This window comes from Salvia hispanica, chromosome 1 (genome assembly GCF_029641045.1).
Source record: "Salvia hispanica isolate PSC_SH4W2 chromosome 1, Shi_PSC_v1, whole genome shotgun sequence".
Lineage (NCBI taxonomy): Eukaryota > Viridiplantae > Streptophyta > Magnoliopsida > Lamiales > Lamiaceae > Salvia > Salvia hispanica.
In genome coordinates this window covers 51,727,750-51,798,463 of record NC_142692.1, presented here as the reverse complement: position 1 = coordinate 51,798,463, position 70,714 = coordinate 51,727,750, and the positions used below count along the sequence as shown (strand labels likewise).

The following is a 70,714-nucleotide window of genomic DNA, read 5'->3' as shown; positions in this document are numbered from 1 at the left end:
CTCTTCTTTAACTCACAAAACAACACTACATAAAATCTTGTGCCGAAAAGCAAACATTTCATATATATTGGGACGAAGGGAGTATATGATTAGTTGCTAATATGTCTGTATTTGTTTAGACAATGAATACTGTTAAGTGTTAACTAATCAATCAAAGAATTTAATAGGAGTATAGGAGTTAGAAAAAAAAATGATTGAAACATTCAAAAGAAGCGAACCTATAGAAGTGGACGCAGGAAATAGTACGACTAAGGATATCGATTTAACCATATTAATGTACTGGATGAAGTAACGACTGTCCCTGAAAATTTGTCCTATTTTTCTATATTTGTCCATCTCTCAAAATTTGTCTGATTTTATTTTTTACTATTTTTGGTAGTGAATCTCATATTTCATTAACTCATTCTTACTCATATTTTATTATAAAACTACTCCCCAGTCAATTTTGCGCATCCATTTTATAAAAATGATAAAAAATAATTAAAGTGGAGAAATGGTAAAGTAAAAGAGAGAATAATGTTTAGAAGACTCTTGTCAACATTATTCTCTCTCTTACTTTACCATTTCTCCCCTTTAACTATTTTTTATTATTTTTATAAAATGGGTGCACAAAAATGACCGGGACTCCTAATCGCGGACGGAGGGAGTAATATATAAAAGTAGGACCTACAATCCACTAACATTTTCAACTCACTTTCCATTATATTTCTTAAAACTCGTGTCGGATCAAAGTGGGACAAATTTTGGAGGACAGGGGTAGTAATTTCTAAAACAAAAATATATACTCGTATGATTTTAATAGTTTGAGTCCCTATTTACAACTAAATCTTGTATTTTTGTAAAGATCAAATGACTGTGAGAGATTTCACATAGCACACTTATATCTTATATTCATACTATCTCTTATGCAAGTATAATCAGTCATGTACATATTATGCATATCATATTGTTATAATTACAGTAACTTGGACATCAAAGTCTGAGCAATCCCTGTCAGAAATGATGAACCGACATTAAAATAAAACTTCTTCGTATATCTATATAATTTTGTTTGTAGAATTTTGCTTACTTTAGTCGTAATATCAAAAAAAAAAAAAAATCAACAAGTTTACGCGTGAAATGGAGATAAAATGAATATCTTGATTCATAATCCTAATGATTACAATCTTATGGTTATGACGAAGTTGGATTATTAAGGCCTAAGGGGCAAATAAGTTGAAGGCAACGGCGGATCTAGGGGGCAAGAGGGGGCGATTACCCCTCTATGGCGATCCGCTATCATGGACTTGGATGTGATTTTTCCATTGCCCCCCTTCAATATCTTCCGACGTCGCCCCTTTTCCTCCATTAGCTTTCGTTAAATTTTATTTTACCCCTTCTGTTATAGGATCCTAGATCCGCCTTGAAGCAATGGTTGATTATAATGTTTTTTTAAGAAAGTACAGTATGTTAAATTATCAACACACAAAGTGGAATATCTATTTTATTTTATTATGAAGTAGTATAGTACTCCCTCCGTTCCATAGTAATAGAGTCATTTTGCCATTATGGTACGTTCCTTAGTAATAGAGTCATTTCCTTTTTAACAAAAGTCAACACATTTTTCCACACCTAGCTACTTTACTCTCTCTTACTTAATTATATGTTCATCTCTCTACTTTTTTCATTTTCTACTTTACTCTTTCTTTACTTAACTCACCTAATACAATTTTTCTTAATTTTCGTGCCAAAAAGAAACGTCTCTACTGTTATAGAATGGATGGAGTATATTTTATTTAGTTTTTCACGTGAAAGAGAATGTACATAATGGGAAAAAGAATGTATAAAAATACTTCGAGGATATATTAGTCTAAAAAATTGTTGAAAAAGTTCAAAAGTGTCTCAAATATGCAAAATACACGCAAAGTTTGGCGAGTTTCACGGTAATTTCTTTTCAGAGACTGCAAAATTTCAATCTTAAAAGTTCATGTCGTAGTTTATTCAATGAAAAATTGGGTTAAAGGCCTGACCCAACTAAATCCGTCACAGATCATATTTAAGGACGAATCACAAATTATTCATAGAACTAATCACGTTGGTATTTTCGTTCTCACATTATATTAGGGAGAGAGTATACTAGCGGTAGTAAATAGTACTCCCTCCTTCCTAAAATAAGTGACTTGTATTCCTTTTTGGGGTGTCCCACTATAAGTGACCTATTTCCATTTTTAGTAAAAAGTCATCTCTCTTACTTTATTCTCCACCTACTTTATTCTCTCTTCTCTCCTCTACTTTTCCCTCTCTCATACTTTACTCTCTCCACTTTAACTTATTTAAATACCATTCATTAAATCCCGTGTTCAAAAGAAGTAGGTCACTTATCTTGGAACGGAGGGAGTAAGTGGGGTTAGTATTTAATTAGCACATGAAACAGTTGTTGCAGTCATAATCTGATCTGCCTCGATTAGTGTGCCCACCCCCTAATTTGTTTGAATCCTATATTCATTTCAATTTTATACCTAGCTTCCGAACCTTCCAGAATATATTTATTTTCTTAACTAATTACCTATATATCTGTCATTTAATATCACCCTAATTCCCATGTGTATCCATTTCTAATTATATATCTCCACATTTTTTATGACAAGTAGCACCCAAGCCAAGATCATTTTCAGGTCTCCACAATTTACACCCTCAACAATGCATCATGCTCATTACCTATTTAAAACTATACGTGTATTTTAATTAATTAAAGAGGAACGGGGTGCGGTTTCTGACGCCCCTCATGTGAGTGGGGTTTTAGGGGTTTTTTTTTTTCTTTTTCTAATTTAAAAAAAAAAGGTAGTAAAATTTAAGCAAAAGATAAACTGATGAAAGTTAGAGACTCATCAATTATATATGTATAAATATTGGTGTATATGTACACAGCTCGTATACCAAAATCACTTATGACAACCCTGGAACAGTTGGTAGATTAGATCTCTGCCATTGGTGCTGTGGGCCTATTTCTACGATAATGTAAAATACACATATACGCGTAGTAATATTACTATCACAAAGAGAAAGGAAATCAAGATGAGAAAATCCAATCTGAAACCATTGTTTTTCAAAAGTAAAAAATATAAAAAATTATTAAAATGGTTATTATTCAGAAAATTTAAGTCAGTTGAATATCAAAATATGTTAATAATTACTGCTGTGTTCAAAACAATTTATAAGAGGTTAGAAAATCATAGGAACCAAAAAATTAAGTAATTAAAAATAAGTATGAGAAAATAATTTCTCTAAACAATGTTGGATGACCGAAATCTATCGTATAACATATATAGCGTAGCAACTATTTTGGTTTTTCAGTTCGGTTTGCAAACACCGTTGAATTTAAAGTCATTTCGACACATAAAACATTTGTAGAACACATTTTGGACTTCGTCGGCGACTACTGACAAAAGTTCGAATGCTAAGGTTGATTAAGTAACGTGATTAACAAGTTTAAGTTACGTGATTACTTAACAATTAGCATGTACCGTAGCGGCCCACATAAATTATGTCAAAGCTAATTTAGATGATGCTTTCAACGCGTCAATAAAATAATACTACTAGACTCGAATATCTGACACATAGGGGGCGAAGATTGTTTCAATTATTTCCCAAAAACATAAAAAAATAAACAAGTTGATTTCGCACAAAGGAGGGGAAAAAAGAAAAGAGCACCAACTTTATGATAATTGACATTATTTAAAATAAAAGCATTTGTATATCGGAATAATTTGAGTATATAATTAATTTTCCAATAGTGAACCACTTGGTTATATATATGGCTTTTGGAGTGGGTGAATTAGCCTGTTCCCGATATCGATCATCACTATTTTATTCGACCTAATTCTTCTGCAAATCTTCTGATAAAACTCTCACTCCACTCCCTCTTCTCTTCTCCTTACCCATCCCTCCATTCATTCTTCCCCATAATTCACAACATATTTCCATTTCTTATATATACATTGAGTGAGAGTGATGGACATCGACTTGATGAAGAACGGCGGCGGCGAAGATGAAATGGATTTGATGCTGATGCAGATGGAGAAGCTCCCGGACTTATCGGGGGCCTACGCCGACGTCACCGAGCTTCCCATAATCGACTTCCAAAATCAGGTCAACAACAGCTTTCAAAACCTAAATTCATCTTCCTCTTCTTCCCCGCCGCCGCAGCTGGCGAGCACGATATCGTTTGCGGGGGAGGCGGCGCAGAAGAGGAGCTCGATGGCGGCGATGAGGGAGATGATATTCCGGATAGCGGCAATGCAGCCGATCCACATCGACCCGGAGTCGGTGAGGCCGCCCAAGCGGCGGAACGTCAGGATATCGACGGACCCGCAGAGCGTGGCGGCGCGCCACCGCCGGGAGAGGATCAGCGAGCGGATCAGGATCCTGCAGAGACTGGTTCCCGGCGGGACCAAGATGGACACGGCGTCGATGCTGGATGAGGCCATCCACTACGTCAAATTCTTGAAGAATCAGGTGCAGTCGCTCGAGCGGGTCGCCGCCAATCGCCCCGCCCCGCCTCCCGGGATGGGCTTCCCGGTGCCCATGACGAGCGGGAGCTATTTCGCCGTGCCGGGAAAGGGCTACCATCATCCAACGGCCGCAAACGTTCAGCATCTCTGAGTTTGATTTTAATTTCTAATTAATTTGCTTAATTGTTGTAAAGAAAGAGGCCTCTTTCGGTATGGTTGCCAAATTATGTGTCATGCATGTGAAATAATACTAGTGCAATCTTTGGCATCGACTATTCTATTAATCGGAATTGTAGTATTTTATTGGTGTCTCCTTAAATATAGCAAGGTATGGGGAAATTATGTAGCGAGGAGAAATGAAATGGTGGTTAAGTGGAATCTGATTTTCAGTGTAGTTATCTTTAAGTAGAAAGGAATCGACACTGATTATTAGGCTGGGGTTTTACAGCCCATGTGCAAACTATCTCCAACCAGTATTGTTTATCACGTAACGAAAAATCTATCTAGCTAGAGAGAGAGAGAGGGTGAGGAGAGAGAGAAGCAATCATGGAGTAGCATTAAAAGAGATGAGGAGAGGGACCAGTAGTGCAAAACTTGGTTTGGAGGATTTTTCATTGGCAGAAAAAAGGTCAACTAGGTAGGAAATTATACTCACACACACACACACACACATATATGCTCCTTAAACTGCTAACTTGTAGGTCATGCTATGTATAATTTGAGCAAACTCTGATCAGTTTCTGCCTGCATCGATCACAATTCACACCCATTTCAATTTAGAAATTTATTACTTTGTGACAACGGTTTGACATACTAGAGGCATAATTGCTTTAACTTGAATTGATATGTTGGGAAGACTAGTCTTAGGAAGTTAATTAGTCGATTTAAAATTCTTCGTTCTAAGTCTTGTTCATACGGCAATGTGAAGTTAGCATTGGTAATCTCTTGATTTGTACGAGTTGTTGTGGCATGAATTGTGATATGGTTCTTGAGGCTCGTTACTAATATTGGAAAACAAATGTGTTTGCTTGTTTGAGAGTGAGCAAGACTTATGTTTGGGGATGTAATGTGAATCACCTTTGCATGATTTTCCTCCTTAATTTTATGTAATTGTTTTGTGTATAAATTTATATCACTATCTCATTAGGGTGACCTAAATTTATATGTTAAATAACACCAATATAATGTCTCTATTAATCTAAGTCCGTCTCTCCACGTATGATTGACCAACTGGTGTGCTTTGTGTGAAATGACCTAATGAAGGAATGAATATTTCCGAAATCAAACGTCTCGGGTTAAAAATTCACCAATATATATCTGCAAAAGTGTGAATTTGTATTGCATAAAGTTCCCAATCTTATATGAATCGCAAATTCTATTATCCAAAGAAGTAACTTTACCAAGTGAGCATTGAAAATAAGGGTTACTTGTTCATATCGCAAATTTATAATTAACTAAATAATGCCACCAGTGTTAATATAAAGAATGAACATGGAAGGACTGCGCAACATCCTGCATTGGTTGATGGTAAACTATTAGAGTGGGCAACTACATCTAACAGAGTTGACCGATCAATTAAGAAAAATAGTTCATCAATAGAGATTATGTTTGATGAAAGTTATGAATACCAAGTCCTTGTCACTTTAATAAACAATATGGGACACAAAAATCAAGATTTACTCAGCAACCAGTGAAAGACAATGTGAATGTCACATTACCTTTTAAAGTAGAATAACACGTGGAAAAGATATAACTATAAATGATTATTTATGTCTATTAAAATTATCTTTAATCGTCATTAAAAAAACAAACAAACAAACAAGCAAACATACTATACAAGTGTACAACAGTCGATGATGAGTTGCAAAATGACTAATCTTGTGAGAATATAATATCCTAATTAAAGGATTCGAAAGAAGCAACGATGTATCAAGAATCGTTGAAAAAAATAGAATGTGAAAAATGAAAAGGAACAATAACATAACTTATAATATAATTAACACATTTATATGAATAAATAAAAAAGGATGAATTGATGGAAAAGCTTAGTAATATGGTAATAGTAGCAATAATTGTGTAAATTAGGTGGCATGGGTGTGCCCCATAGTCATAGGAGGAGCTCGTGCGAATATCAATGCCAAAATCTAAATTGCAAGCATCAAAATGCCAAGTGTATGAAAGTGTAAATCATGAGCATTCCACGTGATCGTCTGACATAGTGCGGTGGTATCATACAACCATCACCACAGCCCTCTCACGTGAACTTTCTCCTACGTGTCACTCCACCTCAGCATCTCCATCTCTTAGTCACTACGCTCTTAATCAGGATTTTCAATACTATTACCCATTTACTTCATTTAAGGGCGTTCACAACAGAAGAATGGGGGGAGTCGCGCCAATCTAAGGAAACGCGGTGCGTCTCCCTCCATTATAGGTAGTGGCGTATCTAGAATTTTTGATTTGGTGTTACAAATTGCACGATCCATAGTTATGATATAAATAAAATAACATTGAATATAACAATAATTTAATTAGTAAGAACTTTTTTATATGATCAAGTACGAGTTGTACTACAAATAATATTAGACATAAAATGTTAAAATTGAGAAATTTAATATTAAAAAATAAAACAATAAAAATTTAATAATTTTTTTATTTGAAGTACGAGTTACATTACTTAGAGTATAATATAATAAATAAATAACAAAGCATAATAGGGCAAATCAAAATAATTGAAGCATAGTAACCAATCCTAATAATGTCTAGAGAAAAAAATAGGAGTGCTAATTATTACCTAACTGAAAAATTAATTACTATTAGCATATTACAAAAACAAAAATGTGAGAAGGAGTACAAATAATTGGCTAAGTGCAAAACAAAAATGAAAATGTGAGTACAGAAATTAAAAAGTATTCAAACATAATTAAAAACAATGAAAAGAAGAATAATGACGGAGCAGTTTATAGACAATATCAGTGAGTTTCCACTACCAATGTTTTAAGTAAACTTACACTAAAAATAATACTCCAATATTATACATTTTGGGGATACAGTTATACCCCCTTGTTCCCACTTATATACGCCACTGATTGTAGGTGTCTTGGTCGGGAATGGGGAGGGGTAGCGACGAGTCCGGGGCCAGGGTATGGGCGTCGGGAGACGCACGGCTGCTAGCGACACTGTTGTGAGTGGCAAGGCCGTGCTGGAAAGGGGGGTGGTCTTCGGGGGTGGGTAGGTTTCTCAATTTTATTTTTTGAATTAATTCAAAAATCCTATAAATACACCCTCGTCACCACTTCTTCATTCTTTCACGTCATCTCTGCCGATCCATATCCTTCTCCCTTTCTAACCCATGACCTTTTTAACAATCTCGATCTCCGCTAGGAGATTTAGGATTTGTGATTTTATTTTATTAACTATTCAGTACTTTTGTGTTATATTGCCCCTATTTCAGTTTTAAAAGAAAAAAACGAATAGTGTTTCTTAAATGTTTTACCAACTAAATTGTGTTTTATCAGTCTCATTAGAAATTTTAAGATTTAGTGAAACTTTCATTAATAGGAACATTGAAAGTACTACCTTAGTTCAAAAAGAATAGTCTTAATAGTAAAAGACACAAATTTTAATGCAAAATTAGAAAGTAAAAGAGAAACAATGATACAAATATTTATTAATGAAAAAATTGAGAAAAACTTATGATTAATCGATAGAAGTAGTACATAAATAGCTCAACTTTGAAAATATAAAAATGTGAATTTGATGGATTTGTAAAGATGACTCGAAATCTAAAAAAAAAAAAAGTTGAAATTACTGATAGCTCATGTTTGGTTGGCGGGAAAGTAAAGTTGACAGGGAAAATGATTCCTAGGAAAATGAATCCCGAGAATATGATTCCTAGTAACTTTACTTTCCCGTATTTGGAAAATATCAAGATTTTAAATTTTATAGTATTTGATTTAAAACCAAACTAAAAATATACTTATTATTTTCTATTTATAAAATATAATAATAATATAAAATTTTTAATAAATTATTGATTACAAATGATAATAATTATACTATTATTTTTATCATTATGATGGATAGTTTAATCATATATAAATAATATAATTGTAATTAGTTACATGAAGTATTATATTTATAAATGATTATGATAATAAGTATAATAATAATAATTATATTATTATTATTATTATTATTATTATTATTATTTATGGATATTATAATTAAATAGTTTTATAATATAAATTTCATTATGATTTTTTTGTTTAATTATTAATTCATATAATAATAATATTGTTATATATTATTGCATAAATTATATTTTAATAAAAATTATATACAAATATTATAATAATATAGTTATAATTATGATAATTTAAATTATAGTTATTTATTATGTTGAAATTAAGTATGATTTATAATTTTAAATAATTTTTAAAACATTGTAAATGATGATGATGATGATGATGAAAATAATAATAATAATAATAATAATAATAATAATAATAATAATAATAATAATAATAATAATAATAATAATAATAATAATAATAAAATTGTACTCCCTCCGTCCCAAGGAAGATGACCCCTTCCTTGGGCGGCACGGGATTTTATGCAACTTTATTTTGTGTGTTAAGTGGAGAGAGTAAAGTAAGAGAGAGAGAATAAAGTAGAGATAAAGGGATTTCCATTTTAAGTAATGGGTCATCTTAATTAAGACAAACCAAAAGGGAAAGTGGGTCATCTTCAATTGGACGGAGGGTGTATTAAATATGTAAGAATCCTGAAACTGGGAAAAAGAATACCTATGAAAAGTTAGGATTTTGAATTCTGGAAAGTTGTACTAACTTTCCTTATTCTCGAAATCTGATTACTTTCCCAGTTTGATTAAAAACTGAAACAAACACAGGAATTTAAAATTTAAGGAATCAGATTACTTTCCCATACAGAATCCTGACAACTATGAGTTACTAATGAAATCGTGGATAACTATTGGCAAATACATTATTAAAATACTACTAGCAGATTTACTGCTAGAGTACTACTCCCTCAGTTCCTGAAAAATATGAACTATTTTTTTTAAGTTCGTCACAGAAAAGTATGAACTTTCTAATTTTGAAAACTCTTTTCTCTTTAATGAGATGTGACCAATTCTCTACTAACAATACTTTTAGAACTTTTTTTTTTCTATTTCTTTCTTACTTTATCAATTTTACATTAAAATTCATGATGAACTAAATGTTCATACTCTTTAGAGACGAGGGAGTATTTAGAGACGAGGGAGTATTAAATAGTGGCATTACGATTCTATGCCCTAAATTTGTGATTGTCGTTCTATTACTAAATAATGAATATAAAATTACATGCATATAGCAATTTAAAGACAATTAGAACTCTAAAAATCTCATGATTTCTAAATGGTTGTAGTTAATATGTTAGGAAGAGTTAGCTATTGTTTACAAGTTTACAACTCATATAGTAGATATATAGGCAAACAGGGCAGTGACAAAATGCAAAATCTAAATATTGTACAAACTTCAAATTATGATCTGGATCATAAGAAAATGTCAACAGATGACAAAATAATATCAACGGAAAATATCAATACTTTGTCAACACAACATCAATGTTGACACTATATTAGGGCATCCACAATGAGGCGGACTATACGACGCCCTAAGCCCCGCCCTATGCACCGCCACATCAGCATTTTATCCTCCGTCTCTTCCACCTGCAATGAGGCGGACTATACCTAAGCCCCGCCCTAAGCATTTTACTTATTATTTGAATATTTAAACACCATAAAAATTCATTAATCCTATTTTTTATGTTTGCAAATATATCAATTAGCAAGAATAAAAATATAAAAACACCACAAATTAAAGGCATATCCTATTGTCAGTATTTATTTTTTATTTTTTATATTTTATGCTTGCAAATATGGAAATCGTCGGAATTCATTATTGAATTTAGAGAGAAATTGAGATGGGGAAGAGAGTAAAGTGAAATGTGTGAAATGAAGTAAAAAAATTGGTGATATATATAGAAGAAAATATAAAAAAAAAAAAGAAAAAAAGAAAAAAGAAAAATGTGTCCATAGTCCGCCCTATAGTCCGCCTCCCCTGCAATGGGGCGGACTATAGGCCGGACTATGCAAAAATGTGTGCATAGTCCGCGGACTAAAGAATGGGCTTAGGGCGGGTTGCTGCAATGGAGGACTAAGGGGCGGACGATGTCGTCCGCCCCATTGTGGATGCTCTTAACATATTTTGTTGATGTTATTTTATCACCTGTTGACATTTTTTAACGGTTAAGATCATAGTTTAAAATTTATACAATATTTAGAGTTTGCATTATATTATCCCTTGCAAATATAATCATAAATATTTTATGTTTTTATACCCCTTCTATTTTTCTTTGCGGTCGAAAGCGTGAAGCAATATATAGTTGTTTATCTTTAATTATCGAGATGATCAACTATTTAAAATAGTTAGTTACTAAGATTTGTTTTACATCAACATGATATTTGTTGTGAGATGGGCAAGAATGAAATGTGATATTGAATATTGATTATAAATATTTTATGTTTTTATACCCCTTCTATTTTTCTTTGCGGTCGAAAGCGAGCGTGAAGCAATATATAGTTGTTTATCTTTAATTATCGAGATGATCAACTATTTAAAATAGTTAGTTACTAAGATTTGTTTTACATCAACATGATTTTATTGTGAGATGGGCAAGAATGAAATGTGATATTGAATATTTGTGGGTAGGTTGCTTCCTAATTCTGGACGGGGAGATGGTTATGTTTGTGTCTCAAGAGTCATGCTTCACTTAAAGCTATTTATTCTCCTCACCCAAATCTCAATTAAATATCCAAATAGAAAAACAATGCATATTGTAGAGAAATCAGAAGTGGTCAAACAATACCCATGTGATATTTTCTAGTGTGGCCCCATCTTGATTATTACTACATTTTAATTATACATATATATAGTAGTAGTATAATGTAACATTGGAGCCTCCTTTATTTTAATTTATTTTAATTTGGTTGGAGATGTGCATGTCCTATGTATATAAGGCAGGGTCCTTTACCTCCAAAGTGCATTGAATCCTTCCACCAATAACACATTTCATTTATACACCAATTTCCGGCTTTCCCTAAGGATAATTTTTTTATTCAATTATTTGCAATCTCTGCACCTTCATATTTCACACATACACATTAACTACTTATGTCACGATAAATGAGTTCTTTGAATGTGGTCAATATCGTTTTATTGCTTATAATATATATGGGTGAAAGATCAGAAGAATGGATGAAATTACTGAAAAACTGTGTCATTACAGACTAACAGTTATATGAAATTCCCATTACTATACATGGGTAAAAAATTAAATACAGTAGTATATTTTAGCAAATTTAGGCGGTAAATCGTTTTTCTATTAGTATCACACGATCGAAAAACTATTCACATTCCTAACAAAATCTCATCGAAAAATCTTTTCGTTACTCGAAAACATCCGACTTTGTTGGGCTGAATTGAAGAATAGCTGGTAAGGCTTGCAAGATGGACCTCTCTTTTCTATTACTAACAATATTAGCCCCAAAATCAACATTTAAAATATAAATGGCCCAACTAGTATAAAACCATGAGAGTCCAATAATATATGCACATACATAAATATTTCCAAACTACAGCACCCTGTTTTCATAAGTCAACTTAATTAAATTAGTATGCTGCATGCATACATTCATAAAAGACAAATTATTACTTAATTTAACAAATTTCCAAAAAAGATTAATTTCAGAGTAATATTCAAAAGCAAACTTGGATGAACTATGGTTTGTGTTAATTAAATTAAAAACAAAATATCTTATTTAGAATCTAAGAATTTTAGGGCCAAAAATTTGGGTCGTTACAAAGTAGGAATATCTTTTTGGGATCTTTCTATCTAAATTGTCTTCCTTTAGCGTCCTTAATAGCATTAAAAAATGTCTTATCCAATTTTTTTATCGTAGCCGTAAAGAAATATGGAAGCAAAAATATAGTGGAAGACAAGAGAGTACAGAGAACTGTCAACATTTTATTGCTCTGTAAATTTTGGAGATAAGATAAATGACAGCAACTACAAGTATAAATAGAGAAAATGAATCTCATAAAATTCTAACTAATTAAAACTAAATCAGCTAAATAGAATACCACTAACTAAAACACAGAAACGTAAATCCTAAATAAATGAACAAAACTTGGACTACTTCAACTCACTCGTAAGTTTCACCATTTTTCAATACTCCCCCTTTGTGAAAACTTACTATCAACAACGCCAAGAGCGGCTCAGAATTCTTCAAGTTTAGCTCGGCTAAGTGCCTTCGTAAAAATGTCAGCAACTTGATCTTCACTTCTTATCTTCTGCAAATCGATCTCTTGATCCTTTTCCAGAACAAAATGATGATGTACTTCAATGTGTTTTGTTCGAGCATGGAACACTGGATTTTCAGCAAGCTTAATAGCACTTTCATTATCACAACGAATCAGAACTAGATACTTCAAGTCATAGAAAATTTCTTGGACAAGTCTCTTGAGCCAAACATACTCTTGAACAGCCATAGATGCTGCCACATATTCATCCTCGCAACTTGATAGGGCAACCGTGTTTTGCTTTTTGCTGCACCACGAGATTGCTGCTGATCCCGTATCGAAACAATACCCTGTTGTTGAGTGTCTATCATTTATATCACCAGCTCAATCTGCATCTACAAAACCACTCAATAAGAATGTAGTTCCTTGTTTATAATGCAGTCCAAAATTCAAAGTATTCTTGATATAGCGAAGAATTCGCTTTGCTGCAATCAAATGAGGCTCTCGCGACTCTCCCATAAACTGCCAATCTTTGTCTCGTGTTGAAGAGGTTCTTTATGCAAAAGACAAAGGAAATAGCAAGTTTATAGCTAAATCTCTATCAACTGGGGGTAATTTTTCCAAAGGTGAAGGGCATTCGAAGAAATCTCCTCCAGAATGTTATAGATGTGGAAAGCTCCGACACATTAAGCGCAATTGTCGTGTGAAAGTGAAGTGTGAACGGTGTGGGAAAACTTACCATATTCAACGTAATTGTCGCACAGATTTTGCTAAAGAAGGAGCAAATGTGGCTTACGAGCATGATGAGCATGAACAACCAAAGTGAGATCAGTGCTTATCCATTAAAGATATATGTCAAGATAAGATGTCAAAACCAGTTGCAGATGCTGATACGAGGGTTAATGTCTCTATAGACTACAACTATGAATGGATCATTGATTCGGGATGCTCTCACCATGCAACTGGAAATGATTCTCTACTCTCGTGTGTTCGTCCACACAAACAAAAGAAGGTTATTATGACTGTAGATAATTCACTACACCCAGTATTCAATGAAGGGCAATTCTGCGTCGAGAAGGATGTCTCTCTTGACGATGTTTATCACGTTCCAGGCTTGAAGAATCTAGCATCAGTTTCTCAAATTGTGGATTCTGGGAGGTATATTCTTTTTGGTCCACATTATGTGAAAATTATTTCCAACATCAAACTTCTTGATGCTGATGTTCTTTTTACGGGAAAGAGAAAAGATTCACTTTATGTATTGTCTGAAATGAAGCATATATTGAGAAAACAAGTCAATATGCTAGTGCTACACTTTGGCATGCTCGATTAGGCCATGTTGGTTTTTCAGTTATTGCAGAAAATTTCTGAAAAGAAGCTTCTTGAAGGTGTCCCTCAGTTCAAGAATATTTATCCAGATGTTGTTTTTGAGACCGAGAGACTGAAAGGCTTCGGTGTGATCAATTGAAATATGCAAGACAAGTTTAACCTTAATAGCTATATTCTTTTATATATATATATATATATATATATATATATATAGTTGTGATCAATGTCAAACTCTTCTTAAAGACCGAACTAGAGACCAAATTAGGGCCCTCCATCTTCTTAATCTTGTGGTTAGGATTAATTTACCATTATTTTATTATTTTATCCCTAAAAAACTTGTTGAAGGGTATTTTTGGAAATCACTAATTAACAGACATAAAATACTAAAATACGTGTTTCCTCCATTTTTCTCTCAATTCTTCGATCGTCGATCTCTTATTCAATCTTCATCGATATCCTTCTCGCAATCTCCTTCATCTTCATCGATCTCCTTCTCGCAATCACCTTCATCTTCATCGATCTCCTTCTCGCAATCACCTTATATCTTCATTGATCTCCATCGCCGGACAATTGTGTTGCCAAAATTCACGATCGCCGGACAATGGCCTCAATCGCGATCTGCCTCAGTTTTCGTAATCTTCTAAATCTCATCCATGGAGAATTCCATACGTGAAATGCATCAACATCTCAATGTAGTAGGAGTGACACCAAAAAATTCTGCGGTGGATGTGGAGCTTCAATCTGGATCCGCCGCCGGAGGATTTGCCTCCGCCGGTGAAGTAGTACTACATCGACGACATCAACGGTGGGATTTGGTGAATTCCGTTAGAATTTTTCTATCTCTCTCTGAAATATTAGGGATTTTGTTAGAAATCTTGATTTAGTTTTTTCAATTCGGAATTCTAGTCAAATTGGATGTTATTTTGATACTTGTAAGTTTTTAGTATGAATTCTGAAATCCTAGCCAATTTCGAATTTTGAATCCTAGCCAATTATAGCCAATTCTAAATCTGATATATGTTTTTAATATTGATGAACAATCTTTGTTGAACCTTGTTGGTGAATATTTTTTCGATTTTTTCATGTTTGTTGTAAAAACAAATCTATAATGAAGTAACAGTTTGACTGAATGAAGTAATCCGCAGGTTGAATGAAGCAACGTGAACTTAACTGTGTTTTATGCATAAGTTTGTGTATAGCTTTAGTTAATATGAACCAAATATCTAGTTGAATGAATTAATAACATGTTCAATGAACAAATGTCGGTTAATATGAAATGATAATATAAAGTGTATTGTAAGCATAAGTATGTGATTGGTTGTACTTATGATGAACTAAATTACCTTTTTAAATGAAGTGAATGAACTTAAATTCTGGTTGAATGATGATTTTTGTTGTTATTGTTGTGGTGGATGAGGCTAGCAGGAATGATTTGCAGCAGGAATGATGATTTGCGCAGCTTATTGAAGGTAATATTGATCAAATACGTACATTTAAATATATCATTGCTGAATGGAAAAAGAAGTACTTTGTGAGAGGGTTGTCTTGTCCGTAATTGACGAGAGAAATACGATTTAAAATTTCTATGGCTTGAAAGATGATTTAGAATTTCTATGGTTCGCAAGTCCTATTGAAATAAAAGTCCATCCTCCTAATGTAGCTAGTTCATTGATGCACTTTTTATTAGCACTAAATAGACCTGCAAGTATACAGAGTATATATATAGTATAGCTAAAGGTTAGTACCGGATATCAAACACGGGGAAGACGAACACAAAGTGTCTATCCTCTACTAAGACTAAAATACTATCTGGAAAAACAATTGGGTTTTGAAAACTTTTGAAAAACTAAAAACAATAGAAAGCATAGACCAACTAAACAGCGAATAAAACACAGAGAAAGACGATAGAGATAGGGGAATCCCAGGGATGTGTATTCACAGTTATGGTTATACAAAATTCCAACTACAATACCCTAGCACAGTTTATACTTTGAAATGACGAGTCACCTAGCTTATGCTCATGCGATACAAATGTTGATTACAAGATTAGGGTTGTCAATCCTAACACGTAACTCCAAAAAGCTCCTAAGACCCTTGAAAAGTCTTCACTCTCAATTAACAGTGCCGTTTTAAGGGAAGCTAATTGTAGTGTCTACTAAGTGAATCTAACTCGCTAGAACTCTGCCACAGTTATGAAGCAAGTTATATTAAATCATACACGATTGTGTCACTCAATCATGCAACATCAAAACTACTTAGGGAAGAAACAAAGTAAAAACAAAACGGATATTAGATAGAAAAAGGAATTTGTATAACCAAAGTCGTTACTAACACATCCCTAGAATCCTATGATTTTAGTTACACATAATTGAATAAGCTAAAAACATAGATTGAAGGGAAGACAATTTGAATATAAAACTAAAGCAAATAAAACTCGTGGGTTGAATCCTTGTCGTTCTTGATGTTCTTGAAATCCTTCTCCAACTCCTTGCACCAATGAAGTACTCTAGGTATTGATCTCTATGAGGTATTTTGCAAGTAGAAGTTCTCTCTTTTTTGATGAAGCTTGAGGCCTTATTTATAGGGAAAAGCCATGCCTTGTTGTAGAAGGAAAAAATCTCCAAAATATGGTAAAACTGGGCGCAAATCTAGGGCTTCTCGGATTCGCCGCCTTTCTCCGGCGGTCGCCGGACGAGACATCTCTTCCAAGCACATTTTTCCGAGGCGGACCGCTGCATTGATCTGGCCGCCGGCGGTCGCCGGTCGCCGTCTGACTCCAGATTCCCAAACTTGGCGTTTTGGCTCCCTTTTTCGGCTCATTTATGCACATTTCTCACAAAACACGTCAAAATACCAAAATAGACAAAATATGCAAATAATGGACGTGTAGAGTGACTTTTACATAAAAAAACGGACCAAATAATGGCCTTAAAACAGTGCAAAAAACGAGCGTATCAATTCCCCCAAACTTGCCCCTATATATATTTCTCCTATCTTTACAAAGAAACACGTGGACTCCTTTTATAATGTTCCAGGAGTCACTTAGATACATATAAAACTACCCAACTCTTGACAAAGACACCTATTGAAATGAAAGGAAACATCCCTTCTTACAAAGACACCTATTAAGACGAACAAACATAACTTTTCATTAAGCAACCTTCCATGTAGGCCTTCTCTCTCTAGTGCTCCTGCAAATTACTATGGACTCATCATCATCCTCTTCTTCAAGGACTAACTTGCCCTCAAGTTGGAGTTGCGGAAATCAACTCCGAACTTGATCAACGATCTCCCATGTAGCATCATCTATAGTCAAATGTTTCCTCTTGATCAACACTTGTGCTTGAGGCCTCCCTTTGACCAATATCGAGTGGGTAGCTAACACTTCCTCGAGTTCAATCACTGGGAAACCCTATTTCTATCAATGGCGGCAATGGGACAGATTCCACTTTATCTCCAATACGTCTTCGTAACAAAGAAACATGGAATACCGGATGTACACGACTTGTTGGGGGTAGATCTAACTCGTATGTGACCGACCCTATCCTCTTTGATACCTGAAATGGCCCATAGGATTTATTCGCAAGTTTCTGATGTGTGCATCGAAAGATGGTCTGTTGTCGATAGGGGTGTAACTTGAGGTAGACCCAATCGCCAACAGCAAACTCTTCTGTTCTCTTTCCCTTATCAGCTTGAATTTTCTGTTGTTGTCGTGCCAACTCCAAGTTAGCTTTTAACTCTCTTAATACTTCATCACGAGAACGTAGCTCCACATCAACTTCTTGTAGGAGAGATGATCTTATCTCATAAGGCACTACAATGGGAGGAGCGCGCCCATAGACCGCTTTAAATGGTGTCATCTTAATGGGTCGATGATAAGTAGTATTATACCAGAATTTTGCCCACGACAAATAATTCTCCCATAACCTAGGCCGATCTGCAACAAAGCACCGAAGACATTGCTCCAAACTTCTATTGGTCACTTTCGTTTGTCCGTCAGTTTCTGGGTGATAAACTCATGCGCAATTTGGTTCCCATTTGGTGAAATATTTCTTGCCAAAATCGACTCATGAAAACTTTATCTCGATCAGAAAAAATCGATTGAGGGACACCATGTAGCCTTACTATATTTCGAATGAATGTGTCAGCCACAACTTTTGCAGTAAAAGGGTTAGAGATAGCTATGAAATGGTTGTATTTTGTCAATCGATCGACGACCACCATCACTACATCTTTTCCGGCTGATTTTGGTAATCCCACTACAAAATCCATCGATATATCTGACCATATAGCCTCTGGGACATCCAATGGCTCCAATAACCCTCCTGGTTTGCGAGTGTCTGCCTTGTTGCGTTGGCAAATGTCACACTGTTGTACGTACTTAAGTACTACTGCTTTCAAACCCTTCCAACAAAAATTGTGTGCAATCCGGCTGTAAGTACGCAAGATTCCGAATGACTCCCAATGGTTGAATCATGGAATTCACTAATGATAGCTCGTCGAAGATCATCATTTGCTGGAACCATCACTTTACTATCCTTAAATAGACATCCTTGGTTGAATGTGTAGCGACAATCAGTGTCAACTTCTCTTTATTCAACATCATCCATTAGTTGGCGTACTTCATCATCCAATGTAGAGTGTAGCTGTATTTCTGACCATAAATCAGATTGTGGAACAGATATGGCATTTAGCTCCACTAAATCGCCGCACCGCGATAAGCTATCTGCAGCACTATTATCTCGTCCTGGACGATAGACTATGTCATAGTCATAACCGAGGAGCTTAACGAGCCACTTTTGCTGCTCAAAAGTGGAGATTCTTTGTTCCAAGAGGTATTTTAAACTTCGTTGATCTGTAATGATCCTGAATCGTCTCTCGAGTAGATATGGACGCCAAATTCGGACAGCCTCTAGGATTGCTATCATTTCCTGCTCGTATGTCGACCGCATCCTCTGCTTTTCACTCAATCCCTTACTCAAATATGCTATTGGCATTTTTCCTTGCATTAAGACCGCTCCTACTCCATAACCGCAAGCATCAGTTTCAATGACAAAGTCTTCTTCAAAGTTGGGTAATGCTAGTACCGGCACGGTGGTCATGGCCTTTTTCCAATGCTTCAAATGCTTCGCTTGCAGATTTATCCCAATAGAATGCCCCTTTCTTAAGGAATTGTGTAAGAGGTCGTGCTATGCTCCCATAGTTACGGATGAACCGACGATAGTACCCAGTGAACCCAAGAAATCCACGAAGACTAGTGACTGTTTTAGGCACAGGCCATGATGTCATAGCTTTAATCTTTCTGTCATCAACTCAAATTCCCTGTTCTGATATGTAATGGCCCAAATATTCAAGTTCATGTCGTCCAAACTCACATTTTGAGGGTTTTAATTGAAAATTGTGTTCGCGGAGAATTTGGAATACCTGATCCAAGTGTTGCAGATGATCCTCCCAACTTTTACTGTAAATGAGTATATCATCAAAAAATACTAGAACGAACTTTCGAAGATATTTACGAAATATTTCGTCCATGGCTGATTGGAAAGTTGATGGCGCATTACACAACCCGAAGGGCATGATGACAAACTCGTAATGACCATTATGTACTCGAAATGCAGTTTTCGAAATATCTCCAGCATCCATCCGGATTTGGTGATAGTCTGCCCTTAAATCCATTTTGCTATAATATCTTGCACCGTTGAGTTCATCAAGCATATCCTCAACAGTAGGTAGGGAAAACGATTTTTTACGGCGACGTCATTAAGAGCTCGATTATCCACCCAAAAACGCCATGATCCATCCTTTTTCTTAACTAGCAATACTAGTGATGAAAATGGACTTATACTTGGTCGGATTAGTCCACTTTTCAACATTTCTTTCACTTGTCTTTCGATTTCATCTTTTTGGTAGTGTGCGTACCTATAGGGTGCAACGTTAACCACTGCTTTTTCATCCTTCAAGGTGATTCTGTGATCGTAGATTCTACATGGTGGAAGCCCTCTAGGCTCGCTCATCACATCGCCAAATTGATTTAGTATTCCTTGTATGTCTGTGTGTACCTCCTCTAAGCAGGATTATGTTGATGCAGATTTCATAAGCACAAATACTGATTTCTCGTTGCCTGATTCTTTGGTTAAATCATCCCACTTAATGGATGTGGCCTTCTGCGAAGGAAACAAGCCCCTGATGATGCGCTCAAGTCCTTCTTGTTTAAAGTTCATTGTCATTTCCTGATAATCCGTTAATACTGGTCCAAGACTTTCCAACCAAGGCATGCCCAACACTACGTCTAGATTACAGACATTTAATCCATATAATGTGGTTTGGAAGTAATACATTGAATAGTTATTTTCACGCCTTCAAATCGAAGACTACATGGCATTTTATCTCCATTGGCTACTCGAACATATATTGGAGGAATATGAACCACAGTTAATCGAAGCTTTTCTGCATGTTGTGGGTGAATAAAATTCAGGCTGGATCCGCTGTCGACTAGTAACTGAATTATTTCTTTCTTGATGCTCCCAATCATTCTCATTGACTTTCCTCTATTTTCGCCGCTGAGTGCATTCAATGAGATAGAAGGTTCTCCATTCTCGACCTCCTCATCATATATTGGGTCTGGATCTTCTTCTTCAATTCTATTTTCAATAAGGAAAGCTTGTGCGAGTTTGCACATGTGGCCTCGTGAAAAAGGCTCGTCACAATTGAAGCACTCATTTTTTTCTCGTTTGGCTTGCATTTTTGCCCACGTTAATCGCTTTGTTGGGGTCGAACTTGTTGTGGTTGAAGGTCTACTTGTTGATCCCATATGAGCCGCTGGTGTAGGGGTTGCTATTTTCTGTAGATTATTGGCCGGCAAGCCTCCTGTGCGTCGAGTTTTAGACTATTCGTCAGCGTGCCTCACCAATTCGATAGCTTGTTCTAACGTTTTAGGTTGAAAGAACCGTATCTCTTTAGCAAGGTCGTCTCTGACTCCTGCTATTGCTATAAAGGTGATGGGGTTTGGTGCCCCTTGCACAGCGAAAGACTTGTACAAAACAAATAAATCGGACGTAGGATCTATTTGACCGATTATGCGATTAATCAATTCACATGTTAAACAGATAATTGCATGCTAGAACGCAAATAATTCATGCTCAAAGAAAGTAAATCCTAAAACATGAATTATACGATTTAGAGTTACCGATTTTGATTCTCCAAAGAATCGTCGATTGCTTGCGCCTTCTCCACGATGATCTTCAATACTAGACCACGGATCTTCTCTCTAGTTTCCGAACTGTATCTCGATATCAGGATGGGCTGATCTTATCAAAATACTAGGACTCGAATAAAGAAGACAGAAGAAATCCTTCTCCAATTAGGAGAGAAATTCGAACTCCTCTTGGTAGAGGGAGACGAAAAATATGAGTAATAATAATAATGATTTCTGCTTCTTTATTCTCCTATTTATATTAAGTTCCTTTTTGAGCCCAGACAAGGATCTATGGAAGGTTTTGGATATGGGCTCCCCCAATTAGCTTTTTACTAATTAAATTGAACCCACAATTTAATACAAGCTTATATTGGAATATTACGAGCAGCCACTACAGAAGTAATATTGAACTCTCCCCATCCAAATCCGAAATTACAAGTAATTCGGATTTCCGTTATTTATTATTTATTTCCCGCGCTTAAGATATAAATGTCCATTAATTAATTAATGTCTGCTATGAACTTAATTAATTAATATCTTATTAATTCCAAGAGTGGACTTAGCAAGAAACATTTATTTATTATTCATAGAGTAATAAAACTCCAACTGACCAGTTTTCTGAATAATAAAACCTTGTTCGAGCTCCTCTTGAGGACATTATCAAATGAGACTCACCTCGCGCACGATTCAACATAATAGTAATCATAGCACCGCTAGATATTAATCACCACTACCCAATATATCAGGATTATTGGGTTGCGAAAAACCCGCACCATTTGATAAGTCAAATTAGTGCATAATCAATACCGTACGCTCAATGCTAACATATGTAGATTAAGAAATAGTATTTTATCAAGACCTAGTCTTTCAGTAGATAGCATAAAGACACGTCTTGCTGTTAGATCCGTTCAGTGCTATACTACACCAATGTCATCTTATTTCAGTAAGGCTTAGAAATATGCGGACTGACATTGCAACCTTTCACGATAGGTAGCCAAAGCCTATCTAGGTTGTGAAATTCTTCTTTTTCTTTTGCAAAGCATTGCATAGATCTGACCGTGTTACCTTAAAGTGGACGACGCCCACAACCGGTCTACTAAGCAAAAGACTTAGACTTTGTTACTTCTTATGCATTTCAATGTTTGTAAAACATCTTATAAATGCACAAGCAAACACAATGTAATAATAATAGTGATTCTATTCGTGCGAGACTGCTCGAATAATACTGAATCGGGTTTAAAGTGGATTATAGAGTTTTACGTATACAAGCAAGATTCTATTCGCGCGAAACTTGCTCGAAACATGCTTTTCAGTATACCAAACCTAACAAAAGGTCCCTAGTAGTGCTTTATCTTTCCAATGTGGTACACAATTGACCAGTCGCTCAAATTCCATAAGATAAGAGCGAAAACTACTATTTTGTTTAAGCCTAACTATGGCTTCATCAACTTCTTCCAGTTAAGGTGTACTGAATCTTTGTAGTAAGCCCTTCTCATACATGGACCAAGTAATATGAGTATGTCGTGTACTGAACCATTGCAACCCTTGATTCGCCTCACCGTCAAGATGATAGGAGGCCCACTGTATCCATTTCTTTGTAGGAGTATTTTGAGCACGATAGTATTGCCTTGATCGGTTTAACCACACACGCGGGTCGTCAGTTCCATTGAACTTGGAGAAATCCATGCGAATAGGATTTTTCCACTGTCGATCAGTGTGTGTACTGCTTTCTGAACTTTCAGATTCCGAGCTTTCATCCTCCCATTCGTCTTTTTCCTCGTAATCTCCATGTGAGGATGCAAATGGGTTTTGATATTTTTCTTTCTTTGCTTCCCCATTTTGTGTTTTCAAAATTGATCGCATCTCTTCCATCCCCTCGGACATTGTTTGAACCATCTCCCGTAATTCTGTCGTAGATGATTCAAGTGATTCAAATCTAGCCCGCGTTGCTCCATGGTTGATACAAATAAGATTTTTCCCAAGTTACTATCGTAACGAGGCTCTAGATACCAATTGTTGAGACCGAAAGGCTTCGGTGTGATCAATTGAAATATGCAAGACAAGTTTAGCCTTAATAGCTATATTCTTTTATATATATATATATATATATATATATATATATATATATATATATATATATTTCTCATATCTTTACAATGAAACACGAGAACTCCTTTTATAATGTTCCAAGAGTCACTTGGATACATATGAAACTACCCAACTCTTGACAAAGACACCTATTGAAATGAAAGGACACATCCCTTCTTACAAAGACACCTATTAAGACGAACATACATAACTTTTCATTAAGCAACCTTCCATGTAGGCCTTCTCTCTCTTGTGCTCCTGCGAATTACTACGGACTCATCAGTTGTTTGTTCTGGTTGTCAATATGGAAAAATCACATCGTTTCCCCTTCTTAGATTCAAAGAATCAAGCTTCTTCCGTCCTGCAGCTAATTCACTCGGATCTGATGGGGGCCACAAAAACACCAAGTTATTGTGGCTATCGTTATGTGATGATTATTGTGGATGATTTTTCTCGATTCTCATGGGTCTTCTTCTTAGAACAGAAAAGTGAGGCATTCTCCAAGTTTATTCAATTCAAGGAGCAAGTGGAGAAAGAATTTGGTCAGAAAATTAAGTGTCTGCGCATTGATAATGGAGGTAAATTCATGTCTGATCAGTTTCTTAATTATTTCTAAGAAAATGGTATTCGACGTCAGATGACTTGTCCCGAAACTCCACAACAAAACGGAGTTGCTGAACGTAAATTGGCACATCTTACTTCCATTTGCTTATCATGGATACATGCAAATAACCTTCCAAGAGAGTTATGGGCAGCGACAATTCAGTCTGCGAGTTATGTTGTGAATCTGTTACCTTCGTGGCCAGGTACGGAACCATGCCTCTATGAGCTATTATACCATCATAAGCCAAATGTGAGTCTGTTTCGAGTCTTTGGTTCGATTTGTTATGTCCATGTCTCAAAGTCTAATAGGACTAAGCTTGATTCGAAGGCAAAACGATGTATTTTTGTTGGCTATGACACTCACATGAAAGGATGGAGGTGTATGGATCCAGAAACAAAGAAAGTTGTTGTCTCTCGTGATGTTGTGTTTGATGAAATTTCATCTGATCACATTGGTGCAAATGATAAAAGTATCACGGTTGATCTTCTAACCGTTTGTGGCGTTGCTGAATCAAATGATAAGAGGAGCATCACTACTTCTTTTGGAGAGAATGTTCAGCAATCTGAGACGATAGACGCTGGAGCTCGAAAATCTGACGAACAGAGAAGACCACCTACTCATTTAGCTGACTATGAAGTTGAGGTAAATCTTTCATCAGTGATTTATGCCTTAATTTCTAATGGGAGAATCTTGCTCTGATACCATGTAAAGAAATATGGAAGAAAAAATATAGAGAAAGACAAGAGGGTACAGAGAACCGTAAACTTTTTATTACTCTGTAAATTTTGGAGATAAGATAAATGACTGCAACTACAAGTATAAATAGAGAAAATGAATCTCATAAAATTCTAATTAAAACTAAATCAGCTAAATAGAATAAATGGAATAGAACTTGGACTACTTCAACTCACTCGTAAGTTTTCACTATTTTTCAATAGAAGCGTCTTCAACTTAAACAGCAACGACAAGAATTTATTCTACGGTCTAAACCTTTCATGTAAGACCTTTATCATGGCTTTAATTAATCTCAATCGAGGAAGCTTCGCGTTAATCTGAACGCAAAATAGTTTAATTATCTGACATGCGCCTCTTAACTAAATTAATCAGAAGAATTAAAGCAAACAAGCTAAGTGAGCTGAGTTGGCATGTTATGACTTAGAAATATCTATCCAAAAATGATCAGATTAACACCTACGACTTCTCAGATGTGAATCCACGATTTTCTTATGATTGTGACTGCATCACTCTTTTTTAATGTAACTCATGTATAAAAAGTCCAATCTACCATTACCAACAACGCAGTGTTTGCTTCCAAGCTACAACAAAACAATGGCATTAGCTGATAATGATGAAGACAACTACTTCTCGGAAAAATATCTGTTTCTGAAAGCAGAAGTTGCAAGCTGGATTGATTGCCTAAGAATTCTACATTCAAAAGATTTAGAGAAGAGAGATTTCTGCAACACTGAGATAGGAGGGGAAGTCACCGGATCTCGATACAGATGGATTGTTTTCATCTCTGTGCTGCTCCAGAAAGCCCTTCTCTACATCAAGACTCCCATGGCCGCCCTTGGCGCCGCGATCGAGCTATGCCTCAACTATCCTGCCTTCAATCACCACTTGCTCTTCAACATTTTCACAGGTTTCTAATTTTAATTTAATACCTAACTAGCTATTTTTATTTATTTACGTAATTAATGAAATATGTAGGGAGATTGGTGAAACCGGATAGAGCATCGCCCAAGTTTACGTCGATGGTTGGAAATATTGACAGGAGATGGGATTTGAGGAGACATTATTATGGAAACAAAGCTGCACCATCCATCTCAATAATGGCTTCTAAATTGTCGTATGAAAATGAGTCATTTGCTCGAAATGTTGTCACGCATCATTGGCAGGTAAAAACTGGTCACGATTTCATATCTTCTGGGAGACTATAGTTTAATTAAATTAATCCCTTGTTAATTATCTGTCTCCTTGTTTTTTATTTGATTTGGTGCAGATGGAATTTATTGGTTTCTTCGAGTTTTGGAATGGTAAGAAAATTAGTTGCCAAGTTAAATAAAGTGAACTATTAGTAGTGTTTAATGCTAAAGGTGAAGTTGATTACCCACTATAAATTGGGCATTAAATCCTTGATGTTTTATACGTGCAGTAAACAAATGCATGCTCGTTAAGTGCGTAATTAGTAATTAGACTCCATATGCATGATCTACCGACTTGTAGATGAAAGAAACACTTTATCTATTAATGGTATAATGCGACATCCTCTAATAATAATTCAATTACTACGAATTAATTTGGTAGGTTTTATTGATACTTTGAATTTTGAAACAACTAATTGGTTTTTTTCTTGCCCATTCGAATAAACCATAGTGTTTGTGCCTTTTCCAATAAAACATTTCAACTACTATGATAAACAAATACTACTACTATTATAATTTGGTGTTTGCTTTGCCTACTACTTGGACATATAGTTGCTTGTACGTTTCGCAAATTAATATAGTCGCACTTAAAATAATTACATGTATATATCGATCCAATTCAGATGATATGTGCTTGCTTCACTAACAATTTTTGGTTGTTGGATTCATGTAAAACAATTTTAAGTATAATGTAATGAAAAGAACATTTCGGATTTAGATCTTTTCAAATCTGAACCACATTTTATATGCTAACTATGACTAATTCTGGAACACGCTAAAATTTGAAGATCTAACCTCTATCAAATGCACATGTGGCATTCCGTATTTTCTAAAACGAATTTCTTTATAATGCAAATGAATCTGTATTTATTGAAATTCTTTTTTGCATATTTTGCAAAACTAAACTGTATTTTATTCAATATGAAATGAATCAGTACATACAACGTAACCAAACAGATTTTGCCTGAACTGAAAATGTGATAGTGTATAATTAATGTTGCCAAAAGTACCCTTATCATAGATCAGCATTCAAGTGGAGTATAGATTATGTGTATGTTTTAATCAGCTCTGCCATTAAAATTGTAGATTATGTGTAGGTTTTCCTATAAATTTGTGATATTTGCAGATTTTCAAGAAGCGAAGTCAACATATGCAACCATGCTCCGAGACAAAAACCGAATCGTGATAGCATTCAGAGGCACGGAGCCATTCGACGCCGATGCATGGCGAACCGACGTAGACGTCTCATGGTACGACATCCCCAGCGCCGGCAAAATCCATGGCGGCTTCATGAAAGCCCTCGGCCTCCAGAAATCCACCGGCTGGCCCAAACACGCCCCATCGCCCCCTAAATCATTCGCCTACTACACGCTCCGAGAGAGGCTCAAAACCCTAATCCAAGAAAACGGGGAAGCCAAATTCATATTAACCGGCCACAGCCTCGGAGGGGCATTAGCCATTTTGTTTGTCGGAATTCTGGCCATGCACGAGGATGAATATTTGCTGAGGAGGTTGGAAGGAGTGTACACATTTGGGCAGCCTAAGGTGGGGAATGAGCAATTTGGGGAGTACATGAAGCAAAAACTGAAGTTGTATGATATAAAGTACTTTAGGTATGTGTATTGCAATGATGTGGTGCCTAGATTGCCTTATGATGAGAAAGCATTCTTGTTCAAGCATTTTGGGAGTTGTTTATACTTCAATAGCTGCTACAAGGGCAAGGTGAAGACTAATACTCATGAGCTATATTTTCTTGGCATTTCAATCTGATATAAGTTTTGTGTTTATGACGATCGCAGGTTCTTGAAGATGAGGCCGACAATAACTACTTCTCGTTGCTGTACGTTGTACCCAAGGTTTTGAACGCGGTTTACGAGCTTGTAAGGGGTTTCATATTACCTTGGATAAAGGGGGAGGAGTATAGAGAAGGATGGTTTATGACATTGTTTAGGCTAACAGCCTTGATTACCCCAGGTTTAACCAATCATTTTCCACTAGATTATGATAATGCCACTAGATTACAAAAACCTGGGCTTGTTCAATTAAACTAAACTCAAATAGTCCAATACAAAAAATGAAATTATGTACTAGTGTGTTATTCATCAATAAATATTACTCCTTTTGACAATGGATGCATTGTAAATTCAGGATACTATACATACAATCATACAAGACAAGCTTACCACATCAACTTGTGCAGCTTCAGTTCCAGTAACAAATATATTTCCAAAGCCGAATCGACTCCAGCCAGAGCATCCTTTCGTCTGCACCAAGATCGAAAAAAAATTAATTTTAAGCAAAAATACTTGTAACACGTCACAGAATTCGTATAATATACTTGAGAAACTTGCAATTGCATCGATGGTCAGTTTATAAGGGAGTTGGATCAAAACTATATTCTTCTATCTATATAATCTGAATCAAAAATATTACCTGAGATTATCACTTTCATTAAAAGGCATGAGAAGTGAAGCAGCCACTCAATGAACTAATTGGTCGAGTCCTTCGAAAGGATAATTCTCTCTCAGAGGTTCTCACCATTTGGCTGGTGGTCTGGCTGACCATCACCGAACCACTCATTTCCTGGGCCTTCTTTTGCACGGATCTCAGTTTCTTCATTATTTTGTCAACGGATGATGACCTCTTCTTTTCCAATTTCATCTAATCCATTCAAATCTTTACCATCAGTCATAATCTAATCCATTCTTCATAACATTGGCGTGAACTTTGAACATGCACAATACACACACCATCACTATAGCCATAATGAATGGAAGCATTATTGTGATCATCAAACGAGCAAGAAAAAATGGAAAGTACGTACCTCGGCTTTTGCTTTCTGTAAATTCTCCCATGCAGTAATTTTAGCTTCCTCCCTCTGAATCCTGAAACAGGGTAGTAATTCAGTTGAATGGCTGAGAATACATTTTATCTATGTTGGCATTGACCTTCAATTCCTCTATCGGCAGCATAATCATGTTCAAAGTAAAAAGGTAAATTAACTAGGTGAAAGAAAAAAGAAGTTGAAGCAAATTAAGGGAATGAAAAAACAAGAATTATTGCATCTTAATGAAAAGAGAAAGCATGGAAAATATTTGAATTGGGATAAAATCATGAGCAACACAGGAAATAAGCACTCAACCATTTCCTTATCACTCCACAACAACCATTTTGTCAGATTTTTAACTTCAATTTCAGCTAGTCTCATGACTTTTTTGTTTTCTTATAGGTTCAATGTTGAGTTCTTGATTTCTAGTTGCCTGCATGTATCATGTATGTGCCCATTAAACCCATATGTAGACAACTAGATTATAACAAGAAAATTGGTTAAATAGAAATTACTTTAAAATACTCTTGGACGTCTCGGTCAAAACTTCCCAACTAGAAGAATGATAGTTCACAGCTTTTCTTTTCCAGTCATCAGCATTCTGACTGCCTCTTCCTGGATTTGTACCCCTATTCTTTTTGGACCACCTTATCACGGTGACATCTTCATCAACTAGCACATCCCTCATTTCTGGTTTGGAGGAATGCATACTCTTTGATCCTACAATAGGTAGAATCGTTGGAGTAGCTAGAGAGAACGAAGAGTCTCTTCCGGGCGAGGAATGCTTGCTGCTCTCAGAACTCATCTGAGTCGCCATATCCCTCCTTGAAACAGCACGAGATATGCTGTTAGGCGCATCCTCAGCCACGTCATATTTAACATCTGTATCAATATAACAACAAGAAACAACTACACAATCAATACAATACTATGTAATCAATCTTATTTTCTCGAAGCTATAAAATGAATTTAGGCTTATCCACATGGCTCTTAGTGTTAACTAAATATTTCACATGATCCCACCAAATCAGAAACACATGAGTCGATGATGCGAAGAAAAACAAAGGCAACACCATACCCTGGGATCCCGGCAATGATGACTGGCTTATCATCTCAGAACATCCATGCATACTAATTGACCTCGCCATGCAAGGCTCTATGCCATTGAGAAAGTTCCATGTGCCCTCATAGCCTCTGTATCGAATAGACAGCCATTACTCCAGCAGAAAAAGGTGAATTCGCGGTTAGTTTCTCAGCACGGCTGCCTTCAAACATGGGCATGGCAGGCGAAAACATTTGATAATAAGCAGCCCCTGGATGCCCGAGGGGGCCGCTCTTTGACTTGGGCCGCTTCTGTGCCTGTTGCTGTGAGGTTCTCATAGCACCATCTCCCGACACAGGGCTAACTAACCACCTTTCTGCATCTTCCCATTTGGAAGGCAAAGTCCTCCCATTATTGAAAGGCAACAATGCAGTGCTCACATTCCTCCTGTTTGCATTTGTGAGCGGTGGAATGCGCTCAGAACTCCACCCTTTATGAATCCCCATGCTCGTGTGTCGATAAGCAGGTCTTCAATTGTCCGCTTTTTTCAACCGAACTTCAGATCTCAACTTTCTGTCTTGACACTCTAAACAAATACACCCCCACCAACAGAAAGACAAATCATCAGAAGTTACATAGGGGTTGTTAAACATAAGAAACCAAGTGCTGATTACCTGTAAGGAATTTCTTGCAGAATCTGTGGCTACATTTTCATCTTTGTGGTCTCACACCTACTGCTATCTAGTTTTTGAACTAATAGAAAGTAGTCCTATTGAATGAAAAAAGACAGCATTTTGGAGTAGGATTCAAAATTTGGTAAATTTGCTATTCAACTAAAGAAAAAGGCGCAAAGTACCTTTGGATTTATCCTTACTATTCATGTGAACTGTTATGGATTTGTCCGGCCCTGACAAATGCTGTTTCAAATTAAAGAGTTAAACTTTCCAAAAGCGCCTACATTTGGCAAGTAGAATCCATCAGATCAAAATTATGTGCGAAAACCACAATTATTATTTGAATTGTGAGGCACAAGTAAGGCAGCAAATTAAGATACATTTAGTGTGTGTTAAAAATGAAGCGGCATTACTTGAGAAAGAAGAAAGGAAACAGAGTGTTGATGAGGAACATCTGAACTTGATTCGGCAGCGAGAATCACGGAATCCGGACTTAAATCACGGTCCCGACCTAAAATCTTGAAAATCCAGGTCCGGCATTCTTAGTGGCGAAGAGAGATGAAAAGGGGTTGAAAACTTTCTGGCCAATGGATATACGTTGAAAACGGTGCATCATAATGGGATTTACAAAGCTTGAACAGCCCTGTTGATCTCTCTCTCTTGTCTTGCTCTAATTTTGACTCCATGGTATATTTTGGTGACCAATTCTCTGATTAATTGGACGTGTTTTTTGTTTTTTTTCATTTTTTTTTTTTTTTGTTATGTTCATTTTTGTGATTTTACTTAATTTGTCTGATTCATGAAATGATACTTTACACATGTTTGTGAGAGATTTTGAAAAAACGACTCAATTCGCAGGGCATATTGAATTTTAAATTTTTGAATATTTATCTATTTTCTCTTCTTTTTCTTATTATTTGTATCAGAATATTTATTATTGGCCAAATTATCCCAAATATATTTTGTGATATTTTTTACTCCAATATTTTCACCAATTATGCAAATCCTTGCTACTCCACCCTCCTCCTCCCATTCGCTACGAGAGATTTCGGAATAGGAAAATGCTATGCAGTCACATATGGCTAGCTACACAATGACATTTTTGTAAATAATTATAAAAGTTAATGCAATAAATTAATAGAAATAGTTAGTGCTAAGGTGAATTTACGTACTAACCCTTTCCCACCATTTTGAAAAATATTAGTACGAGTAATATCTTTTAATTACTTCAAATTTACATATACGTTCTCTCTCTATAATAATTACAATTATCTTTTCCAAGAAAATTAATAATAATACATTAAATTGTGCACAAATTTTCAACACGTTAAAACAAATAAAATGTATGGATATATTGGGAAATAAATCATACCATACCTATTAAAATATATCGTCATATATCATAAATAAATTATACTAATAAGTATGAACTCTTGCATATAGTAAATACTCCATTTTATGATCAAGCTTCGTTCCATCATAATTGAGGTAGAGTTTTTCGGTACGGAGTTTAAGAAATTTATATTTAGTGTTTTAACTAGATAGATAAAAGAAGTAAGAGAAAAAAAAATAGAGATGATAGACTATAAAGTGAATAAAGTAGAGAGAATAAAGTATAATCGAATAAAGTTAGAGTCAAAAAAATGTTTATTATTACTCCCTCCGTCCCGCTTTAGGAGTCCCGGTTGATCAATTTTGGACGTCCCGCTTTAGGAGTCTCGGTTGAGATAAATTAATAAAAAATGCCTACAAAATGTTAAAAGTGGGTCTCAATATCCACTACAACTAATAAAAAAGTGTTAAAGTGGATCTCAACATCCACTATAACATTTATTTATTGGACACTCAATTAAAAGTGGGTCCCAACATCCACTACAATATTTATTTAATACACTCAAACACTTTTTTCTTAAAACATGTGTCTGACTCAACCGGGACTCCTAAAGCGGGACGGAGAGAGTACTATATATGAAAATGACTTAACTATAAAAAATTTTAAAAAATGGAAGAATGACTCAACTATAAGCGGATGGAGGGAGTATTAATTAATCTACACAATGATGTTACTCCTAGCTATTCTAATTTGTTAGTCATTTTCCATCTATGTGCAATGTTATACAATATATAATTATATTGCATATCACATAAATTACTTATAAATTATAATTGTATCATATAATCAAAAGTGTAATTTCATTCACACGTGTATCATATTAATAATATAAACAACTGTATATTTAAGATACTGCTATAATCCCACAATATATTATACTAGAGTAAGAGGGACAAAGAGAACCATAATTAAAGTAACGTTAGTAGTAAGAGGGATAAAGAGATTTATTACACAGTTGGTCCGGCCAAAGAAGCAGAGCTTCTGGTGCTCACTGCTAATTATGGCGAGGCTGTAGGGATTGTTTTCTTCCTCCTTCACACAGAGACACACTCGAAGCTCCTAAGCAAAAAGAAACAGTCGAGGCCTAGTTATTGTTCCTCCAACTCCCACGCTGCTTCCCACCAATTTTCGATTAAGGTTTTCTTTTTCAGACAAGAAGAATACTACACGCTATCCCTTTTTTTTTTTTTTCTCTGAATGCCATTTTTCGCCGAGTCTCAAATTTTGTGCCCAACGTTTGATATTTGTTCATTTTCTAGTGTAACTATTATTGGACTGTGGAGTGCACGCCATGTGTTCGATAATTTGCTTACTCGACCTCAATTTGCTTTTCTTCTCGCCATTATAGAGGATTTTGTGATTTGTTGGCTGCTAACTGCCTTTCACTTTGATCATTTGGCTGTTCCCTTCTTTGGTGTTTGACGCTTGGTTTTACTTTATTTACAGATTTGGTAATTTAGCAGGTTTTGGTTTACTCTGTTGATTGGGATTCAAGTTGTAAAGCAATGGCTTTCAGCATAGTAAATCATCAAGCATTGATTTCTGCAGTCAATATTACTTCTTCCCGTTCTCCTTCTACACGGGCCAAGATATCAACTCCGGTTTCATGTGCGAGGTTTCCTTCACAAGCTCTCAATCACATAGTTAAACGCTTCTCGTGCAATGCCGCATCGAGTAGTTCCGATCAAAATCCTAAATCGGAGCACAGACGGAAAAAGGCGCCCCAGACATCTAAAGAGCGGAAAAGCGAAGGTGAGAATCCAGAGGGTTCATATCCTGGAATCATCCCAAAAAAGCCAAGGCGCGGTCGTAGGAGTGAAGCAGCAGCTGTTGAGGATTACATACGGGGCTCACTTGAACAGACGCTGGAGTCGATACGCAAGAAGAATCCAGAAGTTCTAGAAAATATGGAAAACTTCATGAAGGAGAAAGCTGCATCTGATGATGACAGCTCAGATGATCAGGACGTTGTCGATGTAGGCGAAAAGGATATGGTGGTTGAGGAGGAGGATCTGGATTGGCCACTGGATACCGAGGTGGGATGGGGGATCAGAGCCTCCGAGTATTTTGATCAACACTCGATAAAGAATGTGGTAGGCGAAGATGGCACAGAGATCGACTGGGAGGGCGAGATTGATTATGGATTGGTGAAAGAGATCAACTGTCTTGAGTGGGAGAGCTTTGCTTTCCATCCCAGCCCTCTCATCGTCCTTTTCTTCGAGAGATACAACAGGCAAGGACACAATACATGATTGATACTTATCGTTAGGACTTCTGCAATTCATACCCTTTTCAATTGAACATGAATTCAGCAAGTTTCTAGAAATTATCAAGGGATTTAGGATCATCGCAAAGTCCCAAATTATCTTTGTAAACAAATGATTAGCATTTATCTATCTAGGATAGTTTGAAACTTGAGATGTGTTCATGAATGCTTGTTTCTATTTCAGGGCCAGTGATAACTGGATGGTCTTGAAGGAGTTGGAAAAAGCAGCAGAGGTTTACTGGAAAGCTAAAGACCGATTACCTCCTCGAGTTAGTGAAATTTCTCCATTGCCTCATTGATTTTCTTTTATACATATCTCTTATGGTGGATATACCTTTCATGTATGATATGAACTCAATTTAAATATGCAGACAGTGAAGGTGGATAAAAATATCGAGAAAGATTTAGCATATGCACTCAAAGCTGAAGAATGCCCACAGTTACTCTTCTTACGCGGAAACAAGATATTATATAGAGAGAAAGGTAAAGTCATATTGTTCCTCTATATTTGTATGTATGAATGAGCTTTCTTGATTTCTTTCATTAAGGGTTGGGATTTGCCATGATCTGCAGAGTTTAGGTCAGCAGATGAGCTGGTTCAGATAATTGCGTATTTTTACTATAATGCGAAAAGGCCTTCTTGCATCAATGATGAAGCCCTCTCTTCACAATCACCGCGTTAGTTGAGGTAACTACTTTCTTCTACAGATGATGAGTATCTATAATTTCCGAGCTTAAGAGGAACGAACATTTGTTTATATATGTTGCAATATTATGTACATTAAACTTATTAGCAGGCTTGATGCTTTACTATGTAGGTGGAGAACATGGAAACTAAACATCTCTTAATTAGAGTAGTTGTTTTCTGTTGAATAATAAGTGCTATGGTCTCAGATGGTTTAGTGTACTTTTTGTTGCTCTTTATTTGTGTTTCAACTTTCAACGGTCTTATCATTATCAAGATTGCCGACAAAAATTCTTTAATGCTGCGTGTATTTTCTCTACGGAATAATGGTCCAACATTTTTTGTTACAAACTAGGTCAGAAAGCTATCCTTGTTAACGATTGCATATCTATAATCAACATATATATTCAAAATTAATTTACTTGGAAAGTTCCACTTGAGAGATATTCAAAGCCTCGTTCAGATCATTGTATAATTAGCCGGCATAGATTGACTGTGTATGGAAGTTAGTACTGTATTATTCAAGTAAAAAAATTACTTCAATAATAACGCCAAAGAATTTACTTAAAAAGTTTAAAAGACCCTCTTCCACCTCAATTGAGATGATACTCTGATAGTAATAAATTAATCGTAATAATATTTGTGGAAAATAATCTCGAATAATCAAGCACTGGGCCTTAGAGAGAGAAGAGTATCCACAAAATCATCCAAGGCTTTAAGCGAAGACCCCTTACGCCCATCTTCCTCGGTCAAGGCAGCTCTGATCAACTCTCCGACCGCCACCGCTCTCTTCCTCATCGCCACCGCTTTACTTCCTCCGTCCATCACCTCCTCAATCACTCTCTTCACATCATCTCTACTAATCTGGCTCTCCACGCCCCTCGTCATCTCCACGCATACCCCCATCTCCTCCACCAGCATCTTCGCATTGTACCCCTGCTCCGCTGCAAGCGGCCACCCGATGATCGGCACGCCCTGGCTCAAGCTCTCCACCACCGAGTTCCATCCGCAGTGGCTCACAAATGCCCCCGTTGATTGGTGGCAGAGTATCTCCAGCTGTGGTGCCCATGCTCGCACCACCAGCCCCTGCCCTCGCTCCTCGAACCCTTCGGGTAGCCACTCGGGCTTGAACTCGTCCCTCGAGTTGAAGCCCGCGGGCGGCCTGATCGACCAGATGAACGGCCGCCCGCTGTCCTCCAACCCCAACGCCAGCGCCATCATCTGATTCTGGCTCACCGTGTTCTGTGATCCGAAGCTGATATAGACAACAGAGTTCTCCGGGTGGGAATCCAGCCACTCCAGGCACTTCTCCGGTGAGATCCCGGGCTCTCTCCCGGCGTGTTTGGCGATCACGCGCGACGGCTTGTTCCGGTCCAGCATCCCCTGCGGCAGGAGCGGGCCTATGCACCAGACGGGGCGTTTCGTGTAATTGGAGAAGAGATCCAACCCTAGCGGCTCGATCTCCGCGGCCGTGGAGCACAGCCACCCGAAGGAGGTCAGCGAGTGCGCAATCTGCGGCTGGAAGAATCTCGACCACTGGTCGCTCCCGTCCGCGTCTCTCAGGAAGCGGTGCAGCTGAGAGACGTGGAAGGGGAGAGAGTTGGGGAATCCAGGGAGAGAGAAGCTGCCGTCGGCAGCAGCGCTGCGGTGGGGGAGGTTCTGCCACATGGACATATAGGCGGCGGTGCCATACGCGCCGCCGGTGGTGAAGGCGACGCTGACGGTGGAAGACGATATGGCGACCTCGTTAGCCCACCCCATGAAGACGTCGGAGATTATGCAGAGCGGAGGGGCGCCGTCCGTGGCGGTTATATCGCGGATTAACGCGCGGAAGGGTGCGTCAAGGGAGGCGGAGGCGTGGAAGAGGTTGACGATGAGGTTGAGGGGCAGGGCCTCGGTGTTCTCTGTTTTCGGGGGGAGGCCGTGATCGGCCGCGTTGAGAGGGAGCTCGGAGAAGTGGATTTGGGGTGAGTGGTTGGACGCGGCGGTTCGGAGGTAGCGGATGTTGAGAGGGGTGGTGGCGATGGTGATTTTGAAGGGGAAGCGTTGGGTGATTTGATTGGCTAAGGCTAAGAATGGGATGAGATGGCCTTGTGCCATGAACGGCAGCATTACTATGTGCTGCTCTTTTGCAACTCCCATTTTCTGTGTTTGTTACTACAGATTTCACCACCAACTACAGTTTTATGCAACAACAGAGATTGGTTACCTATCTCTCTCAACTAGATGATGAAAACAAGAAAGTTTGTTAGACAATGCATTAATGATGCGAATGCTACTACTGGCCGGTCCATATCCATTAGTGCATTTTTTTATAGGTTCTCAATGTTATGGTTAGCTGTATCCATATTTTGGGGAAAGGAAAGTAATGTGTTGATCAGTGTCCCAAGAATATGGAAACACACTTTATTCTTGTTTGGTAGCACAAGTTGATAATGAGATGGATAGTGCGCAATGACCATTGTAGCCACAATTTCACAAATTTAAAAAGACCTAATTTCGCCACGACACCAACTCATCCCCACCACACTTGCCATTTTTAGCCTTAGACGTATTGTGTAGACAGGACGTTTTCTTGTGATGCTCAAATTAAACTATTTTTGAGTAAGGTAATTGTTGAAGAAGACGCATGCATGGATATTATAATCAAAACCCCATACCCTTCCTCCTTGATATTACTATGATTATGCACATGAAAAGAACCAAAACCGGCATTTCTTATCTCAAAAAGTCCAAAAATATTGATACGGCTTCAATAAAGCAAAAGGTCCAATAAACAAATAGAACCGACCAAAACGCTACTCCTAAATCATCCAATTGTCGAATGATAATAACAGGGTCTTCGTCGAGTTAATATGTATATATACCTAACGATTCATTATATGTTTAGACTAGTATAGTAATATTATAAAGGGATAAGATCAAATACTAACTACTCCTTTTGTTCCTAAGTAAGTTGTTTCTTTTTCGACCGTTATTTTGTAAAAATGATAGGAATAAATTAAAATGGAAAGAAAGTAAAGTAATAAACAGAATAATATAGAAAAGAGTTGTATCTACATTCTCTTACTTACTTTACTTTCTCTCCACTATAACTACTTATTATCATTTTCGCAAAACAACAGTCGAATAGAAACGTCTCACTTATAGTGGGACGGAGAGAGTATTTGCTAATTGCTTATTACTATCCATTAGTGGTATTTAGTGGTGTCATGTGGAAATTTATTTTATATTAATTAATTTGAAAATGACTTTTTAGTCATTTTTTATACTATATGACCGTTTTTTGTGATTCTCATGATGCGACAGGGTCCTGTAAACATGTCAACACAATGATTTTAATATGTAAACTAAATCTGATTGACATTGTACATGCATTAGACTGACATTATGTATACTACGTGTTGACATTAATATGATTATCGATAATATTAAAAATTCAAATAGAATTATCAAATTTTATTATTCGAACATATGCAAATATGATCTTATTAGAATCATTATGAAATTATCTTTAATTTGATTTTTTATGTGAAAAAAAATTTTAAATCAAAATAGTTATATAAGTTCGAAGTTTTGATATTTTAAAAGTTAGTTATAACTAACAAAATCCAATTTCCATTGATACCCATATCGTTACAATAGTTAGTTGACATCACGTATACCATAATTGACATTGTTATATCAGCTAGTTGACATCGCATGAAAATTGATCTTGGCCATTTGTTTTCAGAACGGATGGACTAGATTTAGTTTGCTGCCTAATAAGGATCCTGTATAAATATATATCGGGTTGTCGTGAATCCTAATCATATATCAAAACTAAGGTCCAACATGATTTATTAGATCGGAAAATGGACGACGCTAATTTGATTTATTACTTCCTCCATGAATATGTATCCCGCTTTGAATAGTTAAGTGAAGAAATGGTTAAAAGATGGAGGGTTGCAAGTGTTGTCTCTTTATTAAAAGCGAGTAAAAAGTGGTGCGAAAATCATGAAGAGTAAAGGCCAAATGTGGTCCCAAACATATGGCCGTTTTACGAATTTGATCCTGAACATTATCTTTTTTATTGTTGAGTCCCTCACAAATAAACTCAGACCAGAATCAGTCCAAAATTGATGGCGCCGTTAATAAATAACGATGATTGCCTTGTAATCCGAATTTGACCAAATTAAATTACTAATTGTAATTAGTTACACCTAATTAAATTCCTTAATTTCTATTAGCAAAAAGTGGAAGCAACATACAGAAAATATATTAAAACAATGCAAAAAAAAAACTTTTTCAAAATCAAACACACAACACTTAGGCAAAACAAACAAACAACACTTAAAATCACATTTAGAAAAAAAGGAATTCGAAGCATCGCTCATCGTTCTTCTTCTCAAGCAAACTTCGCTGAAACCCTACCCTATTCTTCGAAACGGCGAACTCACAACAGCACACCAGAAAAAGAGGCGTATAAACCCAAGGTCTCGACTGTACAAACCCTGAATGTGGAGGAGGAAGGTTGTTTCTTCAGGTGCTGATCCTTCGACGGCGACAGTAAACACACCCCAATCCCCGCCACCTCAAAACCCTTCGCAACCCATGCCACCTCAAAACCCTCTTGTACGAGCTCCGCCTAAAAATCAGCCGCGTTCGACCCGTGAAGGTAAAATTTTTATCTCTGTTTCTGATTTTTTATTGAATATGGTTGGGGTTATGAGAAATGTACGATGTTTTATTTATTAGGGTTAGGTCTGTTGGGTCGATTAACGTATGTGACGGATTTCTTAGTAATTTTTTGGGGAAACATATCGAATATTGTTTGTTGTTTGGTTGTGGTCCCAAATATGACTACAGATATTGTGATTGAGTTAGGGTAGATTAAAGTATGAGTTATTGGTGTCGTGTGGATCGTGTGTGTCCAGAAAAGTGCATTGATGTTTTGTTTTTGCTGTATTTTTTTGTGTTTGGCCGGATTTTGTTCTTTATGAGCATGTAGGGTATGTTCCATTTTTTTTTTGGGTTTGTGTGCTCTGCCTTATATTTTATTGTGAATGTTTTTGTGTTGGGGGACAAGCAAGTTGGTTGGGACCAAAGTTGTTTCATATTGCTCACTGCAATAATTTAGGACTAACCTAATATTTTTGGAATGTAGATGGGACATTCACAACAAGAGTCCACCACTCTGGTAAAATGGTTAAACACAATTGGAAAACAATACGTGGGTGGGGAGGTTGAGCACATCCATATATGTGATCCATACACGTGGTCAAAGTTGGAAGTTGATGATGCTCTGGAGAAGGTTGGTGCTGATGTACGTGGCCTGGACTATTATTTCTTGAAGCCGAGTAGACGTCACCACGGTTCGGGAACCGCCGGTTCCCGGTTCGGAACCGCCGGTTCCGGTTCCAAAAAATATGGAACCTGAACCGGCCCGCCTAGGGTCAGGCGGTTCCGGTTCATGAACCGGTTCGATGACGGTTCGCCGCCGGTTCAAGACCGGCGGTTTTCAGACGGTTCCGGGCCGGTTCCGGGCCGGTTCGGCGGTTCAATTTCATTTTTTTTTTTTTTTAAATTTATTCATTTATAGTTCTAATTACAAATTACATCTTGTAGTTGTAGTGTTCTACTTACTAATTACTATCGAATAAATAAATATAACGAAAATGACAATTGACAAATAGAGTAGAAGTCGACATTGAAGTTGGACAATTGGAATTTTATTGATACAATGATTACAAATTACAATTATACAATTATACAAATTTGAACAATATGTTGATATTACAAATACAAATGTTGAAAATTGAAATTACAAAAGAGTCAAAAGACTTAAGTCTTAATACATAACATAATACATGCTTGTTAGCTTGTATAACAATTTAAATAAAAAATCTTAAGTAAAAAACAATAAATTATAAATGCAAATAGATAGTATAATATATTATATATATACTCTTAGTCGGCGAAGGAGATGTTTCTATATAACTAAATTGAGGATAACTTTAGCAATTCAACCTTAATTGTTGAGTTTAATTTAACCATCAACAATCATGGTAGAATTGTCAAAAGTCTCCTGGATTTAGTCTTATAGAGAAGTCTTCTTCATCGATTAGAGTATATACAAATACAATTATATAATTGTATTTGTATATTTTAAAGTTGAAACAATTGGGAAAAAAAAAGAAATAAAGGAAAAGGACTTGAGCCCAACTTAAATTTAAAATTTAAGTTGGGTTGCCTACGTATCCTTAATGCTCAATTACATTAAGGAATCAAAGTCCACGTAATTCTCTTACCTTACTTACCTATTCGGCAATCGGCGGTAGACCCCCCACTCCACCTCATTGTTCTTCTTCTTCTTCGTCGGGGTAGTAGTCTTGGTCGGTTTGTACTTGGGTGTTCCAATCTAGCTCTTGATCTCTAATGTCAGCCGAACACCAATCGTCAAGTAACATGGTGGCTTCCATATTTTGGCCGGATAGTCTACTTCTTCTATCGTCCAAGACGTTGCCTCCAACACTAAAAGCGGACTCGACGGCGACAGTGGAAGCCGGAATTGAAAAAATCTCCTTGGCCATTGATGCAAGGATGGGAAAATCTTTCTCATGTGTTCCCCACCAATCGAGGACGTCGATTTGGTTGGGAACGGGACCTTCATCTTCATTCAAAGAAAAGCGTGAGTCAAAATATAAATCTAACTCACTTACCGTACTCCTTGCCGACGAACTACCGCTGGTGGTGTAACCGTATAGGTCGGCCAATTGGGATTGTGCGTCGGGGTCATCAACTTGAAAGAACCCAAAACTGTATTGTTGATGAGGGGTGGGTCGTTGTCTCACTTGGTGGGTACTGTTGTACTTGGCTTCGTATTCGGCAAAAAGAGTTCGCAACTCAAACTCAAATGCATGTTTGATGACGGAGAGATTGGGGAGGTTTATTTGGAATATTTCGGACAAACGTATGTTGTTGTTGTTGTTGTTGTTGTTGTTGTTGTCCTCATTGATTTTGGATTGCAAATCCCGAAGTGGTTGAAGATCAATAGAACTCAAATTGTTGTAATAAAATTCTAAAATCTTCAAGGTACCGACTAATTTCCATTTCGGATCCAAAACCTTTGCAATCAAAAACACCGTTGGAATCTCACTGAAATACTTAAGCCATTTGTCAACCATATAATATAAAACACACATCAACTCAGGATTTGTAATGGAATTTTTCATAGCCGTCTTAAAACCAAGTGATATATACATGCAATGCTCTAAAACATGAACAGATGTGCAATAATAAACACCCGATAACTCAACAGTCGCATTTTTGAAACCTTTGAACAATTTAAACAAACTCATGCTTTGCTCCCAACATGCATGCGATAAATATAAATCAGGAACGGGATAAGTCCTAAAAAAATCAATCAAATAATCTATATGCTCCAAAGTAGAGTTCAAACAATCATATGTGGAGTTCCATCTAGTAGACACATCAATTGTAAAATTTGTGTACCTGATCTTCTTTTGATGACAATATTTCTTCCAAGCCTTACCAATCTGAGGCTTCCAATGGATCAAATTTACGGCAGTTCTAATAGGATCAACATGTTTTTGCCACAAAGAAAGAGCATCTTGTACACATAAATTTAAAATATGACAAATGCATCTTTGATGAAAGTACTTACCATTTATAACCGGGGCACAAGCCGCAATTAAGTCGGCAATACTTGCAGTGTTAGCGGTTGCATTATCAAAACCAACAGAAAATACCTTATTGCACAATCTATATTCATTCAAAACTTGAATAATTAAAGCAGCAATTGCGGGTGCGGTGTGTGGCGTAGGAAATTGTCTAAAACCAATCAAACGCTTGTGCAATGTCCAACTATTGTCCAAAAAATGACATGTAATGCCCATATAAGAATTTCTTTGAAAAGCATCAGTCCACACATCAGAGCAAATGTTTACTTTGTGACTCAAGGTGGACAAAAAACGTGTTACTTCTTTTTGCTTCTCAAAAAATTATCTGTTGTTAGATCTTTGATGTGAAGTTGCAGGTATTCTTTTAGCACCGACATTAAAAGCGGTTTGCATAGTAACTTCATATTTTTTGTCATCAAAAAAATTGAAAGGCAAGTGCTTCATTGCAGCCCATCTAACCATAGCATCTTGAGCGACTTTATGATCATATTTAAAAAGAGGCGTACCTGTTGTTTCAGACGCACCGGATGGGAAGTTTAGTTGGGTTTGGGATTTGGCGGTCCCATATTCGATCGGATGCTTTGCCTTTAAATGACGATGGAGAGTACCATAGCCCCCACCGACAAAAAAGGGGTAGGATTTATCGCAATAGTTACAATATGCGACGAATTCATTGGTCGGTTTTTTAGTGGTTGCATCTATTACCGCGACTTTTTTATAATGTTTAACAAAAATATCCGATTTCAAGGCCTTCTTATTAGCCTTACCCCGCTCGGTTTGAGTTTCAGGAGGAGGAACCGCTTCATCATTTTCACCAACTTGTCCGGCGCTCGTCGGAGGATATTGTGCAGATCCTCCACCATTATCACCGTCGTCGTCGGATGATAAATTCACGTTACCATAAGAGTGATAAGACTCGTAACCTTCGCCGCCGCTCATGTTGCTAAGTGCCATGGCAGCCCTATGATCTTCTTCGGCCTACAAATATTATATATAAAGTTATAAACGATATAAATAATGTATAGTACCAAAAATAAGAATTTGTAAAATTAATATTCGAACAACTTACTTGCAAACGCATAGCGGTTTGTCGGGAAACCTCATCCATAACCTCACGACGACTAGGGCGTCTTGATTTCCGAAGACCACTTTGATCTTGGTCTTGGGCAATTCCCTTGCCCCGATCACCACCACGACGAGATGAAGACATTTTTTGCAAATTGAAAAATAAAGAGAGAGTATAACAAGAGTAGTGAGGGATGACCGGATGATTATGATAGACAATTGAAGTAAATTATAAGAACAATTTGCACAAATATAGTAAACAACTTGAACAATTAGAGAGAATGGAGATAGAGATGAGAGAAATTGTGAGATTGAGAAGAGAAATCCTTGTTAACACAAGAATGGGGTGAGTAGAAATGAAGGGGAGATGGGGTATTTATAGGAGAAAAAATCAGATTTAATAAAAAAATAAAAAAAAATAAAAAAAAAATTGAATTTTCGAAATTTGAAACCGGCCGGTTTACCGCCTGAACCGCCGGTTTCTGACACGAAACCGCCGGTTTCTGGCCGGTTTCTGGCCGGTTTCTGACGCCAAACCGGCGGTTTCTAGCCGTTCTGCCACCCTACTCTGCAACCCTAGCCTAGACCGCCTGAAAAGCTGCCGGAACCGGCGGTTTCTGGCCGGTTCCCGAGAAAACCGGCGGTTTAGTCGCCGGTTTCTGACAGAAACCGCCGGTTTCCTGCCACCCTACGCCTGCACACCTATGCTGCCACCGCCCCTACGCCTGAAAAGCTGCCGGAACCGCGAAACCGGCGGTTTGGAACCGCCGGTTTCCGGCGAACCGCCGGTTTCGAACCAGCGGTTCCGGTTCTCATTTTGTTTCGACCCTGAACCGGCCCGCCATAACCGCCGCCCCCTAGCCGGTTCCGAACCGCCGCCGCGGTTCCGGTTCCCGGTTCCGAACCGCCGGTGACGGTTCCGGGCCGGTTCGGCCGGGCCGGTTCGGTTTGGGGACGTCTAAAGCCGGGGATAAACATGGATGAAAGGTTAGTTAGGTTTTTTGACAATAACTCATCTATGGAGATGGTGGTCTTAGGAGTAGATAGAGGTGTCGTGGACTTGTACGCGGTTGAAGCGAACGAGGTTTTATATAGTCAAACACCCCCCTGCCTCGGGAAGGTAACACTTTTCAATTATTTTCTTAACTGGTGTGTTTAATTGTTTTCTTTAAGTGTGTTGGTGCATTTGTGTGGTTGGTGTTGTGTTATATGTAATTGTTTAAGTCTTTGGTGCAGCTTCGTATTTAAGTGTGTTGATGAAGTTATGTATTTAAGTATGTTGGTGCAGTTTTTGTGTTTGAGTGTGTTGATGCAAACTTGTGCTAGGTGCTGATTATATATTTTTGCAATGTAGATAGTTCTTTCACAACAAGGCTGATGCACTCTGGTATACTGGTAGATTCTGGTGGAAAATGTTATATTGGCAGGCAAGAGTAGAGATTGACAACTGTGACCCAGATATGTGGTCCAAACTTGAATTGGGGATAGGGATAGAAGGGGTGGAGATGTAACTGGTGATACACTCATTATATCTGATGTAGAGGATGATGTGCAAGCAGAACAGGAAAAGGCTAGAGCAATGAGGAAGACCAAGGAAAAAGCTAAGGCGGTAGGGAAGTCTACTAGCAAGGTGTTGTCCAGTAAGATTATGAAGATAGCTGCTCAAGGGATTAGAATGAGAAGTGCGAGGTTGCAGGAAACTAATAAGGGGAAAGCTAAATTGAGCGAGATCTTTGAGAAGATGAAAAAAAATGATAAGGGGAAAACTAAATTGAGTAAGACTAGTGAGAAGGCGAAGAATCATGACAAGGCGAAAGCGATTAAGAAGGGAAAAAATAAGGTAGCTGGGGATAGCTCTCGAGTTGCTGATGAAGATCCATCCTTCCTTTGTTGATAGTGACTATGACCTCAGCGAGCATGAAGAAGATGACATCATGGCTACTCAAGTCAAAGGCTAGAAAAAGGTGGTGGATGAGATGTCGACACATCCGAAAGAACACATTGGTGATACAAGTGACAGTGATCAACTCTCAAGTGACTCACCAAGTTCTGGTACTGAAGATGAGTTGGATTACAACAACGAAAAACGCTTGACTCAGAGGTAAAAGAAAGCCACTGATTTTAATGACCCGCGTTGGGAAGTTGGAATGCGGTTCAACTGCAAGGATGACTTTACTGAACTCATCCGACATCAAGGAGTGGTGCATGGCAAGAAGTTAAGGCTGAAGAAGAAAGACAAGATTCGTTGTGTGGCACATTGCAGATGAATTCTAAGGAGCAAGAAGAACCCCCCTTGTCCGTGGTTTGTGCAGATTCGCTTTAGGGTTGTCCATGGCTTCTGGCAGATTTCCTGACTACGAAACAAACACAAATGGGGTAGGGCTTCGTTCAACCATGTATGTGTCAATTCTAATTATCTAAGCACGAAGTATAAGGAAGACATCCGACTCTTCACTAGCATGACTATGGGGCAGTTCATCGAGAAGGTGCACTCCAACATGAAGATCACCATATCTTCTCCGGAAAGGCTAAGAGATCTATGCACCAGGCCTGTAAGATGATTGAAGTGGACTTGGTGAGACAATACAAGCGATTGCAAGATTATAGGGTAGAAATTCTGAGTAATCTTGGTAGCACCTTTGTCTTATCAACCCACCACCTTACAGATGGAACTGACAGGTTTAAAGTGATATACATAGCTTATGAAGCATGTAAGATCTCGTTCAAACGCCACTATCGTCCCTTAGTAGGACTAGATGGGTGCCATCTCAAAGGCTAAGGCAAGGGAATACTTCTGACAGCCGTCGGGCTCGATGCGAATGATCAGATTTTTCCAGTCGCACATGTCGTTGTTCACATTGAAAACACGGAGACATGGACTTGGTTTATGGAACTTTTGAGTCATGGATCTAGAAGCAAATGGACATTTATATCAGATAAATAGAAGGTACAATAATTCCTTAAGATAATATTGTCATGGTTTCGACATTCTTTGATTAATTCAGATTTTGATTGATTTTTGTTCATTTAGTTTGCTGCTAGTGATTGATTGCTGCTATGCGAGCCTGCGTTGAGCATGCCGAACACCGTATGTATGTTTGACACATGCACAACAATTTCAAGAAGCAGTTTCCTTCGTCAAAGTTGAAGGATAAAATCTGAGAGGCAGCTCGGGCTACCAACACTAATAGATTTAATGAGGCTTTATTAGAATTCAAGAAGCAAAGTCAAGGCGCATACAACTAGTTGATGGAGCACACAAGGAAGGAGAACTGGAGCCGAGCATTCTTCGGGTTCGATGCAAAATGTACATCCTTGTCAATAATATTTCTGAATATTATAACAAGGTGTTACTATTTACTCGTCAGAAGCCATTGTATGCGATGCTAGAGTGCATTCGAATGTACCTGATGGATAGATTTACAACAAGGAGGAAGATGGGTGCCAGAATGGAGGATGTGTTCGGGCCTAAAATCCGTAAGAAGCTCAAAAAGGTAAAATAGAAAATGGGAGAATGTATGATAAGGGAGGATGTCGAGTGGATCTATCACTTGAATAAAGGTAAAGATTAGCAGTTTTCGGTTAACTTGAAGAAGCCGAACGTGTAGCTGCAAGAGATGGATGTTGACGGGGTCACTCTATCCACACGCGATTGCTGCTATAGAGACGACATCAGAGAACAGGTCTACGCCCCCATCATCTACCCAGTGCTGGGTCCGTAACTATTGAAGTGGACCGAGTATCCTGATATTGTGCCACCCGAGATAGCCAAATTGCCTGGACGTCCCAAGGATGCTAGACAGAAGATCGTTGAAGAGGAAAGACAAATGACAAGAGCGAAGGCTCAGGAAGCCCGAATAGTGCATGTTAAAAAACAAGGAGATGGATCTATGACTATGTCCAGGAAAGGATTAATGTCGGACTACAAGTGCCGACTTTGTGGTGCAGTTGGCCACAACAGAAGAAGTTGTCCAGAACGCCAGTCAGCGGCATTAACGAGCAACCTGAAACCCGCGCCAGGTATTACTTATTCTATTTCACTATTTATAACACAACCCACTTCACAAAACCATTGTGAATTGCTCACTTCGAAAATGTATAACTGCAGGAAGCTATCCAAGTCGGACATTAAGAAGATAATGGAGAAATTTAGGAAATCGGGCGACGGCAATGTCCGATATTCGAGTCAACCGTTGGAAAAGCAAGTGCACTCAACTACAACAAGAGTTAACACTGAAGTGCGAGTGGTGAGGAAAAAAGAGAAGGACGATCATCAACTCCAAGTCGAGATCGAAAAATAGGAGGTGATTTGTAATACATCTACGCACTAATTTTGTCATGTTATGTTGAATTTTTGGAATGGGTCTCTTATCAAACACTTGGTGTGCAAAGTTCATTATTTGTTATTGATTTTGGGTTTAGGATCCAGATGTCAATCCAATTGTAAGCAATCACATCCAATTGAAAACAAATCACTTCAACTGAAAAATACAAAAAAGCATTACAACAAAAATCAAAGTTGTTCATCACCAAATCACTTCAACTGGAAAATACAAACAAACATTACAACAAAAAACCCTAATACGTACATATAAACACTGCGTAATTTCTTCATGGTCTGATTGTTCTCTTCGATTGCTGTCAAAATCAAGTCTAAACGATTTTCGATCTTAACCGACGACGGTGAAGAGGTCACGACATCGTCGTCATCCTCGATTGAGTCGATTGACTCACACCACCTAAAAAATTGGCAATATTTTCTCTCACAAACAAAGTAGAACTTCCCTTTACAAGGTTTGACATTGCTTCTCACGATTCGGAGTGAAGCAAGTTTCTTACAATTGCAAAACCCGTACCCCAATTGGAGGTCGCGACCACCGCTACTCTCGCCGGACCCTCTGTTGTACAAAGAAAGCTCCATAATTGTTCAGGAACTGCATTCATCGCCTAGGGTTCGTCGTTTGTCGCTGAAGAGAAGAAAAACGAAGAAAGTGTTTGAGAATCAAAGCTAGGGTTGTGTCAAACACGCTTTTAAGTTGAATTATCTATCATTTTATATGTTTTTTATGATTATATTTTTACTTTTCCAAAATAATTAAAAATATTAATTAAAATTGTTAATTTGGTCAGAACCTACTTAAATGCCGTTGACCATTTGTTTTAGATAGTTTCGTCAATTTTGGACTGATTCCAGTCCGAATTCATTTGTGAGGGACTCAACAATCAAAAAGATAATGTTCATGACCAAATTCATAAACGACAATATGTTTAGGACCACATTTGGCATTTACTCATTCATGAATAATAAACATGAATAAGAATAAGAGAGAGAGGTTGCTGATGACCTAAATTATTCTATCTTCACCTAACTTCATTTAGAATAATCATATGCCAATGGTGAAAGCACAAATTGAAACTCCAGAATGGTTCTCTAAGTCTCTAATCTCCCAATATTTCATAGTACCACAAATAAATAAATAAAAAATCACCCAAAATAATTTGATTGTTACATTTGTCGACTATGCGAATTTCTCTTAGCACTTGCGGTTAACCCTGATGCTTTACCTTAGGCCATCAGCAATCCTATCTTGTATCCATCTCTTCCCTTCATTATTCATAGGCCCCACACCTCTTTTTAGTTCATCTCTTCATTAAGAGGCAACATATGCAATTCTCCCTCTCTTATTCATCTCTTTCCTTAACTATTCATAGATCCCACAATTTAATTTCTTCAATTTAAATTTGTAACTAATTATAAAATATTTTATTTAATTACTTAATTAAAAATATTGAAAATACAAATTAAAAGCCTAAAATTTAAAAAGTGCATAATTAAAAAAATTGTACATAACTAAAGTCTTAGAAATTAAAAATACATAATTTAAATCAGAGAAGTTAAAAAACGACATAATTAAAATCCTCAAAAATTGCTACTCCCTCCGTCCCTTAAAAGTTGAGTCACAACTTTTTGGGCACGAAGGTTGAGTCATAAAAGTTAGTGTTTTTGGATGAAGTGGTTTGACAAATTGTAATATTTTAATACTTATTCTGGAGTAATTTTTATTTCTATATGAAATTCAAATATGGCTTCATTTTTATTTATAATTAATTTGTGAATTGAATTTCACTTTATAATTTCAAAAAAAATTAATTTAATTTTGTAATTAAATTACTAATTCAATCCATGTTAATACACGTCCAGGAACAGCAAGGAAACTTTTAAAATAAACAAACATTTCATTGAATAGTGTAGCCTGCGAATACACTTATCAAATCCATTCAAAATTTTGGACTATCACAATGGAAAAGATAAAAATTCTTCACAACTTCAGCGATTAGATTAAGATGCAGTAAATCGACAGTAGGAAGGTGGGTGAGAGCTGAGCTAATTAGGTCACATACTTCAGCAATATGGCCTGGCTTAACAGCCCCAAACAAGCTTTTACGATTGACATTTACACTGGAAGCCATAGAACTTGACAAAATGTTAAACAAGATCATGTTTAGGAACATGCACAATACTGTGCACATAGACGAGAAGTGGTTCTACATCACTAAAGGATCCCAACGATACTATATGGCACCGGAAGAGAATGAACCACATCGCACTTGTTAAAAAAAATTACATCTCGAAGATCATGTTTATGTGGTTCTATTTGATGGGAAAATAGGCATTTTCCCATTCACAGAACAAGTTCCAGTAAAAAGAAACAGTAAAAATAGATGCGCAGGTACTTTAGATTGCAAGCATCACCAAAGAGGTCACTCAGCAATGCATAATAAATAAGGTAATGTATGCATTCTATATATGTTTTCTATATATGCATTTTATAAATGTACAATCTGTAGCATTTCAGTACATCAATTATTTGATGATACACAGAAAATCTTTGCATATTTGTGCAATAAAGACAACATATATGGATTCCATATAATTGTGGAATAAATGTTTTGGTGTATGCGTTCGTTGTTTATGGATTCAGATCATACCAGCTATAATGGAGAAATGTCCTAAAGGCAAAAGTAAGTTTATCACTATTCAACAAGACAATGCAAAACTACACATTGCAAATCATGACCCAGATTTTAGGGTTGCTGCCACTCAAAATGGTTTCAATATACAAATAGTGCAGCAATCCCTAAACTCAACCGATACTAATGTGAATGATTTGGGTTGGTTTAGAGCAATACAGTCACTGTAGTTGCATACTACATGCAACACCCTAGATGATTTAGTTAAGGCAACAGAGCTTCTCTTTCCATGACTTATGCCCTGTGACTCTAGACAATGTATCCCTATCATTGCAAAGTTGTATGCTAGAGATAATGAAGGTGAAGGGCCAGAATTGCTACAAAATTCTACACATAGGGAAAGCATCATTAAGGAGAAGTGCACAACTTCCTGAGAACTTACAAGTTCCACTAGAGTTGGTCAATGAATGCATTTCTCATCTCCGAGCAGAGGGTAGCACTGAAGGATTAGGTACAATTATCAGGGCTATAGGTATGTGAAGACAAAGGTTGCTAACAGTGAAGATTAGTGCATCTATGTTTTGGTATAAATGTATTTTTTTTAATGAATTTTGTAATGCATAAGATACTACATTATCAGTTTTTGTCAACAGTTTGGTAGTGCAAAAGCTGATGTAGAATGTGTTTTTGTAAATGGATTTTCTAATGCATAGGATAATGCATAATCAGTTTTTGTCAATGATTTTGTAGGGCAGAAGTTGATGCATGATGTGTTCTTGTAAATGAATTCGTTGTTCCACACACACCATATAAACCAATGCACACAAGCCAAATAACCACAACAAACAACCACGAATTAATCTATGCAGCCCCGATAACCACAACATAATAATTCATCCAATACACCACCACAACAACAACAATAGCTCCAACAACATATTAATTCTTCAACACACCACAACAACATCAACAAATTAATGAAAAATTCAACTCGCCAATGAAGATTGTCAAGGCTCGTTAGATGGTGGATTTCTTGGATAGTATCTCGTATAGTCACTCCCAAACAAAGCTGCACAGTGTTCCTCAGCCTCTGCTACTGCCCTATCCCAACTTTCACCTTCCATAGGCCATGGGTGAGGTGGGAGTTCGTCGAAGTAAGAATCATCCATGCTCTCTGATCCGTGTTCTCCCTCTTCGTTGGTTGAATCATCATAAATGCCCAAATCCATGTTATATTTGTCGATCCAGTCGCCGAAAAGCTCAGGTTCAGGTGGGGATGGCGTCGCGCTGAGGGGGCAGCGAGGTTGAACCCAGCTATCATCATTTCGATTGTTCTCGGTCATAGTACAGAGACGATCGAGAGAAACTGAGGCAACTTGAGACGATGGGCGTTGCACACCGTGAGGGGCGGCGAGAATTCACCCAACCCAACCTTATGCATTTGGGTTACAATCGTCTGTGGTGTAGAGAGGATCGAGAGAAACTGAGGCTGGAGACGATGGGCCAACGTTGCCAGCGAGTTCACCGCGACGAGGGTGTTGCACCGTGAGGGGGCGGCGAGGATTCACCCAACTCTCTACATTTGGGTTACAATCGCCTGTGGTGCAGAGAGGATCGAGAGAAACTGAGGCTAGAGATGATGGGCTAGTGCCGCCAACGTTCCCACAACGACGATGGAGCAATTAGGGGGAGGGAAAGAAAGCTTTAGGGGAAGAGAAAGAAGAGTCGGCGAAGAGATAAAGTTATTTGTGAATCTAGGGTTTTCCAAAATATAGAGAAAGTTGTTGAGATGGGAGAGTGAGGGACGGATGAAATGCATGTGGTGGTTGGGATGAGTGATTTTTAGATGAAGTTAATTGTGAATCTAGGGTTTTCCGAAATACAGAGAGAGTTGCTGATGAGAGAGAGGGACGAAATGTGGTGGTTGGGATGAGTGATTTTTTTTTTCTTAAAATTGTTAAGCATTGATTAGATTTTAATTGTAATAAGGGCATAATTAATTAAGGAGTTTGAAATCCCTAATTTTTACCGAAAATGGAAATGTATCAACTTTGTTGGACAAACTAAAGAGAAAAGTGAATCAACTTTTATGGGATGGAGGGAGTACGTCGAAAGCTATGGAGGTTTCTATGGCGGCACAACGGTAGGTCGGCATTAAGGGGAGTCTCAACTGAGCCATGAGAAATTGAAGTTCTTGGTTATGTGCTCTTAATTGGAATGACGTCATACGGGGCAGTTCGACCATTGTGGCTAAGAAAAACAGTTGTATTAAAGTATTATTCATCGTTGTGGAAGGGGTTGTCTGGCTTGGTTGGCCTTGTTTCTTCCTCTAGCTCTAGCCGCCTTCGTGGCTTTGTCCTAGTTAGACGATGTCGAGCACCGGACTCGAGCCCTTTGCATTGATTTCTATGAACTGGCTTGCGACCTTTTTGTCGCCAGGCGTAGTTGGCCACCACCACCGCTGCCACCGCCACCATTTGAGTGTATTGGCACTGGCCGTGTGCTTCGTCCATTTTGAGCTCGAGCCCGTGATAGACTGGATGTCACCCGTCCATCTATCAATATACCGAACCTTATTCAAAGTACTGGCATACTTGAAGGTCCTCCCAGTGTCTTGTAGGAAGAACATCATAGCTGCCTCAGAATGTCAGCTCCACTGGCTCCACTTTGGTACTACTTTTCTTCTCGATCGAAATGACTGTAAAGTATCTTTGTAGTGTTGGTTAGCGTTCTTCTCGGGTGCGCATTGTTGTACTTTTCAGTCATCCTAGCCCAAAAAACATTCTGATTTTGTTGGTTCTTGGGTGATCCACACTTCGAACAATTTCTCTGTCTCGGGCGGAGTGTGGGGATGACGGGCTACTGCGTCGTAATTACCACTAGTCACTTGAGTATCTTCCTGATTTCCTTCATCCTCTGGCTGGGTCTCCCGAATTTGGAATAGCAATTGTGTCAACCCGTGGGATCCCTATCGCAAGTGGTCCATGAAGGGCCAATAGACGCTATCACTTGGAGGATGTGACACCTAATAGCTGAGCATCGATGAGCCTTGACCGGAGCGGGTAATCTGGAAATGGGACGTGGTCGTTGTTGAGATTGTTCATCCAATTAGCGCAGTCGAATGGTCTTTAGCCGACTATAGTTGCTCAATGAGAATCAAGTTGTTGCCAGAAAAAGGAGAGAAATGAAGATGTAGAGAATGTTTTAATGTGAAAAAAATGATATGATGATATGGGTATTTATAGATGATTTTAGGATAAGCAAGAGGATAAAAAATGGAGAAATTAAAAACTGGGTAAGAAACGATAGTATTTAGGGAAGTAAGAATTTTTTTAAAAAAAATATATTTATTTTCAATTTTATGAATTAAAAATAAATAATAAGTAAATATCAAATGGTCATATTACGATACTCACTCGCGGGCCGGCTAGTGGGCGTCACCGCCTAACGCCAACGCGCCACGTGGGGGGAGGAGCGTGGCTAGTGGCGGATCCAAACTTTTTAGATTGGGGGTGCGAATTTTATAGTAATAAATAATTTCATAACATACTAAAATAATATAATACTATTTAAAATAGCATCTTAAAATAAAGTTCAATTTTAAAATCACTTATATTAAAATACAGAATAACACTCATTTATAGCACGAGGTGTGTTTATCCGGGGGAGAGATCGACTTCAAGAAATAGTGAATGGTCTTATCAATACACAAATGTATAACTCCCTGGGAATTTCAATTGCGCTCATATTCATCACTGTATGAATTGGGTTCAAGCTTTCTCCAGCCCCTTCTCATCAATGGACTCCTGACGTATACGAAGGAGTGCGGTTCGTTCGGGAAATTCCTACCTCTCTATCTTTGAGATGTTTGGATTTTTCAAAACTCCATGGACATGCAGAAGAGAAATGCAACGACACCTAATTTATATATTTACGGTATCTTTAAATGAATTTTAATTTTAAATTTTAGTTATTTTATGTGTACATTTTAGTAACTTTTGTATTATTTTTATTGTATTTAAAATTTCTAAATAATATAATATTTTTTATTTTAAATTTTATATATAATTATATTAATTAATAAATTATATTATATTAATTTAATTTAATTTAGTCATTGACCAGTGTCAAAGAGGGTTAATGTAGATAAAATATATAGGTAGAATTAAAAAATAAAAAAAGTAAGTGAGTGAGAAATATTTTTTTAAATTTGAATTAATATAGATTATTAGAGTAAAATCAATATTTAGTGTGACATTTATCTACAAATGGATCCGCATATGTGAAATGGTTTTTAGGAAAAAAATTTTGAACGGTGTGTTGTTTGACTAGAAAGCGATGCGAGCGCCAATTCTATATAAACCCATAAAAAAAGAAAAAAAATATAAATGAAAAACCAGTCCTTCATTCTTCTTCTGTAAGAATCGCACATCTTCTGCTAGACAGCCTGCTACGGGTTTAAATTTGATGGATATCGACCCTGAAGATGTTTTTGGCGACGAAGACGACCCCGAAAATGAATTCTACCAGGTTATATTCATCACTGAAACCAGTTTTCCCTTTTCATTATGTTGCGGGAAATTTTCAATTTTAATGCTGACAAAATGTTTGAAAAATTGCGCAGGAGAGAGATGCCACGAAAGAGTTTTTGGTGTATTTGGTGGACGCTTCCCCAAAAATGTTCTCCACCACTTGCCCTTCAGTAACATTTTCTTGCTTTCTGTTCTCTTTTGCATCCCGTAATTCCTTTTGTGTTGTGTTTACTCGAGAATATGTTTGTTCTTTTACTTCATGATTTTGGGTTCGACATTTGTTGCTTCATCTTTCTTAGGTAATTTCTTATCGGTTGAGATAATTGGTAGCAAATACTACATGATTTTCAAGCATTTATGATTTTATACAGTTATATGATTTTCAAGCATTCATATCTCTCTTCTCTTTATACAGTTTATCCGAATTTGTATGACAGCAACCGCAAGTACTATTTCGTCTATGCGCCTATGCCATTTATTTGCTATATTTTTCAGGCTGCTGCATTTCTTATGTTGTGCATGGACTCATCAAAGCATGTCGTAGTTATAATAGGACAGTATATATACATACATATATGATGTTCTGGTATTTCTTCTAATGGGTGAATGACTAATGCTTTTTGCAGGAAGATCAGAAATATGTTAGTCACTTTGAAGCTGCTATCATAAGTATATCAGTGTCCTTGAAGACTCAAATTATCAATAGGTCTTATGATGAAGTTGCTATTTGCTTCTTTAATACTGTAAGCTTTGAGGCCTTTGCACTCATGTACTTTTACCCTCTTTTATGAGGAAGACGGTTACATTTTATTCGTCGTCACTTTTAGATGCCCTCTTTGAACGTGGTTCTTAAAGAATTATATTCGTTACAGTATTTCAAAAAATGAATGGAGAAGGGTATAAAGGTGGAAAAACAAATACGAGTTAAAAAAATTAAAATAGTTATGCATATTTTCCTCATAGCTTTTTACACTTGAAGCAAGGAATGCACACCTAGTTTCCCAAAATCCAAACAACATTAAGCATTCAATTGATGGAACTGAATCTTTTGCTTTTAAAACTAGTTTTTACTACTGAAGTACCATTGTCTCATGTTAGTTCCAAATGCTTGATTTATAGAAGGAAAAGAAGAATCTGCAGGACCTAACTGGTGTATACGTTTTTAATGTTCCCGAGCGAGAGGATTTAGATAGACCAACAGCTAGGCTTATCAAAGAATTTGATCGCGTACAAGGTCAGTTGTGATTAGCTTTGTTGAGCTTCATTTCCAGTAATTTATTAGATTGGCGGCAATATATTGGATCAAAAAATTTCAAATATGAAATCCGTAATTTACTAATAACCAATCCGTAAAAATTCTTTTCTGGTTGTCACACACACACACACACATAGAGTGACACCGTAATGAAAAAAAGTTTAATGACTGTAAATTCTCATTCTCTGGAATTCCTTCAGTTGGGTGTGTAGAGTAGAGGCTTATCCCTTTTGTTTGATTCTTTGTGAGGACAGAGTCATTCAGTAAACAAATCGGGAGTAAGTATGGCATCTTGCCGGGAACCCGTGATAATTCTCTTTACAATGCTCTTTGGGCTGCACAAGCACTGTTACGCAAAGGGTAGGTTTATTTTTATCTTGCAAGAGTAATTAGATATACCAAATTTGGAGAATGACAATGATACCTATTCTTTAACTTTTCAAGCATATTATTTTTCTTAGTTCAATTGTCATTTTGGTGATATGCTCTATCAGGTCTACCAAAACTGCTGACAAAAGAATTTTGTTATTTACAAATGAAGATGATCCCTTTGGGAATATGAAGGGAGTGACAAAACTGGATATGATGAGAACAACAATACAACGTGCCAAAGTAATGTGTCACTCATGCTCATGCACTTAAAATTGTAGAATACTCTTAAAGCTAGAAGCTTTTGATGTTTAAATGATGCTGTTTTTAGCATTCGTGTGTAACTCTACTGTAAATTATGAGAATATTGTAAAGTAATGTCAGGTTCTTTTCAGGATGCTCAAGATCTTGGAATCTCAATTGAACTCCTTCCCTTCAGTAAACCAGATGATGACTTCAATGTGTCTACTTTTTATGCTGTGGGTTCATGTTCACAAGTTTTTCCCCCCCTTCCGATATATTTGTGTTCGAATTTATATATATGCGTCTCATATGTTCAGGACTTACTGGGATTGGAGGGAACTGATCTGGCTGAGTTTAAGGCTTTAGCAGCTGAAAGGTTTGAATCCACCAGTTTTTTTTCTAATCTGCCTAGAATTTTAATTTTTCTTATATATGTGATCTCTGTCATTTACATATATATTACTCAATTTATCATTGCATGCATTATAACCAGATAGTAGTATTGGGCTCCATCTTTGCTAATTCAAGAGGGAGATGACTATTGTTAATATGAAGGGATACTCCAATTGTGCTTGCTTGTTTACTCTTTTTCTCCATTTATCTTCACAAAGTCCTCTGGTACCAGATTTGAAGACATCAAAGATCAGCTAAGAAAGCGTATGTTCAGAAAGCGCAAAGTTCGAAGAATTAACTTCATCATTGCTGGTGGCAAATCCATAGAACTAAATACATATGCTGTTGTCCGTCCAACCAATCCTGGTCTGTTTTAGTTCTGTGCTCCTGTTTATATTCCCTTCTTGGGAAGCATCTCTCATGTCTTCTTTTTCTGCTCAGGGAATATCACTTGGCTCGATTCTGTTACTAACCTTCCTATAAAGGTATTTTGTAATGAAAAGTAGTTTTGCTTGAACATCTAGAAGTTAAAACCTTGTAGCTCTTTCCCAATGTCAATTAGAGAATTGTATCAGTTATCATAGTTACTTAAACCCAAGCCTGATACCAGTGTTGGCTTGAATGATTATGCAGGCAGAGAGATCGTTCTTCTGTTCAGATACTGGTGCTCTGCTGCAGGATCCCCCAAAATATTTTCAGACTTACAAAAGGTGAGCTACTCTGTTGAGCTGACCTTTATGTTTAAGGCTTTAACGGTAGAGCTTTGATTCTTCAGAGTTGTTGTTCTGTATTTATGATGCTTTCATTCTGATGACTCTGATCTTGATGATATAATATGTTGAACTGAATTTAAATGTATAAGTGATTAAAAGGAAATCTTTGCTGAACTACAGTCTGCTTCATTTCCTCCCATTTTGTATTTCATTACTTTGAAGATAGGAAACTAATTATCAAAATTATTGTCATGACTTATTGATGAAAACAATGACTACAGATTTCTGTAGTGCTTTTCCTTTTTCAGATGGCATGTTCTGATAAAACTGTCACTTCTTAGAAGCAATTAATCTCATGTGTTCAAGGCATTACGTTAAAGAGAGCAATCGAGAGCCTGCCAACTGCCTGTGAAAACTAGACGCAATAACTCACAACAATTAAAAAACACAGGAACACCAGATGCTTGATAAACTGACTCAAAGAAAAATGGATTGAACTGGAAAAGAAACCCCTCTTGCGAGGCCTTGGCCTTGTCAACACAAACTACTTTTCTGGATTCCCTTGTTAGAGAAAAGAAGCAAGGAAGGCTGGAAACGAACAGAATGTATATGGAAAATGCAATGAAATGAACTAAAATAGATAATATGCTAAACAATCCTCTCACGAGGCCCTACAATATATCACCGTTCTTATGCTAAACTCAAAACTTAACCTCCACTTCTCTAATCTAAGTGACCATTAAATAGAACTCTTATACTTGGAATTGCAAAAGAAAGACAGATAGTAATCAATAGAGTAAAGGCCAAAACTTGTCCTTAACATATCCCCATTTTATGATTTTGGTCCTATACTTTATCTTTTGAATTTTTGCATCTTGAAAATATCAACTTGGATCACAATTGGTCCTACAATAACAATTTCATCAATTTTTAAACGGTTTTAACCCGATTTTGATGGTTTTAACAGTCCCATTCGGGTTAAAACCGTTTAAAAATCGGTCAAAATCGGGTTAAAACCGTTTAAAAATTGACGAAATTGTTAGTGTAGGACCAATTGTGATCCGAGTTGAAATGTTCAGGATGCAAAAATTCAAAAGATAAAGTATAGGACCAAAATCATAAAATGAGCATATGCTCAGGACCAGTTTTGGCCTTTACTCTAATTAACATTGTTAATTGCATTGGCAATCACCGCTACCCACTACTTCATGATCTGTCACCGTCGTTGCAATTCATTATTCTCCATTTACTCTTCCACTTCCAGCTGTTAGAGTAATTGTCTAGCATGGTTTTGGCATCCAAATGTGCATCAGCCCTTCCCTGTCAAACCTCCAGGGAATTAAATAGCCAGAACTCCTACGACATCAAATCCTAAATGTATGAAAACTAAGGTTAAAAGATAAACACGATTGAAAGGCTCCTAACAAACTATAATAATTGAAAAGATAAACATGAGTAAAAGACTCCTAACAGACTATAATAACTAAAAGATGAACTTGTATCAGCCATCTCAAATCTTCAACATACGTATCACATTGCCCCTGATATCTTTTTGGGATCAATTATCGTTAAAATTCCTTATAACCATATATGAAATTCATTTGGTTTTGTTTTAAGTAACTTGCTTTTTGGTTTGTCAGTGAAAATATCATGTTCACAGCTGCTGAAGTTTCCGAAATCAAGAGGGTGTCTACTGGGCATCTTCGCCTCCTTGGTTTCAAGCCTTTAAGTTGCTTAAAAGATTACCACAACTTGAGACCGTCTACCTTTGTTTTTCCTAGTGATGAGGTTACTATATTCTTCTTACTTTATAATTATTCTTATCTTGATCATGTAAAATCTTGTTCTATAAGATGCTTTATGAATTGTTTTGATTTAATTCCAGAATTAACTAGGTTCAATCCAGGAAGTTTGCAGGTTCTCATGTTGCTTTTACCTAGAGCCTATCTAATCGATCTATACCAATTATAAAAGAGTATTGTCTATTGATCTATTCTAGATATATACTGAGTATTTAATATTTTAGTTTAAGGGAATCATCTAAGATGGTACCCCCTCCGTCCAACTAAGGCATTTCTTTTGGGACAGAGATTAAGAAATTGTGTTAAATGGGTTAAATGAAGATAAATTAAAATAGGAGTGAGAATAATGTAGGAAATATAACCAAGAGTGTAAAATATGAGAGAGAATAAAGTAAGTGATTAGATGAATTGTTTTTTTGCCAAAAAAGAAAATGGCCAACTTAGTTGGGACTTGGGACATCCCGAAAAGGAATACGGCTCAAATAAGTTGGCATATAGGGAGAATAATATTTATCTGTTACTCTCTTTGTCCCTTAAAATTGACCTGTGTACCACTTTGGGTGGTCCCTTATAAAGTGAGTATTACTATAATGTGACAAAGGGTTTATACTAAAAAAATTGTATTCTTTAGACTCTAGTAATTTAATACCATATATCCCTAAACAATAGGCCTGGACAGGCGCAACATGAGTTTTACTAAAAGTTGTTGAATACTTGAATGCGTGGAGAAAGATTCCACCTTCACTGTTAGTAATGATTAATAAATGTGTTAGTAGCAGGGAAAATGGGAGCCCTGTGGTAGAAAAGAGTGACCAAGTAAAGGTTATATATATAAGGGGCAATATGTTGTGAGGAATGAGGATAGTTTCTATAAATGGAAATTGACTAATTTTTTTGTGGATGCATCAAAATGATAAAATTGGACTATTGTTTAAGGACGAAGGGAGTATGAAATAGGAATCCTTTGTTTCCATACTTGTTTAAAATTGTGACAAGTATATCTATTTCTCACTTATATATTTATTTATTTGAATAAAATAATTTTATGTGCAATGTTCCATCCTACATTCCTACTAGTCTTCATTAAATGCTCAAAGCCACTTCTTCCTTTTCTTTTCTGATTTAGCATAACTTTCCAGTTTCACTTGAATTGCAGGCCTTTGTTCTGATTTTTCTCTAATTTTGGTGTTGGTGTAGGAAGTGGTTGGAAGTACTTGTATTTTCATTGCTCTACATAGATCCATGTTGCGGCTGAAGAGGTGAGTATATTTGACTTTAAATCAAGCCTCTGTTGGGGCCTTAATTTGCTTTCTTTAGGTCATCTGTTTTGACCGTTTTGAAGTAAAAGTCTATCACAGGTTTTAGCTGGCATTATTGGATGTTGGTTTCGTATAAAGATCTTTGCCTTGCCAATTTTTATTTCAGTTTTATACACTTCGACATTTTCACTTGCAGATTTGCTGTTGCATTTTATGGGAATTCTACACATCCGCAATTAGTTGCATTAATTGCCCAAGTAAGACGTTATTTACCATAACGAAGTTATATGTTCAGTTATTTGAGCTTAACTTTGTATAGTTGAAACTCAACCACAAGTCAAATTTATTTTTTATACATCGGAGATACCATTTTGGCTTATTATAGTCTGAAATCTGAAACTATATCTTTAACTATTACAATAGAGCCTTGCTTCACAAAATTTGGTTTGCTTATCATACTCCACTGTAATTATCCTCTTACCCGTTATTTACGTAGAAGTGTATTTGTACTAATCTGATTATACCTATAACATGTTACTTATTTTAATATGGATGCTGTCAATCATTTTCATCACCGATGTGGTCATTTTTCCATGTGAGGCTGAAATTGCCTTGCTTCCTGTCTCTAAGTTCTCAGTTATCATATTAATCCTCAATTAGCATCTGGTGGATCAAAGCGGCATTCTAAAATATTTATCAATAATGCCAAGAATAACAGGAGTAGCTCAATACTGTTCAGCATTAAGACTGTCTGATCGTTGCTAGTTTCATCCCACAATTCCACTATCTGAATATTACAATTTTCTTTGTAATTGTCCCTAGGATGAGATAATGAGTCCCAGTGGTCAGATTGAGCCACCTGGGATGCATATGATATATCTTCCTTACTCTGATGACATCAGACCCATTGAAGAGGTAACAGTACTGTTGTTCACTTTCCTGATGGGAGAATTAGCATTGATGACAATATGGTCGGTCTGCAGTTTCACACTGATACAAACTTGGCACCACGAGCATCAGAAGACCAAATAAAGAGTGCCTCTTCGTTGCTGAAGCGCATTGACCTGAAAAACTTTTCTGTTTGCCAATTTGCGAACCCAGGTAACCTCAGTTTTATGGATGTGCATTATTATATTTTGGTGTCAATTGCCCAGAGTAATGGGGAATCAATATTTTGGAAGGACAATATATTTACGGTTATTTTCATGATTGAGATAGTTATATTCAGATAATATTAGATCACATGGTTTTTAGCGATGATCTATGTGTCACGCCTACGTCAATCTCTGAGGCACTTGGTGCGTCGTCCGATGAGAATAATGACAAATATTATACATAAAGTGGAAAAGGTTTGCTTATTGGTTTGTTGATAACCAGGCTTGCTATAAGCTGCCATCCAAACTTCACAAAAAAACAACTTGATATTTACTACTGTAGTATAAAACATCTGATGGATGATTCTCTTTTAGAAATTTTGACTATCTGATATCTCCTATGATCATGAAGAAAATGTGTCAGTAGAGAAGTTTAGAAGTCGTTACATCAAGGTGGACATGCATACCTATCTAGTATACACACAACATATATTAACCATGTTGATAATTGTTTACGGCATGCTACACATGGAGACGAGAATCTAAGTTAAAAAATTTAGATTAGAATTGAGTCAGATTTCAAATTGCAGTGCAAAATAGACCCATGTGAGGGGTTGCCATTTAAGAGGCAAGCAGCATCAGTGGCTTGAGATCCTGAAATGACATTGAAATTCAATTCTGCAAATAGTAATGCAATTTTCCAAGGTCGAACCATCTGTACTCTACTAATGGCAAATATTATTTTAATTCCTTACAGCCTTGCAGAAACACTATGCAGTATTACAGGCTCTAGCTCTGGATGAAGATGACATTCCTGATGTCAAGGATGAAACGCTTCCCGATGAAGAAGGCTTGGCCAGGTAAGTGGGATTTGATACTGTTGTAATCTGCACCATCTGTATTCTTCTCCACCAATCTTGCTCTGTGCTTGTCATTTAAATGTGTACTTAATTTTGGCTTGTTTATTCTTTCGGAAGACCGGGGGTTGTTAAAGCATTGGAAGAGCTCAAGATTTGTGTGTATGGAGAAAACTTCAAACAGGAGGATGACACGATGGGCGGCAGTCAAAAAACAAGTGAAACCTCCAATAAAAGGAAAGCAGTTGCTGATAATGCAACTAAGGAGTATGCAAACTACGACTGGCCTAATCTTGCAGACAATGGACAGGTTTATATTCTTGTTCCTAAAATGTTATATTCATCCATTAGAAAATGGAGATTTATAAAAATTGTTTTTACTTTTGCAGTTGAAGGAGTTGACAGTGTCGGAACTGAAGCACTACCTGAACGTACACAACCTGCCGGTCGGTGGCAAGAAGGAAGCCCTGATTAGCAGGATCTTGACTCATATGGGTAAATGAGCTTTGAGATTTTGGGAGGAAAGAATCCACCTTGCAAATGCAAAGCCCCTTTTGTTGATGTCATGTGAGATTGATTATGCATTTTATGAATCATCCAAAAATGAAAGTAGAAAGTACGATGCAATGGTGTGTCATTGCAACTACATAGAACTAACTCTTAACCTAACAACTCAACTATTGGTGCTTGCATTTAGTCGCTGTCTGTATCTTTGCTGTCTGTATCTTTTATTTATTATATTAAATAATTATAAAAATTATATTTTTCATCCTCTATAAAAAGAGACCGCATTTTCTATATTTTTTTTATCATAAGAAAATATCATCTTTCTCCTCATATAATCATTCTTCTTTGGTACTCCCTCCGTCCCCAAAGAGTATGAACTTTGGATTCGGCACGGGTTTTAATAATTTAGTGGAGAGTGGGGTCCACATTATTATAATGGTATAAGTGTTAATGGTAATGGTATAAGTTGTAAATAAAATGATATGTAGGGGTAGCATGTTGTTTGAATTTTTTAAAATTAGAAAGTTCATACTCTTTAAGGATAGATGAAAAAGGAAAAAGTTCATACTCTTTGGGGACAGAGGGAGTATAATTTTTAATTTATTTATTTTATAATTTTTAGTTTATCATTTATTGTGTTTTTTATCAACTTTTATTATGTAATAATAAATATTTCTATTATAAAAATAATAATAATAATAAATGTATAATGGTGTGGTCGGATAGTCACTGATATATCATAAAATTTTAGCAATTCATTCTTTTGAGTTCTCTTGAGTAACTATATGGTGCAAAGATTAAATTGTCATTGTAAAAAACAAAAAACTTGATTGATTGAATATCTACAATCAATCAAAGATAATAAAAAAAAGTCCAAAAGTTACATCAAGTATATAGCTTCCTGAATACGTTTAAGAAGCTTTGCACAAAACCTAATAAAAGGCAAATGTATACATTGAGCCAATCTCGGTAGATTTTTTAACATGTGAGATAGAAATAAACCATTGGTTAATGATATAAAAAGGATTAAAACACATATTTCAATACATTTTTGCAGAATTTGTCAATTCTACATACTCCATATTAATGGTTTTAAGAAATATAAATGCAGTATTGAAAATACAATTAAAAAAATAATAATACAATTTTTTTGCAAATTGTCGGAAACTCTCTTTGATTTCCTCCCAAAATTTTCCCCCAGAAAAAATGTTGCTTTATATACTTATAGTTATAGATTAGAGATAGATAGATTTATATAAATTATTGATTATAGATTTGCGAGAAATTCATATGATTTTTTTTATTTGTATTTTCAAAACTGTATTTATATTTCTTAAATCATTACTTAATAGAATTATTTTAAAGAAACTATCTTTACATCTTCTCAACCTACAATTAATAGCAAGAAAAGGTAGATATAACTCATAAAAAAATGTGAATGATGATTTGATGTCAACAAATGGAGTACATAAAGCTAATAGCAAGAAAAGGTAGATATAACTCATAAAAAAATGTGAATGATGATGATAAATTGATGTTAACAAATGGAGTACATAAAGCTGCAAATCAATTTATAGAAAGTGATGCATGTGTGTTATAGATGTGAAGTATGATCAAATTCAGAAATTAAAAAGAAAAAAGAATTTAGAGATAGATTATATAGCCAATTTGAAGAAAGAGTTACTCTGCATCTCGAATTGTGAAATTTGAATTAGGCAATTAGATTTAATATATCATCTCATTCTTGAGCCATATGCTTTGAAAAGAAAATCAGAGATAGAGCGTGCATCTCATCCATAAAGTCACAATTTTCCTTTTTCACATATTGTAAGTGGGGGTGAAATGTGACGGTTGTATCGAATGTGTATTGCCTGCCGTGGAAAAAAAAATAACTTACCCTCCAAGCTTCAGCCTTTATAAATAGAGCCAAATCGTCAAATCTTTAAGCATTCTCCCACACAACAAATTCGAACAAAAATTAATTTCAAAGGCTCTTAAGAATTGAGAGGCCAATCAGGTAATCGATCAGTTGTGTTAGCGAGGCCACGCAGCAATCGAGGGTGAGGTGGAGCTAGAGACGACAGTCGGAGAAGTATGTCGCAGCGAGATCGAGCGTGAGGCAGAGACAATTAATAGGGTCGACCAAAGGAGGTGAAGCCTGTGTTGTGTAAGGTGGAAGCGACAACCGCTTGCTCAACGATGCCACTTTTACTATATACATTTTGGTGTATATGCTCAAAATTTTATAATGGGCTAGTCTTAATACTCTCTCCGTCCCAGTTTATAAGCATTGGTTATTTAGAATCTTAAAATTGTAGATGTTATGTATATATTCTTTATTAATTTAGTGTGATTTATTCGTTAGTTCTCAATTATCGAACGATTCAATATATAAGCATTTGTTGAGATGTAGATATATTTATAGATAAGTTATTTTTTTGTCTTATTAATGAATTTGTATAGGTATTGCTACATATAAACTATAGTATTTGAGTATAAATTGATTTCCTTATATATTGAATCTCTGCTTATATATTGTACCTTATAATTGGATTGGATTCTACTTAGTTTATTGGTTTTTGTTCTTATTTATATCGATTGAATTAGTAGAGCCAAAATTTTCATCTTTCTTTAAGGGTTCGGGATTACTTTTTATTTATTTTAGTTTTATAAAATTTTATTTCTCTTTCATAAATTTAGTGCTAATATTTAAGTTTGTGTACGTTTGTGATAGGTTGTGTACTGTGAAATTAAAGAAAACTCAATCCTACAATTAAGATCAATAAATGAGTGAATGAGATTAAGGCTCAATAGCTTACGGATTTCAATAAATAGTAGATAAAATATCAACAAAAGGGTAAAATAGTCAATCTGTTATAACATATATTTTTTATGGATTTTTTATATCAACACAGTGTAATATAAATATCAATACAATGACATGAGAATATCAACATGTGTATATGGAAATATCAACATAGTTTTATTGATAGTGTAAATGCATTATATTGAGATTTTTGATGCATTTATTAATATAAAATTTGTTTATCAACATATACGAAAATTGAAATAAAAATTATAAATTTCATAATCCGATCATCGTTAGAACATATGCAATTGAGATCCTGTTAGAATCCTTATGAAATTACCTTTAATTTAAATCGAAATGGTTACGTAAATTCCAAGTTGTGCGATGATTTTGATGAGAGAAGAAGTGGTTAGTTTTAACTACCATATATAAGAATTGACCCATATTCCCTTTAAGTTTATTTGATAATTTTTTTAATTTTAAATATAATCCACGTGTCATTATTTCAGCCACTAGATCTCATAATTTAATAGCTAAGATTTGGTCTTAATTTGGAATGGCTAATTAGTTAGCAATTGATCACAACCCACCAAATATAAATATAAATAATTATTAGGAATGTGATCAAATGCAAACTATAAATATTGTACAAACTACAAACTATGATTTGGACCGTAAGTTAACATCAACAGATGATAAAAGAATAGCAACAAAAAATGTCAACACAATGTCAACGATTGATGTTGTTTTGAAATTGTATTGACATCAAAATCTTAAAATTTTACACTATATTGATATTGTGTTGATACTGTGTTGCAAAAATTTGTAGTTTGTACAATATATGAGTTTGCATTTTATCACTACCCTAATTTAACATTAGTCACGAAGTGAGTGAAATATAGATTAAGTACCGTTATCCAAGAATAGATTAAGTACCGTTATCCAAGTGAGTGAAATATAGATTAAGTGAGTGAATATATGAGTTTGCATTTATCACTTAGTCACGAAGTGAGTGAAATATAGATTAAGTACCGTTATCCAAGAATAGATTAAGTACCGTTATCCAAGTGAGTGAAATATAGATTAAGTGAGTGAATATATGAGTTTGCATTTATCACTACCATTTTCTACTGCACCAATGCAATAATGCCATATGTACACTCTTTTAATTAATAAAATAAAAGACTAAAATTATATACAACATTTCCTACTACACTTATATTCATAGAAAAAAAAATGTTGGATTGTAATCTTTTCTTTGTTTTGGCATCACATTCAAATGTCTATATTGGGTTTGAATTAATTAGAAAATTAAAATGTCGACATGATAAAAAATGTCATCTAATCAATCAACTCTTGTTATCTCACTCTCATGTAACCTACTTCACTTACTGGAAATCAACATATGAATGCAGCATCGACCAGTAATATATAAAGGGGGTGTTCAATTGGCAAGACTAAATCTTATGATTAAATATGTATCATGTTTGGTTCATAAGATTGACCCCCTCAACGGGTGTTCAGTTGACAAGACTAAATCTTATGATTAAATGTGTATCATGTTTGGTTCATAAGATTGACCCCCTCAACTTAATCCTAGATGGATAGTCTCATGATAATTAGTTATAGCCTCCCCCCTCCAACTAAAATAATCTCACAACTCAATCCTAGATGGATAGTCTCATGATTATTAGTCATGACAACCGAACGCTACCAAAGTAGATTTTTCATCTCAATCATGTCAATTACTGCACTTGAAATTAGACAAAGAAACTGTTTATAACTAACTTTTACAAGCCCAAAAATAACAGGATGAAGGTTGTAAGACCATCATCTATCTGCCCACTTTGTGAGGCTTTGCCGTATTTCTAACAGAGCTACTACTCTCCTCTTCTACATCATTCACATATATAATACCTTGGTCATCCTCCTCCTCATCATACTCCTCATCCTCCTCGTCTGTATCATCATCAACCATGTCAGCGCGCAGTGTACTGAACTCAGGAGGTGGAGGGCAGTCTTCCGTCTCGGCCTCATCTCGTTTCATCACAAGGTGTCGGATGACCCTCTCGTCTCTATCTAGCATGCTCTTGAATTCATTTATCCATTGCGCTTCCACCTCAAAGTTCATGAGAATGTAATGGGCATTCTTCGCTTTCTTTATCTTGTATGCCAGCCTACGCATGCCCCAGTCGCTGAATCTCCAAACCTTGCCCTTCTTTTCCTCCAAGAAATCTATCAAACAAATTGTGTAAACGAGAAACAACATTTGAGATACCACTAAACAAAAGAGCATGATCAAGCAAGATGAGAGCTAGAGGGAAGGGCGAGTAAACGAGGAGGAAGAGCTTCCAACTTTCATCACAAACAACTATTATCACGAGATTAGGATAGCATAAGCCACAAATGCATAGCAAAAATACCTCGAACTTTGGTGTTCACATTCTCAACCTCGTCTTTGTAATCCTCATGGATAAGATATACGACTTCATAATGTCGCACTGTTCAAGAAACCAAGGCACATTAATCACTTAAAGGAGCATTCTAATATGATGATGTTGAACATTCCTCTCTAATTCCATCATGTTTCGATTTTGCAAGTGCACTCGAAATTCATATTGAAAATACATTACGATATATTAGTAGAATGATGTAGGATCAGAGGAAATGAACTACATTTACGGTCACCTTATTAACTTTTACAAACTCAAACATCACAAATACAAAGCAAAAATATCAAGAAAACAGGACGCAAATATTTACGGTCTTCACCATTCCAATCATGTTCAATTTACAAGAGGTCTTCACATTTATATTGGTAATACAATATGATATGTCGATATGAGATAAAACACAAAATCAAAAGATTTATAACATACAAACAAAGGGACCAAACTACTTTAATGGTCTCCACAAACGATAAACCTTTCCCTAACCCAAACATCAGATGATTGATTGATAGTTCATCTATCACAATACGGAAACCAAAATATCAAGAAAACGGGTAAGAACTAAAACTTCATAATAGTAGATATGGCATAAAATACTAATCAAACCAAACATCAAAACACCAAGAAATCGCAAAGGGCATTCTTACTTTGATCTACATTTGTATCACTCTCTAGCAGCAGATTTAAAGCCTCAAAGAGTTCACCTGCAAATCAAAATTCAGAGAAATCACATTAGTTCAAAATCAACTAGTATGAATCAGAAAATTAGGTTAAAAAAACCATGAATCCCAAAAATTATAGTGTAAAAACTAAGAAATAGCCCAATGAACTCACGCTCTTCGACATCGGCAAACTCCGGCATAAGCCTACCATCTTCTTCAACACTCCTCTGCCCAAACATTCAAACACAACATCAAATACGAATCTCATTGATTCTACATTCTTCGGCATGAAAAGAAACGAATATTATCCATTTCCATCGATTTTCTTGGCAAAACTATCCACATTTATACCACACAACTCGATAAATTACAAAATTCGGAAAAGAAAAATCAAAACACACGCACCTGTTTGAGAAGCACGGCTTCGGGATAAGGGCCAGTGGCTTCATCGGGCTTGGAGGCGAAGCTATGGCTGTCATCTTTTCTCTTTTTCTTGGGTTTATTCCCCTTCTTCATCGCCGCCGTAACTGTCAAGTTGCTTCTGAGCTTTGATTTCTGCGAAACCAAAGATAACGAAGAGAAATTAGGGCTTTTGCTTACATTGATGTTTGATTTTGGGATGCAATTGAAGGCGAATTGGGTAGAGTTTAGAGAGATGGAAACCATTATTGATGGTTTCTGCAGTAGATAGGAACTCTTAAAATCTGGGATTTAGATGGTTCTTGTAATTTTACGTAGGTATCATTTCTTATCTACACTATGCATGATTTCACACAACTTATTCAATAGACAACTAATTCAATCGTCCATTTTTTCAATTATTTCTTCTATTAACCTTCATTAAGGTGTAAATCATATAAGTATATAAGATAAATTCTAAATTCTAACCAAGTAGCATAACAAATTTCACAAACTAAGAAGAATAATCCTAAGCGATAAAACTTCCATTTTCATCTCTCTAACTATTTCAAGGCAGAATTTAGCTATAAAAAGCTTAGAGTTTTGGTCAAAATTAAAATTGGGGAAACACTTAATTATGAACCCTAGCTTAAAATTGAAGAAGAAGATATACAAGAAAGAGGTTGCTTACGTAAAGGAGAGATAAGTCTAGCCTAGAGCTATGAGAAAAACGGCGATGACACGCCGGAATCTGGCGGGCAGCAGCG

The 70,714-nt window shown here is 36.4% G+C and overlaps 9 protein-coding genes and 1 pseudogene across 15 annotated transcripts in view; 5 read left to right on the top strand and 5 right to left on the bottom strand.

Moving 5' to 3' along the window:
• The first annotated feature begins 3,838 nt into the window (after positions 1-3,838).
• Positions 3,839-4,788, top strand: LOC125217628 (transcription factor IND-like). Its single transcript, XM_048119149.2, has one exon. It carries the CDS (start codon positions 3,991-3,993, stop codon positions 4,639-4,641), a length of 651 nt encoding a protein of 216 aa, XP_047975106.1. The 5' UTR covers positions 3,839-3,990; the 3' UTR covers positions 4,642-4,788.
• An 8,503-nt stretch (positions 4,789-13,291) lies between these two features.
• On the top strand, positions 13,292-14,324 carry LOC148934101 (uncharacterized; annotated as a pseudogene).
• A 3,256-nt stretch (positions 14,325-17,580) lies between these two features.
• LOC125220408 (uncharacterized) lies at positions 17,581-18,045 on the bottom strand. Its single transcript, XM_048122582.1, has one exon. The coding sequence runs from the start codon at positions 18,043-18,045 to the stop codon at positions 17,581-17,583; it is 465 nt and encodes a 154-aa protein (XP_047978539.1).
• Positions 18,046-25,370: 7,325 nt separating this feature from the next.
• Positions 25,371-28,133, top strand: LOC125219294 (triacylglycerol lipase OBL1-like). Its single transcript, XM_048121235.2, has 5 exons — positions 25,371-25,714; positions 25,783-25,970; positions 26,075-26,108; positions 27,124-27,719; positions 27,797-28,133. The coding sequence occupies exons 1-5, from the start codon at positions 25,402-25,404 to the stop codon at positions 28,046-28,048; spliced, it is 1,383 nt and encodes a 460-aa protein (XP_047977192.1). The 5' UTR covers positions 25,371-25,401; the 3' UTR covers positions 28,049-28,133.
• LOC125219295 (uncharacterized) lies at positions 28,066-31,230 on the bottom strand. Of its 5 annotated transcripts, none has more exons than XM_089064860.1 (8): positions 30,954-31,230; positions 30,723-30,820; positions 30,541-30,635; positions 29,903-30,452; positions 29,340-29,706; positions 28,822-28,882; positions 28,431-28,658; positions 28,066-28,261 (listed from the first exon to the last, which is right to left on the bottom strand). In XM_089064860.1, exons 4-7 carry the CDS (start codon positions 29,970-29,972, stop codon positions 28,449-28,451), a joined length of 708 nt encoding a protein of 235 aa, XP_088920986.1. In that variant the 5' UTR covers positions 29,973-30,452; positions 30,541-30,635; positions 30,723-30,820; positions 30,954-31,230; the 3' UTR covers positions 28,066-28,261; positions 28,431-28,448. The 5 variants fall into 5 exon arrangements, with proteins under 5 accessions (XP_088920986.1, XP_088920988.1, XP_088920984.1 ...); XM_089064862.1 differs by having other exon boundaries at positions 30,723-30,783; XM_089064858.1 differs by having other exon boundaries at positions 30,723-31,230.
• A 1,595-nt stretch (positions 31,231-32,825) lies between these two features.
• Positions 32,826-35,123, top strand: MRL7 (polyadenylate-binding protein 2-binding protein). Of its 3 annotated transcripts, XM_048120429.2 has the most exons (6): positions 32,826-33,070; positions 33,380-34,166; positions 34,384-34,468; positions 34,571-34,682; positions 34,773-34,887; positions 35,018-35,123. In XM_048120429.2, exons 2-5 carry the CDS (start codon positions 33,439-33,441, stop codon positions 34,880-34,882), a joined length of 1,035 nt encoding a protein of 344 aa, XP_047976386.1. In that variant the 5' UTR covers positions 32,826-33,070; positions 33,380-33,438; the 3' UTR covers positions 34,883-34,887; positions 35,018-35,123. The 3 variants fall into 3 exon arrangements, with proteins under 3 accessions (XP_047976386.1, XP_047976384.1, XP_047976383.1); XM_048120427.2 differs by having other exon boundaries at positions 33,397-34,166; positions 34,773-35,123; XM_048120426.2 differs by having other exon boundaries at positions 34,773-35,123.
• Positions 35,124-35,430: 307 nt separating this feature from the next.
• LOC125218618 (UDP-Glycosyltransferase superfamily protein) lies at positions 35,431-37,196 on the bottom strand. The gene has a single exon (XM_048120329.2). The coding sequence runs from the start codon at positions 37,024-37,026 to the stop codon at positions 35,548-35,550; it is 1,479 nt and encodes a 492-aa protein (XP_047976286.1). The 5' UTR covers positions 37,027-37,196; the 3' UTR covers positions 35,431-35,547.
• Positions 37,197-51,610: 14,414 nt separating this feature from the next.
• On the bottom strand, positions 51,611-53,116 carry LOC148934100 (uncharacterized). Its single transcript, XM_089062185.1, is given in 2 exon segments — positions 51,611-52,233; positions 52,984-53,116. Coding segments are annotated over 2 exon segments (756 nt in total).
• A 1,825-nt stretch (positions 53,117-54,941) lies between these two features.
• On the top strand, positions 54,942-63,889 carry KU70 (ATP-dependent DNA helicase 2 subunit Ku70-like protein). The gene is made up of 19 exons (XM_048120065.2): positions 54,942-55,133; positions 55,228-55,305; positions 55,762-55,878; positions 56,255-56,369; positions 56,645-56,750; positions 56,885-57,002; positions 57,155-57,238; positions 57,320-57,378; positions 57,628-57,761; positions 57,837-57,880; positions 58,029-58,105; positions 59,749-59,896; positions 61,108-61,169; positions 61,366-61,426; positions 61,992-62,084; positions 62,153-62,270; positions 63,021-63,123; positions 63,241-63,430; positions 63,510-63,889. Exons 1-19 carry the CDS (start codon positions 55,071-55,073, stop codon positions 63,621-63,623), a joined length of 1,884 nt encoding a protein of 627 aa, XP_047976022.1. The 5' UTR covers positions 54,942-55,070; the 3' UTR covers positions 63,624-63,889.
• A 4,258-nt stretch (positions 63,890-68,147) lies between these two features.
• LOC125218162 (Translation elongation factor EF1B/ribosomal protein S6 family protein) overlaps positions 68,148-70,714 on the bottom strand; it is a 2,735-nt gene continuing 168 nt past the window's right edge. The window contains exons 1-6 of the mRNA XM_048119779.2: positions 70,639-70,714; positions 69,954-70,103; positions 69,721-69,775; positions 69,534-69,590; positions 68,860-68,937; positions 68,148-68,671 (exon numbers count right to left, since the gene is read on the bottom strand). The exon at positions 70,639-70,714 is cut by the window's right edge and continues 168 nt beyond it. Of these exons, the coding sequence (XP_047975736.1) occupies positions 68,271-68,671; positions 68,860-68,937; positions 69,534-69,590; positions 69,721-69,775; positions 69,954-70,103; positions 70,639-70,714 (817 nt within the window). The 3' untranslated portion in view covers positions 68,148-68,270. The remainder of the gene's footprint in view (positions 68,672-68,859; positions 68,938-69,533; positions 69,591-69,720; positions 69,776-69,953; positions 70,104-70,638) is intronic.

Excerpts from the sequence above, each read along its gene's own strand:
- LOC125217628 (XM_048119149.2), top strand. The coding sequence starts at position 3,991 with ATGGACATCGACTTGATGAAGAACGGCGGCGGCGAAGATGAAATGGAT.
- LOC125219295 (XM_089064858.1), bottom strand. The coding sequence starts at position 29,972 with ATGGCGAGGTCAATTAGTATGCATGGATGTTCTGAGATGATAAGCCAG. Across the intron at positions 28,883-29,339 it reads ACGTCCAAGAGTATTTTAAA|GATTCAGAGGGAGGAAGCTA; the intron begins GTAATTTCTATT and ends ACCCTGTTTCAG. Across the intron at positions 28,659-28,821 it reads TACAGAAAGCAAAAGCCGAG|ATGAAATTGGAAAAGAAGAG; the intron begins GTACGTACTTTC and ends TGAATGGATTAG.
- LOC125219294 (XM_048121235.2), top strand. The coding sequence starts at position 25,402 with ATGGCATTAGCTGATAATGATGAAGACAACTACTTCTCGGAAAAATAT. Across the intron at positions 25,715-25,782 it reads GCTCTTCAACATTTTCACAG|GGAGATTGGTGAAACCGGAT; the intron begins GTTTCTAATTTT and ends TGAAATATGTAG. Across the intron at positions 26,109-27,123 it reads TTTCTTCGAGTTTTGGAATG|ATTTTCAAGAAGCGAAGTCA; the intron begins GTAAGAAAATTA and ends TGATATTTGCAG.
- LOC125218618 (XM_048120329.2), bottom strand. The coding sequence starts at position 37,026 with ATGGGAGTTGCAAAAGAGCAGCACATAGTAATGCTGCCGTTCATGGCA.
- KU70 (XM_048120065.2), top strand. The coding sequence starts at position 55,071 with ATGGATATCGACCCTGAAGATGTTTTTGGCGACGAAGACGACCCCGAA. Across the intron at positions 55,879-56,254 it reads CTATTTGCTTCTTTAATACT|AAGGAAAAGAAGAATCTGCA; the intron begins GTAAGCTTTGAG and ends CTTGATTTATAG. Across the intron at positions 58,106-59,748 it reads TATTTTCAGACTTACAAAAG|TGAAAATATCATGTTCACAG; the intron begins GTGAGCTACTCT and ends TTGGTTTGTCAG.
- LOC125220408 (XM_048122582.1), bottom strand. The coding sequence starts at position 18,045 with ATGACACCATTTAAAGCGGTCTATGGGCGCGCTCCTCCCATTGTAGTG.
- MRL7 (XM_048120427.2), top strand. The coding sequence starts at position 33,439 with ATGGCTTTCAGCATAGTAAATCATCAAGCATTGATTTCTGCAGTCAAT. Across the intron at positions 34,167-34,383 it reads TTCTTCGAGAGATACAACAG|GGCCAGTGATAACTGGATGG; the intron begins GCAAGGACACAA and ends TTTCTATTTCAG. Across the intron at positions 34,469-34,570 it reads AAGACCGATTACCTCCTCGA|ACAGTGAAGGTGGATAAAAA; the intron begins GTTAGTGAAATT and ends TTAAATATGCAG.